The sequence below is a fragment of the Notolepis coatsorum genome (genome assembly GCF_963971535.1).
Source record: "Notolepis coatsorum genome assembly, chromosome: 2".
NCBI classification, from domain to species: Eukaryota; Metazoa; Chordata; class Actinopteri; order Aulopiformes; family Paralepididae; genus Notolepis; species Notolepis coatsorum.
Window position 1 is genome coordinate 214,570,879 of NC_140166.1, and position 72,089 is coordinate 214,642,967.

The 72,089-nt window shown below is 43.8% G+C and overlaps 2 protein-coding genes across 2 annotated transcripts; one reads left to right on the forward strand and one right to left on the reverse strand.

Annotated features, from left to right (window-relative positions):
• Nucleotides 1-1,536: 1,536 nt before the first annotated feature.
• Nucleotides 1,537-9,451, reverse strand: ckba (creatine kinase, brain a). Its single transcript, XM_084308851.1, has 8 exons — nucleotides 9,348-9,451; nucleotides 7,798-7,999; nucleotides 6,656-6,810; nucleotides 5,828-5,960; nucleotides 4,904-5,075; nucleotides 4,088-4,211; nucleotides 3,613-3,802; nucleotides 1,537-1,981 (listed from the first exon to the last, which is right to left on the reverse strand). Exons 2-8 carry the CDS (start codon nucleotides 7,988-7,990, stop codon nucleotides 1,803-1,805), a joined length of 1,146 nt encoding a protein of 381 aa, XP_084164977.1. The 5' UTR covers nucleotides 7,991-7,999; nucleotides 9,348-9,451; the 3' UTR covers nucleotides 1,537-1,802.
• Nucleotides 9,452-12,233: 2,782 nt separating this feature from the next.
• trmt61a (tRNA methyltransferase 61A) lies at nucleotides 12,234-57,189 on the forward strand. Its single transcript, XM_084308852.1, has 4 exons — nucleotides 12,234-12,374; nucleotides 14,552-14,898; nucleotides 39,881-40,147; nucleotides 56,899-57,189. Exons 2-4 carry the CDS (start codon nucleotides 14,568-14,570, stop codon nucleotides 57,180-57,182), a joined length of 882 nt encoding a protein of 293 aa, XP_084164978.1. The 5' UTR covers nucleotides 12,234-12,374; nucleotides 14,552-14,567; the 3' UTR covers nucleotides 57,183-57,189.
• The last annotated feature ends 14,900 nt before the right edge of the window (nucleotides 57,190-72,089 follow it).

Here is a 72,089-nt window from a genome sequence, read left to right on the forward strand (position 1 = left end):
CATGTGCTCTGGTCAATCTGTCGTTATGCTACTGTGTTCAGTTCACTACGTGCAGTTCATCAATCCATTTCCATTTAGATTTCTCCTTGCCGTCTGTGTGTACTGTGGACCATTTTTATTATTCTTGTTCCTTGGTTGTTGGTTCACAAATACTTTCTTCTGTCCCGTACTGTATTGTACCCATTCTGCAATCTGTTAAATAAAGTTTTCATTCATTCAGCCTCACAGCAAGAAGATCCTGGGTTTCGATTCCCGCCTGGGGACCGGGTTGCAGGGGACCGGTACCCAGGTGGAGTGCTGTGTGGAGTTTGCATGTTCTCTCCGTGCTTGCAAGGGTTTCCCCTCCAGAAAAAGATAAACCCAAGGGAAAATCATGCAGAACAGATCGCTAGCACTGTTGTGTCCTTGACGAAGACGGACAGGAGCACTTGGATTGGTCCCATGTCTGCTCCCGGGTTGCCCTTCGGGGGAAGGACGATGGGATGGGTCAAGTGCAGAGAGAACATTTAATTTGACAACCGACTGCAAGCTAGCCTAGTTTAGCACAAATGAAGCGGATACGGACCACTATAGCCTAGCTTAAAACTCTGGGAGTTTTTGGCCAACAGCTAAGCTAGCTGGTCCCAATCCGCCTCTATTAATTTTTGTTAAGCTAGGACCAGCTTGCAGCTGGATCACTTTCTACTGAATGCAGAGGAAATTGGTATCCATCGACTCTCAGCATTTTCCATAATGTTGGTGTGTTATTTTAATACAAGTCCGAGTGAATCACTGCCAACTGCTATTTACCTGTTTAAGGTACTAAACTACTACGTCTACAGCACAATTATGCAACCATTTCAGGGCATCTTTTGGATTTTTATAAAACAGATAGAGTGCTTAGAACTGCAATATAGGAACTTGCACCTACAGTACCTTGGGCAACATCACTCCAGCTTGTTACATGTAACCTACAACAATCTGCAATGACCCTTTAATTACCTTTCCTCACTATGCATCTCTGTAAAACAGTATGGGGTGAGAACTGCAGACATCTAGAGTTCAAATTTGAAAATATGAAATTCTGTGACATCCCATAACCAGTATCTTATCTTCTGAGGAGATCGGCCTTTCACAACTCGCATAAAGACTAATGCAACTACTAACTAGGAATTCTTACTTTTAGGCAAACATCTACATTGACGAAGTATATAGATCTGTATGGGGACTCCGGGAGAGTGAGAGATTACTTGCCAGTAATTCAACCGTAAGATTCCAGACATTTCATACACCTCTCACCCCACCTACGGTGAAAATGAGTGGTGTTTTCCATTCCTGTTTACAAGTAATGTTATCAGTTAAACTGCATGTGAGGTGAGAGGTCAAATTAGGTTTTACAGGAGGAGTGTGTTTTACTAGCCAAGTTTTAAGAGCCACATTGCTAACACCAAATGACCGGATGTCATTGACCTGTTCTGCTAATGGTTACAGGCTATTTTTGGCTAGCGAGAAAGCAGTGAGAGGTCCATTGCATGGACGAAAGAACAGACGATCGACTCGGATCAGAACAGTTTTATTCCACACTCAAGAACAACTTTGTGTGAGAGCAAGTGCTTCTTAATAAGAGTGCATTCCAGAAAGAAGTAGGCGGGACAAATTATCCCTAATTGATACAGATGTGAACTGAATATCTCTGTACCCAACTTCTAATAAAAATATGAATGGGGGGAAAAAAATAGTGCATTCCAGGACGGTGTCAAACATTCATTGGGACAACGGAAGGAGAGAGGAGGAGGGAAGGAGGGACGTCATCGGGGGGCGGTTTACTTCTGGGCGGGCATCAAGCTATCGATGGACTGGCCCTTCTCCAGCTTCTTCTCCATCTGCACCAGCAGCTTGACTCCATCCACCACCATCTGGACCAGCTCCACCTCAGAGAAGCCCAGTCTGTCATTGTTGGAGAGGTCGAACACCCCACCCTCAGCAGCAGTGTCCACGCCACCTGAGACAAAGAGAGCAGGGTGTATAATATGATTTAACAATCATCTTTCCAACCCAAACCTTCCATCCAAAATGCAGTTGATTCCATTTTTTTAATTAAATTGTCTGAGAGATTACAACTGAACCCTGGAGAAGAACATTACAAGCCCCATGCATCTCTGTAAAACATGTATTTGCAGTTGTAAAGCCAATCCAAATAACTTTTGAATGTGAATGGGATGCATCACCCAAAAGTACTCAACTGTCCTAATGAATATACACAACATCCCATTCAACATTAGGTTTGAAAATATTGTTCATCTGAACACTTAAAAGGGAATTCCACCTATTTTAAGAATTCACGTATGTTCTTCCTGTGCCCTAAGACAGTTCAGTCACTGTGTGAACATGCACCACTCTCTCCTAAAGCTGGAAGTCAGAGAAAAACCCCTCCAATTGGTGACGTCACTGGGATGTAAAATCTGGGGCTGCTCAATAGATAAGGAATGGGACTTATTATCAGTTTGAGGCCATGAAATGTTTGTGTGAGCTCTTACACCCAAATTAAGTTTATTCTAGCATGACTACGTCTTGACTAGAATTAAAACCTCATTTGTGAGGTTTGTGGCATCACTGATTGGATGGCTCTCCCTCCGATTTCTAGCTTTAGAGAGTGGTGTGTGTTCACAAATACTGACTGTCCTCTGGGGAACAGGAAGACAAAATGGGTGGCATTCCTCTTTAACAGACTTGCACTGTTCTTCGACCTATCTCAAACCCTGCCCTCTTCTCTTGATCCTCCAATCACAACGGTTGCTTCTTTTGTTTATCTGGGGGAAGCAACAGTTGTGATTGGAGGATCAAGAAGAGTGATAATAAGTGATGTATGTTCAGATTAGTGATGCACCGATGTGAAAATTGTGGTCGATACCGATAACCGATATTAATATTGCTGTTCTGGCCGATACCGATATTTACCGATATCTCTGTATAGAAAACACTTTTTTATGATAATCAAATAAAGAGCTATTTTCCAAAACGCATTTTTTTTTTTTTACTTTTGTAACTTATTTTCAGAAATGACAGAAATTTTGAAACTATTTAAGGCCAAAACATGTAAAAAGAAAAGAAAAAGATAAAAAAAAAAATATATATATATATATATATCGGCCCTATCTTGATATCGGACCGATACCGATGTGTAAAAAAAACGGCCATATCGGCCGATATTATATCGGCGGCCGATATATCGTGCATCACTAGTTCAGATACAACGCAAATAGAATATTGTCTTGCTTTACTCGGGTCAGTTCGACGTGGCTAACTAGCTAAACTGGTGTGAAGACATGGTAGTGCGTTTGGTCTCAACAGCGGCATTGTTGACCTCTACGAAACCAATTCAGTGTCTATAGACCACAGAGCGTTCACAGCAGTGTATTTCATATCCATTGTTAAGATATACCTATAATTTGCTACATCTCGCTGATGGATTTCTCGCTCAAGTTGAAATATTCTCAACTCGAGAGCAAAGCTGCTTCTGTTCGCCTCCCGTTTGCACCATCTCTAAATGTCCTTTTCGTGTTGCATTTGAACGTATAGTTAGATGTCCGGCCCAGATCACGGACGGACCGTGACGAGGGAACCAGAACGTACCGGTTCCACGTTTCTGCAGCCTCAGCTTCTTGAGGATCTCCTCGAACTTGGCGTGTTTGCTCATCTTGGGCAGCTTGACGTGGACTCCGGCGCGCAGCCCTGTGCCCAGGTTGGAGGGGCAGGTCAGGACGTAGCCCAGGTGCTCGTTCCACATGAAGGAGTGGCTCCTCTCTTTGAACAGGGACTCGATCTGGAAGAGACAGGGTGACGGTGACCTCGGCATCCTTTGTATAATACATCTTTTAACCCTTTCACTACCAAAGGGTTAACCATTTCACTGTGACAATACAGAAGGTTAACCCTTTCACTGTCACACGATAAAGGGTTAACCCTTTCACAACCACACTACAGAAGGTTAACTTTAACCCTTTCAGCAGTGAAAGGTAGTGAAAGGGTTAACCTTCTGTAGTGGGGTAGTGAAAGGGTTAAGGAAGTGTTAAGTTAGAGAAGTAATTTTGATGCTGGTTCTCCGCACCTTGGTGAGGCCGGTGCAGAAGCGGTTGAAGACCTCCTTCATGTTGCCACCTTTCTCCATGGAGATGACACGCAGGTGGTCCTCCTCGTTCACCCAGACCAGGAATGTCTTGTTGTTGTTGTGCCTTAAATATAAAAGATTTATATTTAATGCATATATATATATATATATCCATATTTCTATAAATATACCTGCATATAATCCTTCTATATGCTTACTTATACACCTGCATATATAACCCATAACTCTGTATGATAGCATGTACAATAATGCTGTATATACCCGTATATATTTTTTTAATTCTCACCGTATATATATATATCCGTCTATCCACACCCGTCTGTACTTACCTGCACATAATCTTTTTACATATCTGTAGATACTATATCTATATCTACATATCCTACTCTTACTAGTTACGCTGCTGGCCAGTATGACTACCACCATACTATCTTTATACCTGTATCACTGTACATATTAATACTACAACTCTGTACAGTACATACATCTGATAAGCACCACCCTCAGTAGTACTCGTCGTTTATATATTTTATACCCAGTTTAATCACCTGTACATTGTATATTACTATTGCACTTTACTCTTACATTTGCACTCTGTTTCGATGCCAAACTTATTTTCGTTGTACTGTACTTGTGCTGTATGATGACAATACATTTTAATCTAATTTTTGGAGGGAGGGAGGGAGGGGGATTGAAAGAGCGAGAGAGAAATCATGACACTCGTTGTGAAACCAGAGCTTATAACTATGACAAAATGAAGATCTGCAACTAGAAGTGTATGGAGAAGGCCCTCACCAGATCCCCCTGGCATCAGGCCAGTCACGACCCATTCCAGAGGCCAGCAGCAGAGGAGAGACAGGCTTGTCAAACAGGAAGTGGTCATCGATGAGCTGTTGCTGCTCAGCATCTGACATGTCCTTCAGAGCGTAATAAGTGCCTTTCAGGTCTCCTTTGAGGGCGTCCAGAGCTGCAGGGGAAAGAAACGGAAAGGTTTGATGAAGACCACAGCTTCCACAAGAGGAACATGACATTTTTCAACTTCAAGTTTACAGTCAACATGAAAATACTATAGGCCTACATCATTACATACGGCCACTAGAGGGCACCCTCTACAACATAATTGAACACAAGGACTCTGGACTTGGTATATGGTAGATGCTAGATAGGACAGCTTGGAAGGACATTTTTACATTTATTGTAAACATTTTAGACAGTGGAAGGCTTAAGGTTAGGGATAGGTTTGTAAACAACCTTTAACGTTAGAATTTGTGACTTGCGGCTCTGCAGCTTGGCCAAGAACCGACAGCCCCATATAAAACACTGATGATCTTGTTCAATCTAGCATCAACCTCGGTTCATTGCAACATTGTGGTCCGAGAGGAGACCACCACATTCTGTTCTGCTTTTGCTTTCTGCAAACACTTTCATTCCACTCCTGGCAGCAGTGTAACGTTTCCTGCCTCGTGACTGCAGCCACTGGCCAGGCAAACCAATGAACACATCTGGTCCTGTGCAGCTCAGTGGGTCAATGAGTACACAACTCGTCACTCTGAGCATGGCACTAAATGCTTCCAGGGTTTGGGGTTAGTTTCCCCACTGGAGCCACCCATACTGAAATATGTACTAAGTCATTCCAAAACGCTTTGTGTCGTACTAGTTCTATAAATGCAGCCATTCGTTCATTCATCTCTTCTCTCAAAGTCAACGCGGGTGCTCTACCTTCGATGGAGATCTGCTCGACGGCGCGTCGCTCTCCGCGGCTGCAGTGTGGTGGCAGGCAGAAGCCACGGATGCTCCGGCCTGTTCGCACGCGGGAGCTCAGGACGTAGTTGGGGTCAAGGTCGTCGCCGCCCTGTGGGAAAGGAGACCCAGTTAAAATGTCTTCGCTAAATACATTTAAGCAAGAATGTTTGCATTCAACCGTGGTGGAGGTAGTACACAGTTACTTTATCTATGTAAATTTAGAAAATACCCGGATAATATTTTCTCTTTTTTCATTAAAATCTTGACTTAAATAAAAATGGAGTATTTGATATTGAATGTACTTAAGTATAAAAAGTAAAAGTACACATTCAATATGAAGTTTGTGTATTCCAGTGCTAGGCAGCATTCAGTCCTTCATCAATTGACCTCTAAAAGTTATGTTAAAGTGGTATGTGGTCCAGTTATGCTGGCTCTGATTACATCATCTTGAAGTTGACACGCTTCAAAATGTTAAGAACATGTGCTGTGGAGTAAAAGTGCTAAGTTCCCTAAAATGAGAATACTTGTGTAAAGTACTTTAATTGTACTTTGAGTAAAGATACTTGCTTACCTTCCACCACTGGCATTAACCATTTCACTGCCACACTACAGAAGGTTAACCCTTTACCATCACACTACCGATGGTTAGGGTTAACCTGCTGTAGTGTGGCAGTGAAAGGGTTAACCTTCCGTGTATTGTCGCCGTGAAAGTGTTAACCATTTGGTAGTGCGGCAGTGAAAGGGTTAAACTAAGTGGAAAGACTCCTATGAGCCAACTAATCCATTTCAAGAGTACTCCAGTACCTTCAGGTGGGATGGGTCCAGGTCGGTCTTGTGCTTGTCTGAGGGTTTGTATCCACCGTGTCTGTCCTCGATCACGGGGTCCAGTAGCTCTTTGAAGACCTCATATGTCTCCTCGTCTCCAGCCACACATCCCACAGTCATGATGAAGGGATGGCCTGGACACAAGCCATAAGAGGGTAAGATAAGGAGGCACTGGGGTAGGTCATCATAGACTAAACAAACTAGGGATTCACCGATACAACTTTCCCCTGGAAGTTGGGCATCGGCCGATACAGAGTATTGATCCGATCCCTTACTTTTAATGAACAGTATAGACTTGGACTGTCATTTTGGGGTCATTGGACACAACATTTAATATAATAAAATGTTCTCCATTAGAGAGAGTTAACGTGTCAAATGCAGCAAATCAAGTCGCTCCGTTTGATTTTTGGCACGTTAGTCATGTTTCTTGTTGATTGAGTATCGTGGAAAATTCTCCAATACAGGTATTCTATTTTAGAATATATCTGCTATTGGTACCGGTGCATCCCTAAAACAAACAACCTCACTAAACTGTTCAAACGTGTTGTATGAGAGTCAGGCTCAGCGTGGTCTATAGCACAGTACCAGGATTAACCCCTGTCTGAATGACCTTGTCTATGCTGAAGCCATTCGGGGTGGCATGCTCTCTGAGCTCCTTGTACAGGTCCAGGGTCAAGACCTTGGCCATGTGGTTGTTGTGCTGACTCAGATCTGGGTACTCTTCCTCAGCTGACAGCCTCTTGATTGTCAGTTTGGCCATAGTTTCAGAGCCAAACAACAGACAGACATTCTACGGGGTAAGGGGATAAGCTGCCTGCCTTGTTATGTGTAGAGAAGCACCATCAGATTAATCTCAATTCTCCTCAGAAGATAGAAATAGATAGAAGATGCCTGAAGGTCCTTATTGGTGGGCATGTCATTTAAATGCAGATATGGTATAGTGGTTTGATAAGAACTGATTAAATGTTTTGTAAATGTTCCGCCTAGATTTTTATATCCTATCCAAGGTCACAGTGCAAAGAGAAATCCCTCGCTGGAACACATTAAAGCAGTTTTACCGGACGCCTACTCTTGCTATTAAACACGATCGATGAAGCAGAACAGATGGCTTGGATTTGTACCTGGGTTATCAATCCCGGTTTGAATGACATCGTCCAGAGTAAATCCACTGGGTGTCTGTTTGCTCCTCAGCCGTTCGTATAGAGCAGGAGTTATGATCTTGGACATATGATTATTGTGTTTGCTGAGGTCCGGGTACTCCTGGTCGTTGGCATATTTCAGCTTCATCTGGTTATGGGTGTTACCGAAAGGCATGGCTGATCCCTGGAGTCCAGGAAGAAACGGGTGAACAACCAACAAAGCGAACAGACAGATCACAGAACATTTACAACATGCCCATATTTGACGAACATAGCCAGTTAGTCTTCAGAGCTTTAGTCTTCAGAGCTTGAGTGTTGGAATGCAGTTTATATGTCAGAAATATGAGAAATAATCCCAAAACTAAATTAAAGAAACGGTACAATAATGTCAATTCAGTCCGAAAAAATGGCTTATTGTGGAATGTTAATGTGAGGTGTGTGGTTTTTTTTTCAGCTTCAGGTGTATTTGATTTGTTATAACTGTTTTAGTGCACCCTCTCAGAGAACAGTACAGTATATTGAGGGGGCATGGCCCTCCGTCCATTGAAAGGAGATGTCAAGTTAGTAGTATCATAATAAATTAAGCTTTTATAAACAAATTCATGGGACCAGTGTGGTAGGTTGCTATGGGATATGAACATTGGCTAACCTGTGCTAGCAGGTGATAAATACAGTACAGTACAGTCTGTATTATGTGTAAATATGCTTCCCTGAAAGCATTGCATAATCTACTTGCCCTGATTGGCCCACCAGTCAGTTGTCAGTCGTTGTAAAAGAATATCAGCTAGTTATTCCAAACAAGTAATGAAACAAACTAGTTTGCTACAATTTAGTTAAATTTAGTAGGTCAAACACATTTGGATATCCAGGGGGATATAGATCAAAGGGCTTTTGTAATCATTTTCACAACAACAACAATAACAGTTCTAACAATTTGGGCAATTTTACATCTACATTATCTTATACCTAAAAAGTACCTAAAATGAAATGAGATTGAAAAACACGATTTTAAATTGTACCAAATCTTTCAAACAAATGAAGGTGAAGGTGAGATATACACACCCAACCAAAATCGAACAATAAAATGATATAGCCCATAATAATGTATAGCAGCAGCATAATGTATTCGGGCATGCAATTAGCATTATGCCAAAAATTGTAGGATCTCTTCATCTGTTGAAATTCCTATAATGTTGTGTTAGATGAAAAAATAAAAAAATACTTGCAATGAAGCAGGCCTATCAATTTAGCCAAGGATGGCCATTCTATTGTATCGGTATACCATTATGCACCAGTTATTAAAAATGGTAGGATCTCTTCAGATAATTTCCATCATCTGTTGAAATTCCTATAATGTTGTGTTAGATAAAAAAAAAAAATCCTTGCAATGAAGCAGGCCTATCAATTTAGCCAAGGATGGCCATTCTATTGTATCGGTGTATACCGTTATGCACCAGTTATTAAACTCCAAAACATGCATTATGTTTGTGTATAGAAAAAATGTAATCCCATAATAAAGACGAGCATCCTACCTGTTGTCGCCGAATCTGCGGATGACTACTACTACTAGTGGTTGATACAAAGATCCCTATGTTTCCGACCGAGGAGCGCAGCCAGCACCAGTGTTCAGGACCTCTCTGGTTGTTGGAACAAAGCCCCGAGATCTAGCCTCCTTTATAGGAGGCGGACTCGGCTCCCATTGGCCAGTATTTGTAGTCCATTCATTCAATTGGACGCGTTGAGAGATGCAGTTGTGGGGGCTTTTTGGCCCAGGAGGACTATACTGCATAACAGCTGCATACATTATATCAGAAGCGATCAAACCACAGCCTGGGATTATAATAGCTGCCTCTTGTGCTATTCTTGTGGAAGTTGTATTTTTTATTTATATATAAATAACTATCCTTTCCAATTCCATTTTAAAAGAAAGAAACATGCTACACTTTTTTTTAATGCAGAATACGGTATAATGAAAATATTTTTGTTAGACCATTACGTCATAATTTGGAGCCAGGCAACGTGCACTTTTTGCACGCATCTACATCATCACAGATTTACAAACCATCTGCCAGTCAGTCAGTTCAGTGCCAATCATCTTTACATAGATCATCACTGCACTTCTCGTGAGGGGTAGTAGGGGGAAGTGGGGGAAGAGAGCATGCGAGGATAAAAATTAATTAATGTTGATTAGAGTCTCTTGACGTTAGTGGTTGTTAGAGATACGGCTCTAATACAACATTTCCAACATCTATTTTTACTTTCTATCTAAGTGCATGTCTATGGCTTGGGGGAAACATGCACTTAGAATCATCACCAGAAAGGCTTTCGAAATAGTGAAATGCCATGTTGACCTCAATATAAAAAAAAGAAAAAAATATATATGAAAAGGTTATGAAATTAACAAGAATGTGATCAAATATGTAATAAAAACGGAGCTCAATGCATACATTTGATCAGTAGAAATCCGTTTGTTTCCCCAATACCAAGATGGCGGCGATCTCGTGACGTCAGAGTGTCTTCGAGAATTGTCGGTAAAGCAGCGTTAACCCTTTCACTGTGACCGTGACCGTCGGTTGTGTGTGATAGTAAAGGGTTAACCTTCTGTCGCGTGGCAGTGAAAGGGTTAACCGGCTGTCGTGTGTGGCAGCGAAAGGGTTAACCTTCTGTGTATTTGTCGCAGTGAAAGGGTTAACCTTCTGTCATGTGGCAGTGAAAGGGTTAACCTTCTGTCGTGTGGCAGCGAAAGGGTTAACCTTCTGTGTATTGTCGCAGTGAAAGGGTTAACCGTGTTGGTAGTGCAGCAGTGAAAGGGTTAACCGGATGTCGTGTGTAGCAGTGAAAGGGTTAACCTTCTGTGTATTGTCGCAGTGAAAGGGTTAACCGTTTTGGTAGTACGGCAGTGAAAGGGTTAACCGGATGTCGTGTGTAGCAGTGAAAGGGTTAACCTTCTGTGTATTGTCGCAGTGAAAGGGTTAACCGTTTTGGTAGTGCGGCAGTGAAAGGGTTAACCGGATGTCGTGTGTAGCAGTGAAAGGGTTAACCTTCTGTGTATTTGTCGCAGTGAAAGGGTTAACCTTCTGTCGTGTGGCAGTGAAAGGGTTAACCTTCTGTCGTGTGGCAGCGAAAGGGTTAACCTTCTGTGTATTGTCGCAGTGAAAGGGTTAACCGTGTTGGTAGTGCGGCAGTGAAAGGGTTAACCGGATGTCGTGTGTAGCAGTGAAAGGGTTAACCTTCTGTGTATTGTCGCAGTGAAAGGGTTAACCGTTTTAGTAGTGCGGCAGTGAAAGGGTTAACCGGATGTCGTGTGTAGCAGTGAAAGGGTTAACCTTCTGTGTATTTGTCGCAGTGAAAGGGTTAACCTTCTGTCGTGTGGCAGTGAAAGGGTTAACCTTCTGTCGTGTGGCAGCGAAAGGGTTAACCTTCTGTGGATTGTCGCAGTGAAAGGGTTAACCGTGTTGGTAGTGCGGCAGTGAAAGGGTTAACCGGATGTCGTGTGTAGCAGTGAAAGGGTTAACCTTCTGTGTATTGTCGCAGTGAAAGGGTTAACCGTTTTGGTAGTGCGGCAGTGAAAGGGTTAACCGGCTGTCATGTGTAGCAGTGAAAGGGTTAACCTTCTGTGTATTGTCGCAGTGAAAGGGTTAACCGTTTTGGTAGTGCGGCAGTGAAAGGGTTAACCGGCTGTCGTGTGTGGCAGCGAAAGGGTTAACCTTCTGTGTATTTGTCGCAGTGAAAGGGTTAACCGTGTTGGTAGTGCGGCAGTGAAAGGGTTAACCGGCTGTCGTGTGTAGCAGTGAAAGGGTTAACCTTCTGTGTATTGTCGCAGTGAAAGGGTTAACCGTTTTGGTAGTGCGGCAGTGAAAGGGTTAACCGGATGTCGTGTGTAGCAGTGAAAGGGTTAACCTTCTGTGTATTGTCGCAGTGAAAGGGTTAACCGTTTTGGTAGTGCGGCAGTGAAAGGGTTAACCGGATGTCGTGTGTAGCAGTGAAAGGGTTAACCTTCTGTGTATTGTCGCAGTTAAAGGGTTAACCGTGTTGGTAGTGTAGCAGTGAAAGGGTTAACCGGCTGTCGTGTGTGGCAGTGAAAGGGTTAACCGGCTGTTGTGTGTGTGTGGCAGTGAAAGGGTTAACCTTCTGTCTATTGTCGCAGTACTGTCTATCTGTATGTCATGCATGTTATGATGAATTGAAAATGGGGGACCCTGATGTAAACAAGACGAAAGTCTCTCTCTGGTCTGCGCTGTACTGTATTGTACCCATTCTGCAATCTGTTAATAAAGTTTTCAATCAATCAATCAAACCGTTTTGGTAGTGCGGCAGTGACAGGGTTAATAATGATGGCGCTTCAGACTTTGAGCTGCGCAGCCGCAGACCAGTCTGGACTTCCTCAAAACAAGACCACGTGGTGTGGCTACAGTGCAGCGCTGCAGACCGGAGTCCCAATGAATGGATGCTGTCGTTAGTATAATCATCACCAATACATCTATTTAACGTCACGGACTAAGATATTATTGTCCATTGCTATTAGTTTTTATCTCGTTGGATACATAACGCTACTTAAGGTACGTTAGGTTGACGTTCCGCCACATGTGCTTATTAACTAGCTGGGTTAGTAATGTGGGGCTAACGGTGGCTAAACTATAGGTTCGTTCCAAAGTAACGTTACTGAATAGCTAGGAACGTTGGCGATAAACGTCCGTTAGTTCGTTAACTTGAGTCAGTATTATATACCTTTTTTTGCACCGTGACCTTAACGTTAATAAAGTGTAAAACATTTGCTTTAAAACATGTTCACAATTTAGGCCCACGACCACGTTAGTCAACTTGAGCTAAATCGCCACGTTAATTATAACGTTACCCTCTTTATCTCACTTATAACGTTACCCAAACAAACACGTTAGCCGAACACAATAACCCCATTTCTAATTAACGTTAACTATTAATCATATTTCATTAACTATTTGATGGTAGTTGTTGTCTTAACTGTCACAACGTTGCATCACTTCACTTACTGTTTGTGTTTGTGTTGCAGCAGCAGCCAACACTTCAGCAGTAGAGTGAGAAGTGACCGTTGGGCTTCAGTTTGAGACTCATCATTCCACCTAACTGGTGTAAAAAGTACCCAGAAATGATACTTAAGTGAAAGTATGGGTACCGTCTCAAAATCGGACTCAAGTAAAAGTCAGAGTATCTGGCTAAAAACACACTTGAGTAAAGTCAAAAAGTTTCTACTTTTAAAAAGTTAATGTAAAAACTTTTTCCTGACTCCTGATAGCAGGTGTTTAATCAAAGAGCCCCGCTTTCTAGTCTTACACAAGGACCAATCAGCATGGGTATGGGCGGGTTCATTGTCCATTGATGGGGATTTGATTAAAATATACAAATTAAAATTGTTGCACCTGCGAGATATGTACTTTGCAGGTATGCATTTTAAATGTACGAGTAAAAAAAAGTATGTTTTATTTTTTCTGAAATGTAATTGAGTAAAAGTACAAGTATACAGGGTGGCGCAGCAGTCTAAGCATCTGCCCACCACCACAGAGACGATGGGATCGAATCCAGCTGTGGTGCTTCCGGCTTGGCCGACCGTCCATACTAACACAATTGGCAGTGTTAGAGGGTGGGAAGCCGACGTGGGTGGGTCCTGGTCGTTGCAAAACAGCGACTCCTATAGATCGGTCGGGGCGCCTGCACAGCGAGGTCGGGTCCTGGGGGAGGTAGTGTGACCTTCCACACGTTACACTCTCCCAGTGAGAGTCCGCGCTGCCAGGTGAAAAGAAGCGGTGGGCTGGGTACACATGTGTCGGAGGAAGCATGTGATAGTCTCCGCCCTCCCAGACCGACGGTAGGGGGTAGAGTGCGCAACGACCAGGTAGGGGATTGGGAATTGGCATAACGACTAACATTGGGATGGGAGAAAAACGGAAAAAGAAAGGGGGGGGAAAAGAATAAAAAAAATAAAATAAAAAAAGGTACAAGTATACAAACCTAATAATACTTGAGTAAAGTACAAATCCCCAAAAACAGTACTTAAGTATTGTAACAAAGTACAATTACTCAAGTACTTTACACCCCTGGCACCTAATTTGATTGCTGCTGGTACCACAGTCCTACGCAGAGCTGCGCGTGCTGGTACAGAATAATCAGAATGCTTCTCATAATTGTAGACATTTCCTAGTACACAGTGTCCACAATGGATAGCATAGATTTATTTCATATCTTATCCTAGACCTTGGCAGCTGATGCTCATGCCTGACATGCATTCAATGGAGATTTTTTTCCATTTAATTTAATTTTTATTTATTCGTACATGGAATTATTACAGTCCAACATATCAATATTATGCTCCACTAAATTCCATGGCCGAAAGGAACAGGAAGAAGAAAAATCGTATTTGTACCTGCCCCTACACACATACAGTACACTGATAGGCTAAGTGCAATGTTTACCAAACCAAACAAAATGTACATACTTATTTATCAGAAATGGAAACATCAACACAATTAAATTAACATAAATAAATCAGTTAAATTGCATATTTAGGTTCATTCATTTATACACACACACACATTTATCTATATATTTATATAATGTATTCTATATTATACTTCTATATACTATACTATATAATTGTATTATTTGAATTTTATTATAATATAACTAAATCATACTATTTATACTACACTATATTGTGTATAGTATTTCCCCCCCCTAACGCCCTTCTCTTATTGGTCCACAGGGCTTTCCGTCTTGCCATGAGTTTTGTGGAGTATTCAGATTTCATTGCGGAAGGGGACATCGCCATTGTTTACCTGAGCCATGATTCCATGATGCCAGTCAAAGTGCAGCAGGGCGCACAGACGCAAACGAAGTACGGCGTCATCCGCCATTCCACCGATCTGATTGGCCGGCGCTACGGCTCAAAGGTCACCTGCAGCAAAGGCGGTTGGGTCCACGTGCTGCATCCGACCCCAGAGCTGTGGACACTCAACCTGCCCCACCGCACGCAGATCCTGTACACCACAGACATCGCCAACATCACCATGATGCTGGAGCTCAAGCCGGGGTCCGTCGTCTGCGAGTCTGGTGAGTAGGGCTGCACGATTTTGGGAAATAATCTAATTGCGATTTTTCTGACATATTGCGATTGCGATTAACACTTTGAGTGCCAATGATGAGAAATCTCGTTATTTAATCGTTATTGCTTTTATTAGCGATATCCATTCATTCTTCATCAATCTAGCCTCACGTTACCATTGGGACTGTCTATGAGCTCGAACAGGGAAAATACAGCCCCCTATCGTCTCCCGGATGGTAATGCACCCATTGGATTGGACTCAATGAAAATGTATGAGAAGAAAAAACATGATTTGCGATTATAATTTGTATTTCTTTTAAGCAGCCCCACAGAGGTTTATTGTAAAATGCGGCTTGAAAATGTTTTTTTTTACCTGGGAATCGATACCGGTACCCAACGGTACCATTTTTTTCTGTACTTACTCTCCCTCTCTGAAGACTAAACTTCACAACACACAATCTAAAACCCCTTACCTCCCTCTCCCAAACCGATCTTGTATCTCAATGGGACTTCCTGGTTAAATAATAAAAAAAAAAAAGATTTGCGATTTCTTTTTTTTTGCGATTTGCTAATTGCATCATTACAAATCGCGATTTCGATTTAAAATCGATTAATCGTTCAGCCCTACTGGTGAGACGAAATCACTCTGTTTCTATTAGACCCCCCCCCCCCCGTTTAAATGCAGGCTAGTTTGTTCAACGTTGCACCGGCCCACCTTACTGAAACACCTGTCGAGGTCTAGCAGGGTCCTTTCCATCCCTAGGCTACTCAAAACATTATGACGTTGGGTGAATGGGTGTTGTGTTTCATACAGTGGTTTCTTGTGATTGCAGGAGAGCGTTGTGTAGACAGTGAGTTTAATAATTTTCTGTTCTTTTATATGGGGGCGACAGTGGATCTGGAGGTAGAGCGGTCGTCTGGTAATCGGAAGGTTCCTGGTTCGATTCCCTCTCCTCCCGCCCCGGGCAGCGCGTCGAAGTGTCCTTGAGCAAGACACTTAACCCCTAACTGCTCCCGATGAGCAGGTTGGCACCTTGCAACCGTCGTCGGTGTGTGACTGTCTGGGTGAACGTGAGGAACAAAAATTGGGAGTGCTTGGCGATCATACTTTTAAATGCAGCGAAAGAAGGAGGAACCTTCAGCTTCAGAGTCAGTCGGAGGGCATTCCAGCCAGGTGTTGGAAGCATCAAAGGAAAAAGCAGTTTTCCTAGTTCAGAGCCAACTGGAGGAACCCTATGAACCAACCAGTCATTTGAACGTGTAAAGAATAGGTTCCAAGATTCCATTCCAACAGTGTTGCGACCAACATCTGTGATCCTCCAAAGATGGCGACCAGTGTCCGTGGTGACCGTCTAGTGTCCCAAGCGCTACACATCGTTTCTCATCCTATGTATCCTCTTCCTCTTCCTCCTTTGGCTTCTCTCTCTCTGCCATCAGCGTCGAGGGTCACCTTCGTCTTCTATCTGATTTGATGCAAACACCTGGCCTCTATGGGTGTGATGATTGGTGCAGTTTCACCAGGCCGTGAGGCAGAAGGGGGTTTGGGGTGTGTGTATTGCGTGGGGGGGGGGTTGGCTGCCGTAGTGCTCCATCACACGATACTGCAGTGCTGTTGTTCCACTACGCCTGGCTGGCACATGATTGATGGGACATGGGCGGGACTAGGCACGGCAACGTCCCGTTTTTCGCTGCCGCATATATCTGTGGCCCGCAGATTTAACATTGTGCGATTTCCCTATGCACTTAACGAGTTCCCTATGCAGTTAACGAGTTCCCTATGCACTTAACGAGTTCCCTATGCAGTTAACGAGTTCCCTATGCACTTAACGAGTTCCCTATGCACTTAACGAGTTCCCTATGCACTTAACGAGTTCCAGTTCCCTATGCACTTAACGAGTTCCCTATGCACTTAACGAGTTCCCTATACCTATGCACTTAACGAGTTCCCTATGCCTATGCACTTAATGAGTTCCCTATGCACTTAACGAGTTCCCTATGCCTATGCACTTAACAAGTTCCCTATGCACTTAACAAGTTCCCTATGCACTTAACGAGTTCCCTATGCACTTAACGAGTTCCAGTTCCCTATGCAATTAACGAGTTCCCTATGCACTTAACAAGTTCCCTGTTCCCTATGCACTTAACGAGTTCCCTATGCACTTAACGAGTTCCCTATACCTATGCACTTAACGAGTTCCCTATGCCTATGCACTTAACGAGTTCCCTATGCACTCAACGAGTTCCCTATGCACTTAACGAGTTCCCTATGCCTATGCACTTAACGAGTTCCCTATGCACTTAACGAGTTCCCTATGCCTATGCACTTAACGAGTTCCCTATGCACTTAACAAGTTCCCTATGCACTTAACGAGTTCCCTATGCACTTAACGAGTTCCCTATGCACTTAACGAGTTCCCTATGCACTTAACGAGTTCCCTATGCACTTAACGAGTTCCCTGTGCACTTAATGAGTTCCCTATGCACTTAACAAGTTCGCTCATATCCGCTCTGAAACTCTCATAACACATAATCGCACGCCAAGCGCAACACCTACTCGATTATACCGTAGATACAGTATATAGTGTGATAAGAAACACGAAAAGGAAAACTCAACCCAGCCGTGGAAATAATTACATCTTTATAGCTCCCGTCTGTTAAAAAAAATTTACTCCCTCTTCATCATCTTCTTCTGATGAATTGTCATCAAACGCGCTACCATGGTAACAGCCGTTTAATTAGCTTTACGAGCTTTATGAAACACAAAGGTGAACGCGTGTAGAAGAAGAACGTGGAGGTAAAGATTCTAAAGATGGAGCTCTAAACGCTAGGGCGGGGTTTTCATCACCAGACTACATATATGGCACTAGCGAGCTGAGGCACTGCGGGGGAGGGGTACATGTGCATGCAGTGGGTCCAGACGTCCAATCAAATTGATAGGAAGATTGCTTACTCAGCTCTGCCCACCCCCTCCTCCTCCCGTCAGCACTGTGGAGAGAACCGCAACATGCCTGCAGTGATGTCAGCTTCTCCATGCGTAGGCACTCTGGAGGGAAACTGCTGTCTCATTCACGCCCCCACATGTGCATGAAGGGCGGGGGGGGGGGGGGGGTGTATGAGGCTGAGACAGCAGCCGCAATGCACCGTCATGGTCGTCAACCAGTATTACCTGTGGCTTATTCGTAATCCATCTTCTGATTACACAGGTTTTTCCGGTGGGAATTACAGGCTCATCAATTGATCCCGTTTTTTTTTTTTTTTTTGTGATAATATTTTTTTTTACATGTAACAAAACACAACACAATACAGTAACAACAATAATACACAAGACATCACAGGACAGTACTTCAACAATAATAACTACAATAACGACAATACAACCAGAAATAACAAAAATTATAAATACAGAGTGCAAAAACCAAATCATATTATCACAGACATCACAAAAAACACTTCCTCACCCACTCCCACCCCAGGACCCCTCAGGACCGACCCCGCTTGGCCGCTAGATCATGGCCTTTACCTTCTCGGCCGCTGAGGCCCATAGTTCAATGTTGGATTGCCCAACTCCAATCACCCGAGCAGTGGAGATCTCCATCTAAATTACATCCAAAAGTGTCAAAAGACCATTGATCCGTCTGTCTACCACCACAGAGACAGTGGGATCGAATCCAGCTGTAGTGCTTCCGGGTTGGCCGACCGTCCATACTAACACAATTGGCTGTGTTAGAGGGTGGGAAACCCGGCGAGGGTGTGATAGTCTCCGCCCTCCCGGACCGACGGTAGGGGGTAGAGTGTGCAACGACCAGGAAGGGGATTGGGAATTGGCATAACGACTAACATTGGGATGGGAGGAAAAAAAAAAGACCAATTGATCATTGTACCTTTTTCAGGTTGTTTCCACCTCATGGCTAATTGATCCCGTTCTTGTAACATAGCGTGGAACTTCGACACCAGCTCGAGCACCTCTTTGTAGAATAAAAACCTTCACATCGGATTAAATTCCCCCCCAGATTACACCCGCTGCGATTTATGAATAGTAGTGATGCACCGATGTGAAAATTGTGGCCGATACCGATATTAATATTGCTGTTCTGGCCGATACCGATATTTACCGATGTCGATAGCTCTGTATAGAAAACACTTTTTTATGATAATCAAATAAAGAGCTATTTTCCAAAACGCATTTTTGTTTTTTACTTTTGTAACTTATTTTCAGAAATGACTGATATTTTGAAACTATTTAAGGCCAAAACATGTAAAAAGATAAAAAAAAAAACATTTTTATTTATTTTATTTTTAAATATCGGCCCTATCTTGATATCGGACCGATACCGATGTGTAAAAAAACGGCCATGTCGGCCGATATTATATCGGCGGCCGATATATCGTGCATCACTAATGAATAGATGATAAAAAAAACTTGTCTTATCGAATTACACGTTGAATGTGTTTCATCAGCCGCGTGTGTTCGGGCAACGAGAGCCATTACTGATCTGCTGAGCAGCGCCTGTACGACACAGAGGTGCCTCGTCTAACGAGCTGAAGCCAGAACGTGCTGCTGTTCCAGGGCGTGACTTTGTGATTGAGCTGCGTAAACAGGTGGCGATTACAAGTGATAATTGTGTTTGCTGTTCTGACCTGGTCTACACGCGCATGCACACACACACACACACACACACACACACACACACACACACACACACACACACACACACACACACACACACACACGTGTATGTGAACACCATGTGTGCTGATGGAACACTCGGTAATGTAGAGAAGTCACCTTGCAGAGAGGTGGTACAGCCGGTCTCTCCTTCCCTCATGTGTATTCTGTTGTTTAAATGTACAGATGTAAACACTGTAATCTGTGTTGCATGTACCTGACAAACTGAACTGTTTGTATTACAGTTAGTAACAGTTTCGATTTTTATTTAAATAGAGAGAGAGAGAGAGAGAGAGAATGCTCGGAGCATTTTAGTAACGTTACATTTTCAACAAGATTGCTGCTATTTAAACACTTCATGGAAACGGGGTAACGTTAACCTTATGTCGACTGTAGTATTGTATGACCTCGACATAACGTTTAAACGTTAACGTTACTCCGTTTCCATGCAGTAATTATAAAAGTGGCCAGCTAAACTAAGGGAGCTAACGGCTAGCAGTAGCTAACGTTAGCTGATAGATGCCTGTAACGTTACTAACAACTTATCAGCTGTTGATATTATGCGCCATTAGTAGACAACGTATCATGTATTAAACTATAGTTAATGGTTTAATGCTTCAGTCACAGTGACGCTGAAAGAGCAGCTGTCACGAACCTCTCATTTCTTTATGGAGATCCGCGTTGGCACTGATCTGTAACACCGCTTGCAAATAGCATTGGGGCATCTTCCTTAGCTTGTCCTTCGTTGTTTACTTTAAACCCGAAGTACCTCCAAACAGCACTTCTGCTGTTTTCTTTATCCACAAGCACAAGTTGCGGATGCTCTGCATTTGCCATCTTCAGCTAAAATGTTTGTCGGCTCTGTGAGGGGGAGGGCTGGAGGAGGCGGAGGGGCAAGCGTGCTCTGAACAGCGTGTCAACAACTTGCGGTAGAACACTCGCCAGCTGGTACCGATACTGCAGAAACTATCGGTATTTCGGGAAATGAGTATCAAAACCATTTTAAATATTCAGTATCGATATGTATCGATACTTCGATATTTTTGACAACACTAATTTGTACATGCTGCTACATGCTGCTATGATGCCTGAATTTCCCCAAGGGGATCAATAAAGGAATGTCTTATCTTATTTTATCTTGGATGGAAGGAAGGAGAGAGAGAGCAACAGAGGGAGAGAGACTGAAGGAGAGAGAGAGAGCAACATATGGAGAGAGATGGAAGGAGAGAGAGAGAGCAACAGAGGGAGAGAGAGAGACTGAAGGAGAGGGAGTGACACTGAAGGAGAGAGAGAGCAACAGAGGTAGAGAGACTGAAGGAGAGAGCAACAGAGGGAGAGAGACTGAAGGAGAGAGAGAGAGCAACAGAGAGAGACTGAAGGAGAGGGAGAGAGACTGAAGGACAGAGAGCAACAGAGGGAGAGAGACTGAAGGAGACAGGGCAACAGAGGGAGAGAGACTGAAGGAGAGAGAGAGCAACAGAGGGAGAGATGGGACGACATGCGACACAAGTCAGGTCAAGAGGCAGACTGGAACTTAGGGTTGCAGACAGACGGCATAGAACATCCAACCTGAGCATACAATGAGCAATGCGACACTGTGAAGATGCACACACATGCATATATATATATATTATATTAGGGTGACTGACCATATTTTTATTTCCAAAAAAAAGAGGACATGCTGGCCCCAGCCTCGAGATTCTTAATGATGCTCAAAGATGCCTTATTGTTTTAACCTCTTAACACTTTGAGTGCCAGGGACGTCATAACTAGTTTTATTAGCCCCCCCCACTGAGTGCTACGGACGACAAATATCGTTTTTATTGTTTTATTAGCGATCTGAAATCATATTTCATCAACCGAGTCTCCCGTTGGTACAGCAGCCCCTACAGGAGCTCAGAATGGAAAAAAGCGCCCCCTATCATCTATCCTTGTGTAACTGCAGGTCAGTCGCTTAGACTGACCTGGGATCTGTAGATATGTAGGGGCGGAGCCAGCTGGTTCCTTGTGCTGGTAAGAAGTCTGATCAACATGAAAGTCATCGCGGGACGGGAATCAGCCTGGAATATATATTTACAGCAGCCAATACTCAATCAATAAGCGTGATCGATATTTGGAATGGCGATCAGGAATTGGAATGATCTTTTTGGAGACCATCTGATAGGGCTGGGCGATATGGAAAAAAATCATATCGCGATAACGATATGATAATTTTATTTTATTTCTCGATATCGATAATTATCGAATTGTTATAAGTATAAAAAAAAATTAAAAAAAAAAAAAACATTTTTTTTTTGTTTTTGTTTTTAACAACAGATGTATGTTTATTTTGCAGCAATTCTTTGTCATTGCCGCCATCTTTAGTGTTACATCCCCTCACACTCCAGTTCTCAGGCTGCAGCTGGTTTAAAAGCTAAAGTAAACCGGCTTCTCTGCTGGCTGTGGCTCCAGAGGAGTTGAACAGTTCTGGCTCTGCTAGTTTATTTTCGATCTTTTGGCGCTTTTTTGGTGGACAAACCACCGCACGCACATGTGCACTGTGACTCATGACTGGAGTCTAGTTCTGCTAGCACACATAGCCTACTGTGTACAGACGGTTTCAAAATGTATTTTAAATTAGAAAGCAAACAAAATAAATGGACAAGAGAAAAAGAAATCTGAATTTGGTCAGTATTGTCATTTGGACAAGCAAAGCCATTACTTTAAGTTGCAGGCAAGAAAGACAAGTCTGTCCACTGTCTCTGGTTTTAAAACTGCCCTGTTGCAGGTAAAAAAAAAAAAACGATTTTTCGATTTTTTTTTTATTTCGATATTCGATATCGATTATTAAAATATATCGCGATATTTATCGTTATAGTTATATCGCCCAGCCCTACCATCTGATCTGAGGTAAGGAATCTATTTTACCAGTCTTGGGATAATCAGAGTTGTATTCGCTGAGATCTCAGCGTTTGCCCTATGTGTTATGTGGCTGTTTGTGCGCGATCGCTGATGAGGAAATAAGAGAATCGATTTTTCAGATCGCCTCTATAGCGTGCATACGTACACATATACTATCGATAATCTAGTGTTTATTTGAAAACAATTCATAAATAGGCCGAAAAATTACAATGTTTTTGTGTATTCTAGAATATTCCAGTAAATGTCTTTTATCATGGAATCTTTATATTTTCCTTGAAAACGAGGGCTTTTCAAAATGCTATAAAACAAAAATTAACCGATAAAAAAACAATCCGCTTCGACAATGTTGACTGGAAAACGAGTCATTGATAAGCGACGGGCAGATTAGACACATAGCCATAATTTAAAACATAGATTAGGCGTTTTTAAGATAACATTGAAGTGGATGGTGGCATTCAACAGGTAAATTAAGGTTAAGCACTGGCTCTGAAAGTGTTAACATGCACCCAGAAAAGCGGCTATTTCTTTTACTTGAACTTGAGGACTGCATACTTTTTTTGCAAAGCTTATCTTTATGCTTATAGCACATGCATAAGCCTGGTGTCTTTTGAAAGATAACATTCTGAAGTCACTAATGCAAAAAAGGAAAATCACTTTTAGTGCTAATGAAATAGAGTAGCATAAGTCTGAACTTGACTTGAACTTGTGTACTCACATTTTTCTGTAGTGGTTGCAATATCCCAAATTTAACCACATAACATGCGCCCAGAAAAGCGGCCATTTTTCCGGGCAAAATAGGAAATCTTTTATATAATATATAGGGATGGGAATTGATAAGATTTTATCGATACGATTCCATTATAGATTCTGCTTATCGATCCGATTCTTTATCGATTCCCTTATCGCTTCCTGATAAATTTATAATTTAAATAAATAAATTGGAAATGCAACAGAACTAAGCTGGTTAGAATACCAACATGCAACTTGACATTTCTGATTGATTGTCATTTATTGTTGAGCCCCCACCAAAATGGTCACAATTTCGAGCCCTTACAAATTTTGTGACTGCTCGGTGACACTCGTTCACCTTTTCCTTTTTTTGATCCACTTTTTCTCCCCATTTTCTATTTTTCTCCCATCCCAATTTCGTATTATCCAATTCTTCACTCCCCTGTCTTGAACGTTGCTAGACTATGCCTCCCACAGGTCGGTTGTAGTGAGGACAGAAGCCTTGCATCACGTGTCCCCTCCGATACACGAGGAGGCAGCCTGTCGCATCTTTTCACCGCAGCAGCTCGAACTCTCAGTGGCGAGGAGTAACGCGTGGGAGGCTCACGCTGCCCCCACTACTTCCTGCTTCCGTCGCACCGGCGTCACCAAACCGACCTGTAGGAGTCGCTGTCCACAACGTCAAATCCCCACCCACCGGCTTTCCCACCTTCTAACACTTGCCAATTAATTGTGTTAGTATGAACGACCGGCCAGCCGGTAGCAACGCAGAGAGCTGGGCTCGAACCCAGCGTCTCCTGCGTTAGTGGCGAGCGCCTTGCCCACTGCGCCAATCAGCCGCCCTCGTTCACCTTTTCCTGAGTCAGTTTACCCCCGCTCTGCTAGCGTGAAAGGATTTAGCTGAGGTGCGTGAGAACCACTAGCTGCAGCCTCAGTCTATTGTGATCATCTAAAATGGATGAAATGGTAGAATATTTATACAGTGAAAGCATTCGTTTTCATTTAGGTTTTCCTAGTCAAGGAATCAAATAGTCTGCTCTGGCTGCATGCGTAGCGCTAACGTTATTGTTTAAAATGCGCAACTGTCAGAAAAACATGGCATCGATAAGAGGAATCGATAGTCACGGAGGCATGCGATTCCAGGAATCGGACAATTAGGTTCCGGTTCCCAACCGGTTCCGGTTCTCGATTCCCACCGATATATATATATATATATATAACATCACCATAATCAAGCATAGTCATAAAAGTCAAGCAGTATATCCCAGTATTGTCGGCATAAAGGTTATACCTTCAAACTAGTGTAGTGGTCCCAATTTTCCCTTGATTACAGTTTTTCTCAATTGCTTTGGTGCATTTTTCTGATCAGAATTAAAGTTCTCATAACTGTTAGTTCAACCTCAACAACATTTTGTCATTTGTGCACATCATAGTAGCAGTTTCTCATTCCTCCGAACAAATTGCAAATGCTTTTGGACATGCATCAATTGCTTTCATACAATTCTCTGCTGTTTTATAACATTATCATTTGCTTATGTCATGTCAGTCAAAATTAACTATACTTATGACTGCTGAATAGTCATTCCCTATACAACTAATAGTCCTCATTTCATTGCTTGAGTCATTACATACAAAAATGTTGAAGTAGTTGTCCAAATCTGTCAATCACGGCCTCACAATGGCTGAGGCTGGTCGAAGGGTGCAGCCAAATGTTGAGGGAACCACTGTAAATAAAATTACTGTATTCAAACATTTCGTCGGGAGAGCAGGTGTGTATACTGGACAGTAATTCAGCACTAAACAATCTGCACTGCACTACTGCCATTGTGTCATACATGAAGCTTGCAGTGGGACAAGAACTTGTCACTTTTTACATTTAGACAGCTTTACTGCACTGCAGCACAGATGTACTGTATTGTAGTGTAAAGTAGTGTTACAGTAAAGATTTGCTATATTTACAGTATGGTACTGTACTGCAGCATTTTACAAGTGGGAAGCACTGTTCTTGTACACTACAGTAATATGGGTTACTGTAAAGTAGTATATCATGTTTGCTGTACATTACTGTAATTTTACTCTGCACCACATAGGATTGCAAGACAACCTTGCAGAGGTGGAAGAGGGCCCCTTTTTACTCCGCAACAAGAGGAAGCCATTTGTGCAATGGTGATTGCAAACAATGCCATAAGGTTGAGAGAGATACAAAGCGCTGTTATAGAGGATGACAATATCTTTGGGAATATTGAATCTGTTTCAATCGCTACAATTGACGGGGGCAAGTGCTCAGGGGAAATTAAATGCGCATGAAACAATTGTAGTACAATGTGCCATTTGACCGGAACAGCGACAGAGTGAAGGAGATCCGCCACCAGTATGTACAAGTAAAACATTTATGTGTTCTGCATACTCTAATGTTCAGTGCTGTAAAGTTACTTTGTATAGTGCCATGCGGTACACTTACATGACAGTTCATACTGTACAATATGTTGTCCAAAATGCATTATGTTACACAGGAAAAGTTTATAGTTTTTCTCTCTCTCTCTTCTGGGATAAAGCGTGTACCAGGGAACCGCTGCACACATTATACGTTGATGAGGCGGGTTTCAATCTGGCAAAAGGTAGAAGGCGTGGAAGAAATCACATTGGACAGAGAGCAACCATTGATGTCCCAGACCAACAAGGAGGGAATATTACAATGTGTACAGTAATGTGTACAGTAATGTGTAACTGTAGATGTCAAATGGCTGTGCAAATAGTGTTTAGTGCTGTCTTGAGCATTTTCAGGTAGTGTCACCAAGATCTGACTTTTGCATTGGAAAACACTTACAGAGTGATCTGTCATAATGAAAACATGAGAACCATTTGACTATCTTGTTCATAAACAATGGTGTCAGGACTTTTCATTTTGATGACACTGACACTTTCATTGACATGAATACTTGCTTTTGAAGAAGGAACTATCCATTTTGAGCAAGTGACACACTTGTGCAGGTTATCAACTAGGTTTTGCAGTTTGTACTAATTGTTATTGTTTTGAGAAATGCACTAACTGTTGTGCAAATCTAAATAGTGATGTGAGAAATGCACCAAAGCGACTGGGAAAAACTGTAATCCCAAATACCCAAATGTCCTTTGTCTCCCCTGATCAATCAGTCACCACCCATTGTCTCTCACCTCCAATACCTAAACCATCCCCCTTCCGGCCCCCCATGCGTCTCCCTCCCCCTCTTTCCCCATCCCTAGCTCACCTGGACATCCTGTCACCCCTCCTTCACCCTTCTCCAGCCCTCCCCCACCCTTCTCCAGCCCTCCCCGACGCCATAATCTTTCCTACCTGGTCACCTGACCACACCCCCTTTTGGTCCGGTACGAAGGTTATTCTAGGAGCTCTCTGGGGGAACCTGGCCTCATATCCTGGTGGAGTCATCCGCCATAACTCTTAACTAACGTATATTTCGATACATCTGTTTGGGTTAATAAATCTGTATTAACCAAGTCTATTTTGCATTCTTGCTCCGGCTAATTTCCTCCACAGTTCCAAGGTCACGAGTTCCTATATTCATCCAAGGTTCCAAGGTCATGGGTTCCTATACTCATCCAAGGTTCCAAGGTCATGGGTTCCTATACTCATCCACGGTTCCAAGGTCATGAGGACTATCAGAAGAAACTGTATACCAGATGGCTTCCATAGAAGCCAGTGACGTAGTGGTTAACACGGTTGCCTCACAGTTAGAAGGTCCGACCTGGGTTATTTCATTAACCCTTATTTAACCTGTTTAGACCCATTGAGATAAAAATATTTTCCAAGAATGGCAGCAGTACAGCAGTTTCATACAGCGCGCACACACGCACATATATTCATACAAACAAATTAGCTCAAAAGTGCTTTACAGTAAAAGTGCAGGGAAGCCATGTGATCCTATTTCAATTTAAAACAATTACAAACATCAATAGAGTCCGTTTTCTATAGATTTTACCATGCCTTTTAAATTCATAAAGAGTGACTAGATCCTGGAGTTTAACTTCATTTCCCAGGCCATTCCATGCAGATGGTGCAGAAAACATGAAGGCCTTCTTTTTCGTAATTCAATCCCAACTCTATGTAACGACACTGACCCGCCCTTGTGTTGTAATTCTGCTAGGAGACTCGGGCAGATGGAATGCTCACCACATGTGCCACTGGAATGTTCATCCACAGCGATGCCCCAGCATCTCATGCACCAAACCAATACTGGTTTTCCATTGATAAATAGTTTTTTTGTGATCAAATCTTTCTTTATTTTTCTCTTTTTCCACATGAAACAAGACACAACACAATACAGTAACAATAATAACAAACAAGACATCACAAAACAGTAACCGCAATAATAATAATAACAATAATGAAAAATTATTTTGGTTAAAGACATTTCTAAAAGACATTTCTTCCCCCAATTCCCACCCCAGGACCCCTCAGGACCAACCATCCCGACCTCGCTCTGCTGCTAGATCATTGACTTTACTCTCTCAGCTGCCGATGCCCACAAATTAATGTTCGATTCTTTAACTCTAATTACCCGAGCTGTGGAGATCTCCAAATAAATTGCATCTAAGAATGTTAAAGCCCAATTAATTATTGTGGGTTTGTCGGGTTGTTTCCATCTCATAGCTACCATTGATAAACTGTTATCAAGGTTTCTGTGAACGTCATCATAGCTGTACCAGCTGTACCATATAGATCTGAATGGGAATGTTCTACGCATCAAAGTTCTACGCTTTAAGCCTCATGCATTAATTACCCACGTATTACTAGACGTCTTGTTCCATGAATAGACCATAAACCTTTATGAGTCACAAGTTCTTCTTGATCTTTTGCATCAAAGCAAAGCTGGGTTGGGGGGGGGGGGGGGGGGGGGGGGCGCATGGGTTCCCCAGCAGAAAAAAGGCCAAGTCCTGCCTTGTCCACCCAAAATCTTAATTTCAAACCTTTATTTTAACTTGTGAAACACTGAGGTCACCTTTATTTACAGCGTCGACGAGCTTACGAAACAAAGACCGTTCATCAGCAATACATCCTTACATACATATAAATACTAGGGGTGTAACGATGCGACCTCACAACGATTAATTTCGATTACGATTATTCAGGCAACGATTCAATGCATCATGAAATCTCTTTATGTGACCACGATTCATTTTCGATGAATTTTTTATAAATTTTCTATCCGTTAATTCCCCAAAAAAATTTGAATACACAAATGTGGCTGGGGGAACTGATTCACTCAGCATGAATGGACTATAGGTCAATAAAAACAATACACACAAAAAAGAAACATAAAAATAAAAAATATTTTTCCCCCCCGATTATAATAGATTCTAACATATTCAAATCGATGCAGTTGAATCGATGCATTTAGATTAATCGATGCATCGTTACACCCCTAATAAATACATATAACAATAAAGTTCAGCTAAGACGGTTACAAGTCGACACACAGTGGTCGGAGATCATACTTTTAAATGCAGCAAGAGAAGGAAGAACCTTCAGAATCAGTTGGAGGTCATTGCAGGTGTTGGAAGCATCAAAGGAAAAAGCTTGTTTTTCCTAGTTCAGAGCAAACTGGAGGAACCCTACGAACCAACCAGTCATTTGAACGAGTAGAATAGGTTCCAAGATTCTATTCCAACAGTGTTATGATGTAAGAGGGAAGTTTACCAATCAGGGCTTTAAGAATAAACACATAGTTGATAGTTATGCCTTTCAACCAGTGGTGCAGTCATAATATCAGAACTGCCTGGACGACGCCACGCGCACACGCATACATGTTCCCTCGCTTGCGCACAGAACAGATGATTATTATGCATAAATAGTAGGAAACATGTTTGTATAGGAAATTACTAGTTTTAGTTTAGTTTTTGTAAATATTGCCTTGAAATAGAGAGGCTGAAAAAGGTAGCAGGATGTAGCCTTCAATATATAAAGAAATTATATTGTCAACAGATATGGTTGAAAAACAAACAATGTTTTAAATGTAATTGTAGTTACAATTTCTTTAATTGAATTAACTTAAACTAGAAAAGTAAATACAAACTAAATTAACAATGTAACTTAGTTTACAGAAGGACAGTTTCCTTCTGAAGCACAACTTAATGTCTCATCCTTCCAGTCGGGACCACAGATCAAGCAAACCCCCACCAATTGGTACAGGGCTTGTATTTTGGTTTGACTCTTCTCGTTCTTTGTTATGCTATTGGTATCCTATTATTATTATGCAAAGTCTAGGTGATAGATAAGTGCCGGGTACTTGGCGCACGGCGCGACGAGTCCAGTGAAAATTGTGAACGCATTTTTGTGTGCGCGCGTGCACATCCGTGCACGACTGCGCACACATCCGTGCGTGATTGCACGCACTTCTGCTCAGCGAACTGCTAGAACGGCGTGGTACTGGGTGGTACCACCACTGCATCACTGCTTTTAACCAGAGAAGGCCATCCAAGGACACAGTGGTGGGTATCATACCTGTCATAAAGGACACAGTGGGGGGCGGTCAGGTGGCGTAACGGAGATTGCGTTCGTCACCAAACCCCGGAGCGGCTAGATTCGCCTGTTCGAGTCCAGCTCACAGCTCCGGCGTTGTCACCAGCTTGGCTGGCCGTTCACACTAATACAATTGGCAGTATTAGAGGGTGGGAGAAGCTGGCGGGGTGGGTCCGGGTCGTTGTAAACAGCGACTCCTACAGTTCGGTCGGGGCGCCTGCTAAGCGCGGATAGGACCTGAGTGGGATAGTGTGATCCTTCCACACGCTACGCCCTCTCAGTGAGAATCCGCGCTGCCAGGTGAAAAGAAGCGGTTGATTGGCTGGACGTGTGTCGGAGGAAGCACGTGGTAGCCTCCACTCTCCCAGACCGACTGTGGGGGGTAAGTGCGCAGCGACCAGGAAGAGGATTGGGAATTGGCATAACGACTAACATTGGGATGGGAGAAAATCGGAGGAAAATGGAGGGGGAAAAAGTTCAATAAAAAAAAATAAAAAATAAAGGACACAGTGGTGGGTATCATATCTGTCACCAGTAATAAATCTGAGGGCAGAATGATGGACCGGGTCCAGGGGTTTAAGAGTTGAAGCCGCAGCGCAGCAGGTCTATAAATTACATCACCATAGTCCAATTTGATAAGAAAACGGCTTCAACAATCCTGTTTCTACTAAGCGTGGGAGAGCTGGATCTATTTCTGTACAGGAAGCCCATTTTCTGTCGCAGCTTGGAAAGCAAGAAATCTGAATTATTTTATTTATTATTATTATTTTTTAAATATTTTTCCACCTTTTTCCCGTTTTTCTCCCATCCCAATGTTAGTCGTTATGCCAATTCCCAATCCCCTACCTGGTCGTTGCGCACTCTACCCCCTTCCGTCGGTCTCGGAGGGCGGAGACTATCACATGCTTCCTCCGACACATGTGTAGCCAGCCCACCACTTCTTTTCACCTGGCAGCGTGGACTCTCACTGGGAGAGTGTAACGTGTGGAAGGTCACACTACCTCACCCAGATCCTTCCCTTGCTGTGCAGGCGGCCCGACCGAACTGTAGGAATCGCTGTTTACAACGACCAGGACCCACCCTCGCCGGGTTTCCCACCCTCTAACACTGCCAATTGTGTTAGTATGGACAGTCGGCCAACCCGGAAGCACCACAGCTGGATTCGATCCCACTGTCTCGGTGGTGGTAGACGGATGCTTAGTCCGCTGCGCTACCCGGCCGCCCTAGAAATCAGAATTTCTATTATTTCTGTGATTGAAGACTGCTCTTTTTTGGAGAGATTTGTTCATGTTCACAAGTTGAGACTAAACTGTCCAAGCTCAAAGGGAGAATGCTAATTCTCTTTTTAGGGTGGATTTTTTTAAAGGAACAGTTCACTTTAACCCTTAGAAGTCAACGGGGCCTATTGCTCCCGTGGGCGGAGAACAAAAGAATTAGAATCTCTCACAAATGCTCAGGAAGTCCCGTTTTTCAAAAATCTGTAAAAATAGCACAAAGACAATTTCGAGTGCATAATAGTGTAATCTATATGTATCCTTACTTGCTAAACATAATACGACTTGTAAATATGTTTAATTCTTGCTCAATTGTATAGTTCTAAATATCCCTGTATTCCCCCGAAACTACAACGCGTCACGTACATGCACGCGCGCACACACACACAGCGCATAGGTGTTAATCACTGAGTGATCTAATATGCATATTCTTCAGCGCGAGAGGGGGGGGGTTGTGTTTCCCACTGTCTGTCGTTGATAATATAATCTGAAGAGGTCCTGCATTATTATTATTATCATTCTCGAGAATACACGCGGACCCGACGGAACGTTAACTTATGAATAAAAAGTAGTCTAACATGCTTTTCATCCTCGCCCGTGTATATACCCACGTCGCGCTAAAACATCAACTACTGTATGAGTAGAGACAGAGTGCTTGTGTGTACGAGTTATGATGAGTTATCTCGCAGTTTTCTAGAGTAGAAAGGTGCGCCCAGTAGAGCACACACACACACACACAGAAGGAATTTCTTGTACAGCGAGTTGGGCGTTTTATTTATTTTATCACTTGTAGGCTACCATAGCGAAGGCTCATGGCAGCAACGTTAGTGGTTGAAACGTGATTCGAGAGTGATACCAAGTGGAAGGAAATATATCCTGTCATCAGTGCGTATAGCAGGTATCCTCGAAATTCTCCGCTATCAACTCTGCAAGCTCCTGTCTGTCCGCCTGCACTGCTCCAACTGCCTGTGTCTGTCTACTGCTTTGGTCCAATCATATTCAGAGTCCCGTCAGAATCCCGCCCCCCACCCACAGTCTGCGAATCAGAGGCAGAGTAGGGCGGGTCTTCACGAAATGCGTGTTGTCTCTTTCAACGGGTTGGAGTCAGAGCGAGAGTTGACAGCGCATATACAGGTAGTCTAATCTGCAGGTACTGTAGCGAGTAGCATAGTTTTGCCAGCAGGCAGTTAGTAGAAAAATATGGCATGTTCAAAGATGGCCAGTAAAATAAAAGTCAACAGTGAAAATCGCTGCAATAATAATTCTTTCTTTCTTTCTTTCTTTCTTTCTTTCTTTCTTTCTTTCTTTCTTTCTTTCTTTCTTTCTTTCTTTCTTTCTTTCTTTCTTTCTCTCTCTCTCTCTCTCTCTCTCTCTCTCTCTCTCTCATTCTAGAGAAATACAACCACAAATTGTTATTGGTTTGCTTCTTTTTCTTACAGTACTATATATACTGTACTTTACTGTATATACTGTACCATCCACTGTACTGAAACATCTCAATATAAGTAATCATGGTATGCTGCAAAAGGTGATATGGTATGTGATATGGTACAGTACTGTAAATACCATCTCTCTCTCTATCTCTCTCTCTCTCTCTCTCTCTCTCTCTCTCTCTCTCTCTCTGGCTTTATTGAGGAAGGGCACACCTCTATCAGCTGAGTAACAATGTTCATCAAAGTGTTGAGTGCTACAGTGTAGGTTAGTATATTAGGACAAGTGCATACCTACATGTATGACCTATATCTATCTACTACTTTTGGATATGAGCATTTTTTCAATACCCAACTATGTAGTGGCCGCTTGTCGCTAGGCTAGGCCTCCTGCTGGGTCCATTCACTGGAATAACAAAGGAATGACTGGGCCTTTGCTCCAGGTGTGAAATGGTTCTAGTGACAATGATCACATTGAATTCTGGGAGTGTAGTTCTCTCATCAGATAGCTGAATGAACTTGGATCTAGTTCAAAGTCCTATACTGAAAAGGTGTTAGGATTTTACCAGAATGTTTGATAGGACATTGATTGAAAACTATCGTCTCAAATTTGACAATTGATGGCTTATTTTGAAGGTATGAATCTGTAATTTTATATTATGTAACAAAAAAAAAGGGGGAAATTCTCAGGAGGAGGAGCTATTTAGGTTAGACTTCTAAGGGTTAAGAAATCAAATGCTGTCATTATCTACTCATCCCCACATCAGTTGAAACCCTATTGAGGTTTGTGCGTCCATGTAACACACTGCAAGTTGGCAATCACTGCTCCCCTCCTCCCAAATAAGGGAGGGCCTGTTTATTTAGCACAAAAAAGGGCCTACAAAGAACAGAGACAGACTCTCCATTGAAGACAAATTGGAACATTCAACAACTGTGAGGTTTCTCCATTGGACCATTTCAACAACCTTGAGGTTTCTCCATTGGAACATTTCAACAACCTTGAGGTTTCTCCATTGGAACATTTCAACAATTGTAAGGTTTCTCCATTGGAACATTTCAACAATCGTGACTGAGGTTTCTCCATTGGAACATTTCAACAATTGTAAGGTTTCTCCATTGGAACATTTCAACAACCTTATTAAGGTTTCTCCATTGGAACATTACAACAATTGTAAGGTTTCTCCATTGTAACATTTCAACAATCGTGACTGAGGTTTCTCCATTGGAACATTTCAACAATTGTAAGGTTTCTCCATTGTAGGGCTGGGCGATATGGCCTAAATATGATATCACGATATTTTCTGACCTTTCGGCGATACACGATACACATCACGATGTTTTTCTTTTTTACCCCAAACAATTCATTATGAGGCTTACCAAGACAGTATTTGAGTTTGCAAGCTAACATTAAAGACAAAATAAAATACCCATGCATTTAGCATTTTTATATTAGATTTAGATTATTAGATTATATATTGCATATGAGATATTATATGATTTAGATATGAAATATGATGAATTGAAAATGGGGGACCCTGATGTAAACAAGACTAAAGTCTTTCTCTGGTCTGCATCCCCTTAACAATTGTATGTATTGAGCTGTACTGTACCCATTCTGCAATATGTTAAAGTTTTAAATCAATCAATCAATAAATAGCATTTTAGCATTTTAATGAAACTACTGTATATTTGTATGTCTCTAAATGTTTTGATGAATTGAAAATGGAGGACCCTTATGTAAAAAAGCCGAAAGTCTTTTTCTGGTCTTCATCCTCCTGTACTGTATTGTACCCATTCTGCAACCTTTTAATACAGTTTTCATTCATTCATTCTGACGGAAACATAATCATTTTGATTGACAGTCGAGTCTGCCAATGACGTCACACCGCTTGCACCCGCCCTGCTGTTCTTAGCACCAATCGGCAAGCGTTTGACTTCCTGAATGTCCCGTGTGCTAAACATCAACAAAGCTACTAACGTTAGCTCCCCGCGGCCGTCGAGTAGGAGACTAGTGCTTCACAGGATGACTAAATGAGGCATAATGATTTTACTACAACGAATGTTATAATAAAAGCCTTTCCATACATCTGTCTGATTGAAAACTTTATTAACAGACCGCGGAAAGGGCATATCTCAGCACAGGCTGAGATATGAACGAGTAACGTGTGGACAGATTGACGCGACACAATCCTCTTGGGCAAAACATCACGATATCCACGATACGTTGAAAAAGTGTATCGTTAATGAACTGTACCCGATATTTATATAATATCGTCATATCGCCCAGCCCTGCTCCATTGTAACATTTCAACAATCGTGACTGAGGTTTCTCCATTGTAACATTTCAACAATCGTGACTGAGGTTTCTCCATTGGAACATTTCAACAATCGTGAGGTTTCTCCATTGGACCATTTTAACAATCGTGAGGTTTCTCCATTGGACCATTTTAACAATCGTGAGGTTTCTCCATTGGACCATTTCAACAACCTTAAGGTTTCTCCATTGGACCATTTCAACAACCTTAAGGTTTCTCCATTGGAACATTTCAACAATCGTGAGGTTTCTCCATTGGACCATTTCAACAACCTTGAGGTTTCTCCATTGGACCATTTCAACAACCTTGAGGTTTCTCCATTGGACCATTTTCCACAACTGCAATAGAGTTTCAGCTGACGTGGGGACGAGGAGATAATGATAGAACCTTGGGAGATAAAGATAGAACTTTGATTTTGAAAGTGAAGTCACTGTTACTTTAAACTCGAGCAGACGTTGCCCTTGCTGTTGGTTCACTATGGGCTGAAAGTGGGCCAGCCGTGGTTCACTATGGGCTGAAAGTGGGCCAGCCCCTGCGCCAGCCCCTCGCCTGCCCACGGCTGATTGATGGTTTGTCCCTCTGGCTTGGGCTCGAGAGACACTTTTGACTAAGTGGGCGCTGACCTGGTACAAAGCAATAATGGCCCACTCAAAAAACGTAGTGGCTAAATGCTATACATTGTCCGTCACTCTTGACAACATCAAGCCCGGTTTCAGTCCAGCAGTGTTTTCCTCGGCACTAAACTCTCCTTAAGATCTGTCTCACTCCCTCTTCATCTGGGTGCATGAATGAGACCTCCCTGTCTCTCTCTCTCTCTCTCTCTCTCTCTCCCTCTCTCTCATTGAGTTCTTGTAGCCATTGAAGAGTGCAGTTCTGGTGGAAAGTCTTTGTCCACAGTGTGTGAATGGGCCTGGTCCACTGGCCCTGTGACTCAGGATCACCAGGCAGCGCATGGAATTGTTAATTTAGGCTTAAAACAAGCTCATTCATACAACAGTAATGGTCTATTCATTGCTGTCACGCACCACTAAGGAAGGCTGTGTTCACTAAGGCTGAGATGATATGCCATTTGGAAGAATCGTTCAATTGGGACAAAATTATCGATAAATATAGATTTTTGTATTATTTTGCATGTGGAAAAAAAGTGGAAAAGTCGACGTTTTTCTTAAAAAAGAAACGTGTTATTTAACATTAGTTTGTGTGTCATGTGCACTCACTGTAGTTGGCCCACGACACACACACAAACTAATGTTAAATAATATTTCTTTTTCTTTTTTTAAGAAAAAAGTATTTAACTTTTTTTTGTACACATGCAAAAAAAATCAATACTTATGACTTATTGAATCTAGAGTGACGTAAAGTCGCATGAAGAGATCACATTGCAATAAATCTGACCTGTATCGGATTTTAGGATCATCGATGGGATGTGTGCTGTTCACACGGTCATGAAAATAAATCAGATTTGGGCCACTTTAGCCTGTAGTCTGCCAACGTGAATATAGTCCCATCACAGAATACCATTGGTATGTGCAGGGTTTGCAAGGTGCTTAAAAAGTCCTTGAAATTCAAATCAACCATTCGCATTGAATGTTTTGTTCATCCAATGTTCTGAATCAAGAAATCGTTTTGTTTTTTCTGTTTTAATCAAATCTGACGAGTCGCTGTCTCGCTCGCTCCAACTGCCTCTCCTCATTTCTTCGCGTGTGATGCTCTAGCTGGCAAGCAGGCCAAGAAGGTGCTTAAAAAAAACTGCATTTAAAAGTGAATTGTATCCTTCGAGTGACATCCTTGAAAATGAAAAATAGTACTTAAAAGTCCTTGAATTTAATTTTGCAATGTATGGAGGCCAGCTCTTGACTGATTGTAGTGAAGTCTTCTACTCAAGTTGTTTACTACTACTGTGAGGCCTCAAAGCACCCCCCCCCCCCCCCCCCCCCCCACTGTGCCTGAATGTATAGAACAGCCACTCAACATTCTGGAACAGACACTCGGGTTGATACACACTGAAAAAACGGCTGCCATAGGAAGTTAAATGTGTCGCCACGGCGACGGCACCCGCGCGGCCGAACATTCGCGGCTTCTTCAGCCCCACGTCGGAACAGTGTCGCGCTCTGTCAGCTCTGTCCGTATGTGACGGGGCCGTCGTTTCCAAGGACATCATCGGAATACTATAGCAGCTGTGCCGATGGAATTTTACTGTGACATATAAATAGCTAGAATCGTATGACGAGGATGAGACACGCCCCCCCCCCCCCCCCCCCCGACGTTCTTGTGCGGCAGCAGTTCAGCGGCGATGGGGAAGCCGTTCTCACCCACTCATCCTCTCCTCTATGATCCTAGTCATACACCAGGAAGTGCTCCTTTTTTTCCCTACCTTCTAATTCTATAGTTTTCCATTTCCCCTGCGATCAGACACGCTCATCTTTCCATCCACCCCCCTCTCCCTTGGCCCCTTGGCCCCCCTCCTCGCGGCCCCTGGCTCTGACGTGGTGGTCAGTCATCCGCTCCTCCAGCCGCACGCCGTTTAGCATGTCAATGTGCCGCCGCTGCTGCTGTGGGGTACAACATTGACCGCCATTGTCACCGTCAGAACAATGGCAGCAGTGACGCAATGTCAGGAGGGAGGGGGGCGGGGCGGAAGATGAGACACGTGTCCCCAGTCCCCCCCCCCCCCCCCCCCCCCCCTCGTGTTGGCTCTCTGGTTCTCTCTCTCTCGCTCTCACACACCGTTCACTCTCTCTCGCTCTCACTTCCGTCGATGGGCATTGTTTATGACGGGGAGATGGAGTAAGTGGGCGTCGGCCTCGTACAAAGCAGTAAAGGCCTAAAACGTAGTGGCTAAAATACTATACACATTGGCCACATTCCAGGTGTGAAAATGTGAGTTGGTATTGCAACTGCAGCCGGTCGGCGTTCTTCATTATGTGTTCGTAGTCGTCCCCGGTGGCTCTGCAGGGTACTGCAGGCGGGTGATGAGTGAGTGAATGAGTGAAGTGCTCTATTTAACAGTGGTTCCCAAAGCAGCCATGGGTGGGCCGTGAGATGATTAAACATTTTTTTTTTTTTTTTTTTGTCTTGTCAGGCCACTGAACTTAGAAGCAGGCCAGGGCAGTGTTTCTAGTTGTATTCTAAAATTATATTCTATTGTATTCTAAAATGTGACTATATGGTTTTATATTACCGGTAACTTAATAAATAAACAAAAACTAAAAATCTACTTATTTCAACGAACATTTCAAACTAAATAACAGATTATGCACATAAAACGCTGAAAACAACCGAAGCAACAATAGTATTTTAATGAGACTATTATTATTATCATAATTATTTTGCAACAAGTTAGCCCTCTCATAAATAGCACATATAAATGAATAACTAACTTGAACTAACTTAATAGGATTGAAGTGATATTTGGCTTAAAAATTCGGTCGCCTGGCAAAAAAATAAAAAAGCCTGACGATGTGCATTGGGCCGCGGCTCTCTGACGCCTTATTTTCTGGGTCCTGGCCTGAAAAGTTTGGGAACCCCTGCTCTATTACATAGATCGGCACAGCTTATGACCAGTGGCGCCGCGCATGTAGTTCTCCATCTCTCCCCTCTGTTCTGTCTTCCCGTTAAACTGCTGGTCTGTCGTCAATTCCCGCTATGGGCAGGAATCTCCAGCGGTGGACATCAGGAGTGTGTCAAGTAACTTGAGTGCTCCTGGTGAGAACCATCCCTGAGAATCACTTAGCGCTCCGCTCCATCTGAGCGCCGAGCGTCTGCCGTCTGCCTTCTAATGACCCGTCTGCGTTTGACAGGTGTCAGAGCGTCTGTGTAGGATCCCGTTTCTTCCGTGTACTGAGCCTAGTCGGAAAGTGCTCGACAACAAAGCATGTGCGTTTCAGTTTGTGTGGTAGCAGGGCACGAAATTTACTTTTTGACTCACCGGCCAGTGGCGGGTAGATGGGAAAATTCTACCCGCCAAGCATATTTCTTACCGGCCAAAAGAAATACGCATTTTTGTGTCACATATATATAAATTTGTCAGTACATTTCAAGTAGATAAGCTATTACGTTGAAGAATACACACTTAAAGAGGTCAAATTTGTACTCTCTCTCTCTCTCTGAAGTCCTACCTCCCTCTCCCAAACCGTTCCTACAAAAAAAAATTATGTTGCATGATCATGTACATTTATTTTGTATTTTTTTAACATTTAAATATCAACATTATCTGGCAATCCTCAGTCAATCCTATCAAACTCATGTCATCTGGTCTTTTCCGCACGTGCACACACACACACACACACACACAGGGCTCCTTAATTGAACAAGTAGAGAGAGGGATGGAGAGAGAGCCCCGCTCCCCATTTCTAACCTCAGCTCAGCTGTTTTCTGTCTGAGCGACTGAGCAGGATTGGCTAGGCCTAAAAGAAAAAATTGTTTGGTTCCGGTTGCCGACCGACTGATTGGTGAGCAATGAGAGCACAGCACTTCTGATTGGTAAGCATGACTGGCACGCAAGAAAAAAACTTGAATCAAACTCTCTGTATAACGTATCCCAAATCGCAGGCTTTGCGATTTGCTAAAAGGCGACTGTCGTAAGACCAAAACACACCGCAGTTTTAATTATTTTACATGACTATTTTCATTTTGTTACCCGCCACATGGCGGACAGACCTCTGTGTCATTCACACCACAAAGACGCTGCACTCCTCCTTCTTGTTCTAGACCTCTGTCACTCGCCAAACCTAAAATATGCCCGCCGTTGGCGGGTGGCAGGCTCTAATTTTGTGCCCTGTGTGGTAGCATGTGGTACTGTAGTCTACACCCTCCCCAGACCTACAGTAGGGCAGCATGTGGAAGTCTACACCCTCCCCAGACCGACAGTAGGGCAGCATGTGGAAGTCTACACCCTCCCCAGACCGACAGTAGGGCAGCATGTGGAAGTCTACACCCTCCCCAGACCGACAGTAGGGCAGCATGTGGAAGTCTACACCCTCCCCAGACCGACAGTAGCCAGTAGGGCAATGTGCGCAAGGACCAGGAAGGGAATTGTCATAACTACTAAATTGGGATGGGAGAAAAAGAAAAAAAGAGGATTTCCCATAATGTTGGCATGTTCCTTTTTTTTAAATCCGTGACCTCTGACCCCGTTGCTCCCCCGTGTGTGTTCCAGGTACGGGCAGCGGCTCTCTCTCCCACGCCATCCTGCGCACCATCGCGCCCACCGGCCACCTGCACACCGCGGAGTTCCACCCGCAGCGCGCGGAGAAGGTGGCGGAGGAGTTCAAGGAGCACCGCGTGGGCCACCTGGTGACGGTGAGGACCCGGGACGTGTGCATAGACGGCTTCGGGGTGACGGGCCTGGCCGACGCCGCCTTCCTGGACATCCCGTCCCCCTGGGAGGCCATCGTGCACGCCAAGGCGGCCTTGAAGAGGCAGGGTAAGGAGTCACGTGTTCTTTTTGTTTTGTTTATAGGGGTGCAGGGGAGGAAATTAGGCCACTTTACTGGCCAAATGCTAGTATTTTTTACGTTTGGCTGGTAAAAAAAATCAGATACCCGCCAGTTGGCTGGTAAGCCAAAAAGTTAAGTTTCCTCCCCTGCTGGCGGGTATACAAAAAAATAAAACATTCTGCAATCACTGCACTGGCAAACGGTGCGCGTCTTCTGAGTGTTCGCTTTAGTTGACAGTGCCACGAGAGCACTGCACAAGACCACCCGCGGACATATAATGTTTAATAAACGTTTGCGCAGTACTGGCCAACCCGCAGACATAATAAAAGTCCTGCGGTACTAGGCTAGCCATCAGGAGCACTCGCAAACAGATAACGTTAAACACAGCAGAAGATGGAAAACAGACAGACTGACCAACGGGGAACTGCATCCAACCCTAGTACAACCTTCGAGTATAAGTTACTAAGGACACATTTAAATCACAGAGGTGTAATGTTAGTCTACTGGAACTGTATACAGTGGTTAGCTTCTAGTTAGCGTTTTAGCTATAGCTGCTTGCTAGCTAACGTTAGCCCCGTGTGCTCAAAGCAGCCAGCTAGGTGTATCTGTTATGACTATAATGTTTCCAAAAAAGCACCGGACTACGACGTAAGGTTAGACATTTTATTTCATGCTCAAAAGCCCCTGGCTTGCACATCGCAGTCACGAAAGGGGCTAGCTCAACCAGTGCACTGTGCACAACAGCACACCAACCCAACTGACGTTACCACAACACTTGACGGTACTTCACAGCACTGTCGTAAGACCACCGTGCTGTCTTAAAGGCACAGTGTGCCTACCCAGATGCATACACAACATTGATGCGGCTTGACATACAAAGAAGTAATTATCACAATTAGCGATTTTTTTTGTCTGGTAAAAAATCTGTTTGGCTGGTAAAAAAAATCAGATACTCGCCAGTTGGCTGGTAAGCCAAAAAGTTAGTTTCCTCCCCTGTAGGGGTGTAAAGGTACACGTATCCGTACCGAACCAAACCGTTTCAGTGTGTACCGTACCGTACCGAACGGCTGTGTAGTGTACCGAACAAATAGAATGGTATGTTAACCACTAACGACTGCCCACCGGGGGCTGTTTTTTTCACAATCTAATATAATAATAATAATTTTTAAATTTGTTTAAGTCGATTATTAATTTCAATATAGAATATTCGTTGACAGCCCTACAAGTACAATTAGTTACTGCACACTACATCACCCCTGAGTGGAACATAGAAAGCCAAACTTTCCCCCACTGTACCGAAAACCCGTACCGTACCGTGGTTTTTGTATACCGTTACACCCCTTTTATACCAGGTGGGTGTCAGCCGTTTTTGTCTAAATGGTCTCCATTTTTTGTTAGCCACAAACTAAGGATGTAACGATGCATCGATTCTAATGTGTTCGATTCGATGCATCGATTTGAATATGTTATAATCGATTATAATCTAAATTAATCGGAAAAAAATAATTATAATAATAATAATTTGTGTGTGTATTGTTTTTATTGACCTATAGTCCATTCATGCTGAGTGAATCAGTTCCCCCAGCCACATTTGTGTATTCAAATTATTTTGGGGAATTTTTTAACTGATCGAAACTTAATAGAAAATTAATAGAATCGAATCGTGGTCAAATGAAGAGATTTCATGATGCATTGAATCGTTGCCTGAAGAATCGTAATCGAATCGTTGTGAGGTCGAATCGTTACACCCCTACCACAAACCAAGCCAACGCAACGTCAATGGGGTCAAGCTCCTGTATGTACAAGCCGACTGAAGGTAACTGAGATCTGCTTTGAGTAGCCAGCTTGTCCAGACGGGAGCTTGGCCCCATTGACTTTGCATTAGTTTATGGCTACCTACCCACATTTTATGATTAGTGATTAGAACTGGGTTTTAGCGTTTATTGGTCAGGGTGATGAGTAAAAATCTCCTTTTTTAGTTTGGAATCGAATGTCTTTGAGGTAATGTTTTTAAAAGGTTTTTTTAAATGACATTCATGGCAAAACCGCATTCACTGTTCCTCGGGGGAAACGGTGCCACATGATGCATACTTTATGACTCTCCCTGGCGTGATGGCGGAACACATGACTGTGACACAGCAACTTTTAAAATACCATCCAGAGCCGTCGTGCTGCTGCTGTCGCATGAGCCCTGTGTTGAGCATCGATCCAGGTCAACAGAGCTCATTAACTTTGTCCTTGTGGGTCCGTGTTCCTCACCACTTGCTTGTTCCTTGTCGCAGAGACACGGGATAATGTGAGGGGGGATATAGAGAGCGTGTTGTGGTTGCCATGGTGACGGGCACCCACAGTGCACTGGGGGGACAGGCCCGGGCACGTTGGCAGCTCAGTGAACTGGTCAGCGCCTGTGGGGCCGGGGGGGGTTATTTAAACAAGATAATTTTTTATCATTGAAGGGACATTGGCTGGACCCCACGAGGTAAAGGAACTATTTTATGGTTAGGTTAAGGGTTAGACATGTAGTCATTATGGTTTTTAAATATTATAGCTATATCGACATTACTATGGCCCATTCAACATCGGGTATCTATCGTTCCGGATGTGGGAACGTTATATTTTTCCATTCATACATTGCCGTGTTAGTACCGTCGTGAATATAAGTGTTTTTAGAGTGTATAGCAGTAATTCCTAGAACGCGCGTTATAGGCCCCGACGCGTATTATACATAATCGTTTGGCGTTTCGTTCCTATACACGCTATATTAAAACATTCAAATGCATATGATCGCTATACATTATGCTCCATCATGCGTGAAGGAAAGGGGGGGGGGGTCGTTTATGATTCCTTGATTGTCACTAACGGCTTTCTTTAGTACGACATACGTTGATCGGATAGATTGCAATGAAATAAATGGACAATCGAGCTGGAATTAACGTTAGATTCCTCTTACCTGTGGCCGATGCGTCTGGAGAAATCTTTTTCCAATTATTTGATGTCGATCCATTTTCCGTTTTGTATGACTCAATAAACGCCGAAAGCATATTCTTGCGTCTCGAAAGCGATCCCATGCACTCGAGTGTGTATCTTGATCCACGTTACAAGATATCTCTGCCGGAGGATTTTCCCCGATGCACAGAGCGCCACATCCGGTTTAGAGTGGAGTGCAACTCGCCCAAAATCCACCAGGCGGCGGTATTGAGGCGTTGAAATATCAGACAGGGTCCAGCTGGCTCCCGGAGCCTTCCTGGATGAATTATTAATGCCAATAGCGAATAAAGGAAATAACGATCATAAAAACGAGTAAACTCATTGTTGGTGCTATTCGATTGGCGGGCAATAACGAGTAAACTCGTTTTTGGCGCAAGATGTGTTAAGGTTAGGATAAGGATTCGACATGTGGTCATTATGGTTATGGTTAGGATAAGGGTTAGACGTGTAGTTGTTATGGTTAGAACGGCATTCTTGATTATTTTCTATTTGTTATTCATGAGAATCAACGAGTTGTGCCCTTCAGGACTTGGAGGGAGTCATTGCTAATGGATGCAAAAAGCTCATCATCGACTAATTTGACCCGACGCATTTGTCCACAGGTCAGATACGACGGGAGCACAGCGTGTAAACCGGGTCATATTGGAAGTGCTGTATGTTCCCTGCAGGCTTATGGCTGATGTTTGTGATGTTAGTCTGATGCTTCTGCTGTCTACACATAGAAACAGTGACTTGAATAGTAATTTTGTGAGTTTTGCCCATCCCTAGTATTTAGCAATATAGGTCGATTTATTAAACCACATATAGTTTTCATCGTTTATAAAGAAATGAAAACTTCAGAAAACGATTTTGACGCAGGCTAGCATTTCAAACCCGACCATCGTACTAGATTTTAGCCGTTGTTTACAAGCCCTCGCCATGGCCCAGGCAATCTGTAGCCCACACACAAATGTACGCAGTGATCTGACCACCTCGTTCACCAGCCAGAGTCTCTCTCTCTCTCCTCTCTCTCTCTCTCTCTCCTCTCTCTCTCTCTCTCCTCTCTCTCTCTCTCTCTCTCTCTCTCTCATCTCTCTCTCTCTCTCTCTCTCTCTCTCTCTCTCTCTCTCTCTCTCTCTCTCTCTGTCTGTGTGTGCCTGGATCAGCGCTTTATGAATCGTAGTCTGGTAGATTTATGGCGTTCTGATGGTCCCGAGGTTCATAAGCGGAGAATTTCATTTTAAAAACGGGGAAGCCTCAATATGAACTGGAATGTAGACAATGGAGGAGCAGCCATGCAGCTCTGCACCCTTCCTCCTCCTCCTCTCCCCCCTCCTCTCCCTTTTATGGTGCCAATTCTGCATATTCTGTTCTTCAGCTAGCAGCCCCCCTACCTTACACACATCGACCTCTTTCTCCCTCACACACGTCCTCTCTCTCCCTTATACACACACACACACACACACACATTGAACCACTCCCTTACACACACACGCACACACACACACGCACACGTACATACTGTACATACATACATACAATGCATACATATACATAGAAGTGAGCAGCCATGATCTTCATAGTAGAAGTGCTCCTATGACCATACAGGGTTATGCAGGCAGCAGGGAGAGATTGCGCGAACGTGACTCCATAAGGACCGACTTGATTTACGCCCTGCTGTTCAGTGCTGCAGAGAGTGGACTGGTTCTCTCTAGAGACCTGGGCTGAACAGAACAACACTACCCCCCCCCCCCCCCCTGCAATGCCTTTAACAGAGGGTAGGCAGAACAATACTCTGCTTTTAACAGAGGGTAGGCAGAACAATACTCTGCTTTTAACAGAGGGTAGGCAGAACAATACTCTGCTTTTAACAGAGGGTAGGCAGAACAATACTCTGCTTTTAACAGAGGGTAGGCAGAACAATACTCTGCTTTTAACAGAGGGTAGGCAGAACAATACTCTGCTTTTAACAGAGGGTAGGCAGAACAATACACTGCTTTTAACAGAGGGTAGGCAGAACAATACACTGCTTTTAACAGAGGGTAGGCAGAACAATACTCTGCTTTTAACAGAGGGTGGGCAGAACAATACACTGCTTTTAACAGAGGGTGGGCAGAACAATACACTGATTTTAACAGAGGGTAGGCAGAACAATACTCTGCTTTTAACAGAGGGTAGGCAGAACAATACTCTGCTTTTAACAGAGGGTAGGCTGAACAATACACTGCTTTTAACAGAGGGTAGGCTGAACAATACACTGCTTTTAACAGAGGGTGGGCTGAACAATACACTGCTTTTAACAGAGGGTGGGCAGAACAATACACTGCTTTTAACAGAGGGTAGGCAGAACAATACACTGCTTTTAACAGAGGGTAGGCTGAACAATACACTGCTTTTAACAGAGGGTAGGCAGAACAATACACTGCTTTTAACAGAGGGTAGGCAGAACAATACACTGCTTTTAGCAAGAGGGTAATAATAAACTTTATTTGTATAGCACCTTTCATACAGAAACTGCAGCTCAAAGTGCTTCACAACAGAAAAAAAGACGGGCATAAAATGTTCACATAAAGTGCAGACATATAAAATCACAGTTTTTCACATTAGGATCAAACATCCCAACAGGCCACCTTGTTTATGGTTTGATTCAGTTTTAAATAGACAATAATAAAAAGAGTAAGATAAAATGGACAGAGTAAAACAGTGCAATAGTGCAGTGCAATAAAATAGTAGAATAGATCAATAGGCTAAAGGCTAAACGGTACACTGCTTCCTGTTAAGCCTTAAGGTCCCCCTATAGGACCCCCTGCTTTTCTTCATCATAAATCGATCAATAGACCGTATTAGATCCCCAATTATCATATCATTGGAAAGCCACACTCATTGGCTACAACCCTGTGCAAAGATTTCGAGATCGCCAAATGATTGACGGAACTAGAGCCCCGGGAGTCGGGGGTGGTAATGTGTACTTTTGCGTACTTTGGGGCACGCCTCACATATCGGCATGTAACTCGAGAACCGCTGAACGGATTTTGTCACCTGAAAGGGCAATCGACAGGCAACAAATAGGCCTTAATTCTGTCTATATATTGTATTAAAAGAAATGCACACCCGAGCCACTAGAGGTCGGCAAAGAATTGTCCACATGTGGGCCCTTGGATGTTAAGAGGTTACTGTTTTTAAATATTTTTTTTTGTAGCAAAGAGTAAAGACCATAACCCTATCAAAAACAGTAGTCAAAGTGTATATTTTCATTTTACCGATGTTTTATACGATTGATCGGAAATACGAATTTATCGAAAAACCGCAAGGAAATGACTAAATCCAGATTCAACCCTGCCATTGGAAATAGGAGCATTTTCCCTATCCATAGATGTATGATTTGGCCATAATAAGGTCAAGTTCAAGGTCAAATATGAATTTATAATTAAAATCGATTATCATTAATTACTGTATCTACAAATCCTTCTGTTTAATAATCTTCCCTTTATTCATTTGCTTAGATTTTTTGTACACATGATCTCAATAAGGTGGTGAATGAGCTCAGTGAGCATTTTCTCCTACCCGTATCAATTTTTGATCAAAGATGCAAAAATCATAAATCATAATTTATATTCTCCTTTTCTTCATTACAATTTACTCAGCCTAGTAACAGACACAATATTTCTGACACTGGAAATACATACCCCCAGGTCCCTAGATGTTCCTAGATACCAAGAACATGCAAATTGACCTTGCAGAAGTGGAGCAATCTTCCATTTACTTAGGCATGTACCTTTAGGCGAAAACGGTCTACAGATTAACAGGTTGGGTAGGCTGAACGTACACTGCTTTTAACAAGGGTAGGCTAAAAGGACACTGCCCCCCCCCCCCCCCCCCCCCCCCACCAGTGAGAGACTTCACAAATGAAATTGATAAAGACCATGAAATGATGGTACATAATATGCTAAATCCGAATATGAAATGAATGATGAATGAATGATCATTGCATTTATACAGCACTTTTCTCTAGACTCAAAGCGCTCTCCACAATGGCGGGTGGAAATTGCCTCCTTCACCACCACTGGTAGAACCCAGGCTCAATGGCTGCCAGACACTGGCACCAGGCACGCATCACACTACACAATGGCTGGACGGCTCAGGAGACAGGGATTGATATCAGCCAATTAAGGGGCGGGGGGGGGCATTGATGTCAGAGACCTGATTGGTAATTTTGGAACGTCGGGGATCGCCCTGCTCTTTGTGATGGACGCCTTGGGTTCAGAATATAGCATGAATGTATCATAGCAGGATGGATAATGCTCAAATCTTGGGCCCCATCGCTGACGAGGAGCACGTGAGGGTACCCTGCCAGGTAGCTAGATGACGGGGGGGGGGGGGGGGGGCGGGGGGCTCTGGAGCACTGGTCTCCTGCCAGCTCGACTGCCACCCCTTTCAGACGACGAGGCAAACCCAAGCGGACCTGTGGTGGTGGATTATGATTTATCAATTATATCGTAGATGGATCGCAGGAGACACACTGAGGAAATGAAGGACACAATGAGCTTCAGTAGAGAGAGGGGTGGGGGTCCGTAGCCCCTGGCCTCTCACTTAGGTGTGAAAGTCACGCCTCACTGCTGACATCGACACATATCACAACCTCTTGTTAACATTCTCCAAAACCATTACTAATGCCAAAGCTTCTTTCTTTCACCATAGGATCGAGGCCTCTGCCAAGAATCTTCGCAAACTGCATGCTACCATGTCCTCCCTCCTCACTCCCCCCCCACCCCCCCCTCCCTCATCTTTCTCTGCCGAAGACTTTGCGATCTTCTTTGAGGAAAAAGTGGAGAACATCCGCAGCTCCTTCTCCCAACCCCCACCCATTCCAAATGCTGAATCGAGAACCTCATCCTTCACTCTGTCATCTTTCTCTCCCATTACAGAAGCCGAGACCCTGACACTGGTAACGTCGAACCGTCCGACTACATGCCAGCTGGACCGGCTACCTTCCCCACTCCTCCAGACCATAGCACCAGACATCCTCCCATTCCTAACTGCAACCATCAACTCCTCACTCAACTCGGGGGTGGTCCCCACCTCCCTAAAACAAGCCAGAGTCACGCCCCTCATAAAAAAACCATCCCTGAACCCTACCGTCATAGGCAACTACCGTCCTGTCTCTCTTCTCTCCTTCCTTTCTAAAACACTTGAACGTGCTGTATCCAACCAACTTACTGCTTATCTCTTACAGAATGACCTCCTAGACCCTAATCAGTCAGGCTTCAGGACTGGTCACTCCACAGAGACAGCCCTCATTGCGGTCACAGAGGCACTTCACTTAGCAAAAGCGAAAGGCCTCTCCTCTGTCCTGATTCTCCTAGATCTATCTGCAACCACCAGATCCTCCTCGCGGCCCTCGCAGGAATGGGAGTGGCTGGCTCTGCGCTGACATGGTGGTCATCATACCTCAATGACCGCTCCTACCAAGTGTCATGGAGAGGGACCCTGTCGGCCACCCGCCCCCTGCGGACGGGTGTCCCCCAGGGCTCGGTTTTAGGACCCCTTCTCTTCTCCCTCTACACTAAATCACTGGGTAACATTATCACGTCTCATGGCTTCTCCTACCACTGTTATGCCGACGATACTCAACTCTTCCTCTCCTTCCCTCCCTCAGATATCCACGTCTCTGAGCGGATCTCGGCCTGTCTGTCCGACATCTCCGCCTGGATGACGACCAACCACCTCAAACTGAACCTAAGCAAAACAGAATTGCTCCACCTGCCGGCCAAATCCTCCCCCCTGACCGACCTTTCCATCACAGTCGAGAATGCAGCTGTGACCGCGTCCCCGACCGCCAAGAACCTTGGTGTTGTCCTTGACGACCAGTTGAACTTCTCTGCTCACATCGCAGCGACAACCAGAACCTGCCGATTCCTCCTGAGCAACGTCAGAAGGATACGCCCCTTCCTGACAAAAGAAGCCACCCAACTCCTCGTCCAATCAACAGTCATCTCCCGCCTCGACTACTGCAACGCACTGCTCGCTGGCCTCCCGGCCACTGCCACTAAGCCTCTTCAACTCATTCAGAACGCAGCGGCCCGCCTGATCTCAAACCTACCGAAGTCGGCCCATGTCACCCCACTTCTTAGGGACCTGCACTGGCTCCCCATTGCTGCACGAATCCGCTTCAAGGCCCTCGACCTAGCATACCGAGCGGCAAAGGGAACTGCTCCCGCCTACCTCCGGTCAATGGTCTCTAACTACACACCCTCAAGACCCCTACGCTCTGCATCTTCTGGCCGCCTCAGACCTACTCCTATCCAAGCTCCGGGAGGGTCATCAAAGAGAAGTCGCCTATTCTCAGTCCTTGCCCCACAATGGTGGAATGAACTACCCACCCCAGTTAGGACAGCCGAAACACGTCCAATCTTTCGCCGTCGACTAAAGACGCACTTCTTCAACCATTATCTGAATTAAAAAAAATAAAAATAAAAAAATCTAACCCTAACTAACCATACTGTCATGCACTTGTCCTAATAAACTAACCTACACTGTAGCACTCAACACTTTGATGAACATTGCTACTCAGCTGATAGAGTTGTGCTCTTCCTGATGGCTTGTCGTACAGAACTTGTAAGTCGCTTTGGATAAAAGCGTCAGCTAAATGACTAAATGTAAATGTAAATGTGAACTAAGCTACTGTTTGGGGCAACCGAGAGGATTCCTCGACAGGTGCCTGGCGTGAACGAGGGCAAGACGTGACGGTAGGAGGGTTGATAGCCGAGCAAATGTAGCACGTGGACTTTGGACTTTTTTTTTTATCTCAGTGGGAGGAGATGAAATGGAATAAGAGAATCATGTGATAAAGAGGCAGGGAGACACTCAACACCAGCACTCCACTGACATGGAAAGGACACTTTAAATTAGAATAACAGGAACAGTGTATTGCACTACCAAAGCTAACTAGCATGTCCCATATGCTCTGTAAATAACTATGTACAGATACCGAGATGTCACTCCATGTTACCTGTTACCGGTTACTGCACAATGTTGTTTTCTTCTTTTGATTCTATTATATGTACCACTGTATTGCACATCGTTGCGGGCAAGACCACCCGCATTTCATTGTATACCTGTATGCCGTGACAATTAAAACTTTTGACTTGACTTGACTTGACATCGTGCCAGCTCCCGCCCTGGTCGCTGCGCTGCCTTAGGGTCACGCTCACATTTTAACCGGTACCCAACTGTACCTTTTTTCGGTACACTGTAATAACTTTAATTCAATTTAATAAAAAATAATAATAGTACATTTTTATCCAAAGCGCTTTAAAATGTATGCCTCACATTTGACCCATTCACACACACATTCACACACCAATGGCGGAGGCAACCATGCAAGGTGCCAACCTGCTCATCCGGAGCAGTTAGGGTGTAGACTATCACATTGATACATCAAGTCACCAGCCACTTCTTTTCACCTGACAGCGAGGAGTTTCACTGGGAGAGCGTCACACGTGTGGAGGTTCACTTCACATCTTCCCCCCGATCCCCTCCCTGATGAACAGGCGCCCCGACCGACCAGTAGGAGTCGCTGTCGCAGCGACCAGGACTCGTACCCCACCGGCTTCCAACCCGTGGACACTGCCAATTGCGTCCGTAGGGGCGACTGACCGAGCCGACGGTACTGCTGGCGCCGGGATTTGAACCTAGGTCTCTGTGGTGGCAGGCGAGTGCTTTTAGAAAGTGATGGATTGACTGGAGCAAACACAATTACCCAATTACATCATCTCCCCCACTGTACAGTCTGTCCCGTAGTGTGTGGGTGTGTTTCTCTCTGCCCAACAGCTGATGTTAAAAGTCGATGGAACAGTGTTTTTCCTCTCCGGCTTGGTCTCATGGCAAGACGTCTGAGAACTGGTGGCTCACTGGAATGGGCAGAATGTGAGACGAGGGGGGGCAGTGGAAATGATCATTATTGTTTTTTTTTTTTCACCATTTTGTGTTTTGGCCCACGGCCCGGCCCGCTATTTAGAGAAGCTGTTCTGAGAAGGAACCACCTCACCCCCCTCCCCTGGAGCTTTAGAGCACACGGTCATAAAGACGAGCCTTGGGACAAAACAGAAAGCCGTATTGTTTCCTTTTTAAGTTCAAGCATCGTATCTTTTTGCACTTCCAGATGATGCATATTTAAAATTGTAGGTATGGTAAGAAACTGTAGATTTTTAGAGATGACCAATATGGCTGTTGTAGCCTAATAATAATAATAATTTGCTAGGTTCCTGTAGGGCTGGGCGATATGGAAAAAAAATCATATCGCGATAACGATATGATAATGTTATCATATTTCTCGATATCGATAATTATCGAAATTGTTATAAGTATATATATATATTAGTGCTGTCAGGCGATTAAAAAAATTAATCTAATTAATTACAGTATTTGTAATTAATTAATCTAATTAATCGCATTTTAATCGCATTACCATTTTATGCCTCATATTCTATATTCTATAATCATATTTCAAATTGCATGTGTCCGGATGGCAGAATTCAGTACTGTATCTACAAAACCTTCTGTTTAATCATCTTCCATCTATTAATTTGCTTAGATTTTTCAGGTCTGGTCAATTTGAGCATGGTGTTATTCGCAGTCAAAGATAAAAAAAAATGTATTGATATTCTCATTTGGTTCATTACAATTTACTCAAAATAAAATGTTCATTCAATCAATCACCGCGCAGATTGATTGATTGAATGAAAATGTTATTAACAGATTGCAGAATGGGTACAATACAGTACGGCTCAATACACACAATTGTTAAGGGAATGCAGACCAGAGAAAGACTTTCGTCTTGTTTACATCAGGGTCCCCCATTTTCAATTCATAATGAATTGTAAGTAAGGGTGCAACTTGCACTGTGCAATCCATTCTTTGTGGATCTAGCCCACAGTATTTCTGACACTGGGAATACATTCCCTGAGATTCATAGATGTCCCTAGAATCAGATACCAAGAACATGCAAATGGACCGTATTAAAAAAAAAATCTGTAAATGTGTATTCTACATGCTTATGGAATGAATGAGATACAAAAAAAATATTATTATAAAAAAAAAAAAAAAAAAAAATGTTGTAATTAATTTTGAGTTAATTTTCATAACGCGATTATTTGCTGTGTAATTAATTAATCTAATTAACGCGATAAACTGACAGCCCTAATATATATATATATATATATATATATATATATATATATATATATATATATATATATATATATATATATAAAAAAATATATATATATATATATATTTTTTTTAAACAACAGATGTATGTTTATTTTGCATTTGTCGTTGCCGCCATCTTTAGTGTTACATCCCCTCACACTTCAGTTCTCAGGCTGCAGCTGGTTTAAAAGCGAAAGTAAACAGGCTTCTCTGCTGGCTGTGGCTCCAGGGGAGTTGAACAGTTCTGGCTCTGCTAGTTTATTTTCTATCTTTTGGCGCTTTTTTGGTGGACAAACCACCGCACATGTGCACCGTGACTCGTGACTGGAGTCTAGTTCTGCTAGCACACATAGCCTACTGTGTACAGACGGTTTCAAACTGTATTTTAAATTAGAAAGCAAACAAAATAAATGGACAAGTCGAGAAAAATAAATCTCAATTTGGTCAGTATTGTCATTTGGACAAGCAAAGCCATTACTTTAAGTTGCAGGCAAGAAAGACAAGTCTGTCCACTGTCTCTGGTTTTAAAACTGCCCTGTTGCAGGTCCAAAAAAAAACATAAAAAAAAAAAACGATTTTTCGATATATATTTTTTTCGATATCGATTATTAAAATATATCGCGATATTTATGGTTATCGTTATATCGCCCAGCCCTAGTTTCCTGACACTTATAACGATATCAACAGCCTCCCTGTGCAGTAGGCCTGGTTGCCAGGAGACCATGGAGCTGTCCAAAGAGAAAGAAGGCGTGTCCTATTTGTCAAAGGAATGGCCGTTATCGGAAACGTCCCTCCCAACGTTATCGCTTTCACATAAACACCCATTCAGTAAGGCTGCGGCCTCACTGCACTTATATTCACTTCTGCATTTAGTCCATCGATCAAGCTGCTTTGCACTGTACAATGTATGAAGGTGTGGGGGGGAGACATTGCATTTCTCTAATAAATACACTGAATATCCACCACATTCGTTAAGGGACATAAATGAGAGATTCAACCTTGGTGTCTTGGACAATGGACATACTGTTCACCAGCAGTCTGGCAGACGGGGTAGGGCCTTGAACAGGCACCTGTTGTAAACCAAATTGACGGAAATCATAATCTTGGTCAAAACAATTGTCATATCATATTCCAAACTGTACCTGTTCGCTGTCAAAATATTTTCTTTTGAGCTATTCGCTGATTATCTTCGATTTTGAATACAAAGAATGGATAATAACGTTGGCATATGGAGAGTTAACTTCTTGACTGGGTCTGACTTCTGTGCCTCTCTGGACTGCATTGTGGACTGCATTTATATAGTGCTTCTATCCAAAGCGCTTTACAACCTATGCCTCACATTCACCCGTTCATATTCACACATTCACTCACCATGCAAGGTGCCAACCTGCTCGTCTGGAGCAGTTAGGGGTTAAGCGTCTTGCTCAAACAAAACACTGTTCCACCTAATATAATCAGTGCTGAACTCGATGGTCCTGAAGGGGAGTAGTTATTTCGATGTAATCGGTGCTGAACTTGTGTTTGAGAATGTGAATCTTACAACGACGGCAGTTCCAATAAGATGCAAACGGGGATCAAGATTTTGTGACCAAATGGTCACAGGGGACGATGGTGAGGTTGTTCTTGGCGCGCTGCTCAGGCCTCCTGCTGTGGGTTTTAATTTAGAGAAGGGAGCCACTAGTGGGGGGTAGTTCCTGTTCGTTAGAGCACTGTCTGTCATCCGCCTAATTGGTTGTTCAAACTATGAGTTGGAACCCCTAAAGGGGGGTTGTAATAGCATATATTCATTTGACCGAGTCTGGGTCCTTGAGCGAGACCGCTTTGTGTGTGTGTGCGTGCGTGCGGTCGGAAGAAGCTTAAAGAACCGCTGGTTTCCATGATGCTAGTTTGTCCATTTTCACAGATGTTCATTTTATGTACAAACCACAATACACACAAACCTCCTACACTAAACTGTAAACATTTTGCATTTGTTCGTTTTTTTTAAGGAGAGTGAGCTGTCCACTGCCCTCAATGTTCTTATTTTTATTGAGACAGAGTAGGGGAGACACAGGAGAGAGAAGGTTCTTGATTGAGACAGTAGGAAGGCTGAGAGGGAGACAGAGTAGAGGAGACACAGGAGAGAAGGTTCTTTATTGAGACAGTAAGACTGAGAGGGAGACAGAGTAGGGGAGACACAGGAGAGAGAAGGTTCTTGATTGAGACAGTAGGAAGGCTGAGAGGGAGACAGAGTAAGGGAGACACAGGAGAGAAGGTTCTTTATTGAGACAGTAAGACTGAGAGGGAGACAGAGTAGGGGAGACACAGGAGAGAAGGTTCTTTATTGAGACAGTAAGACTGAGAGGGAGACAGAGTAGAGGAGACACAGGAGAGAAGGTTCTTTATTGAGACAGTAAGGCTGAGAGGGAGGGAGAGTAGAGGAGACACAGGAGAGAAGGTTCTTTATTGAGACAGTAGGAAGGCTGAGAGGGAGACAGAGTAGGGGAGACACAGGAGAGAAGGTTCTTTATTGAGACCGTAGGAAGGCTGAGAGGGAGACAGAGTAGAGGAGACACAGGAGAGAAGGTTCTTTATTGAGACAGTAGGCAGGCTGAGAGGGAGACAGAGTAGGGGAGACACAGGAGAGAAGGTTCTTTATTGAGACAGTAGGCAGGCTGAGAGGGAGACAGAGTAGGGGAGACACAGGAGAGAAGGTTCTTTATTGAGACAGTAAGGCTGAGAGGGAGACAGTAGGGGAGACACAGGAGAGAAGGTTCTTTATTGAGACAGTAAGGCTGAGAGGGAGACAGAGTAGAGGAGACACAGGAGAGAAGGCGTGTGCTTCCAGAAGTGGGGGTCGTCTTAACCACTACATCTCTGGTAGCGCAACATTTTCCATTTGTGCAATTTCCCATACCGAACATTCTTTTCCCAGGAGGCGAAGCGTTGCTTGTGTGTTTATGTACAGGAGAGGAGGAGGAGGAGGAGGAGGAGGAGGAGGAGGAGGTATCCTGGATTAAGTGGATTTGTAATGATCGTGTATATAAAGAATCCCTATGGGTCAACTACACTTATTATTAGTGACTCAGGCGTTCCTTTCCTCCTCCCTTCCTACTCCCTTCCTCCTCTCTCTCTTCTCCCTCTCTCCTCATGGCTTCTATCCCTGCTGCTTCATTCCGATCCAGCAGAGGCAAGACGGCACGTGACCCACAATGCAAAGAAACAAAAACGACAAGTAATTTATACTTGCATTGAGTCTTTATTATTTTATTTATTTCCATTGATTCTAATACAAATGAGCAACGTGTACAGTTTCTTCTGACCTCTCCTGGCAGAGCCTGCGGTGTGGCCAGCAATAGCAACTCCCCAACCCACATAACAACAGAAAAATGTAAACAAAGTGCAATACCAAGCGAGCCTCTGTTGCCTAGAGATCTCAGTTTGAGGGCGTTACAGATTCTACTTGTACACTGATGTACACGAGCTAAGAGCTGAATCCGAATGGGAATATCTTAACTTCTTAAATATTTAACCTAGAAACACAAAGATCGGTGGTAGCGACAATATTTATTTAAATGGCAAATTCCACCTCTGTGAGATGGTCTCTACAACACAACAAAAAACATTTTCTTATAGCAACTTCCTGTAATCACATAACCCGGCTATAATCCATTATAAATCTAGCTTCTTAAAATTAGCAACTGAATAGTCCGATCTGATACTTAAGTGGAGGCTGTTCAGGAGTCATGGGGCAGTGACTGCACAGTCATCTGTTGATGTCGGCTGTATGTGTGTTACTGAGGAGGCCAGTGTTGGTACAAGTAGAGTCTATGTCCGGATCAGAGGGTCTCAACAGTCATGATTTCCACTAGTCCTGTGTGTTCCACCTCCCTTAGTTCATCCTGTGGCTCCAACTGTGACCTCACTGTCCTCTCCTTTCTCTTCTCTCTCTCTCCTCTCTCTACCTCCCTCGACCTTCTCTCTATCTCTTTACCTCTCTACCTCCCTCGACCTTCTCTCTCTCCTTTCCTCTCTATCTCCCTCCCTCGACCTTCTCTTTCTCTCTATCCCTTTACCTCTCTACCTCCCTCGACCTCTCTCCTTTCCTCTCTACCTCCCTCCCTCGACCTCTCTCTCTATCTCTCTCCTATTTACCTCTACCTCCCTCGAACTTCTCTCTCTATCTCTCCTCCCCCTCTCTCCTCCCTCTCAACTCTACCTCCCTCTCTCTCTTTCCTCTATCTCTGTACTCTCAACTCTCTACCTCCCTCTCTTTCCTCTCTATCTCTACTCTCTCCTCTCTACCTCCATCTCTCTCTTTCCTCTATCGCTGTACTCTCTCTCCTCTCCTCTCTACCTCCCTCTCCTCTATCTCTATCTCCTCTATACCTCTCTTTCCTCTCCCTCTACTCTACCTCCCTCTCTCCTCTATCTCTCTCTTTCTCTCTCCTCTATACCTCTCTTTCCTCTTCTCTCTCTCTCTCCCTTTCTCTCTACCCCTCTCTCTCTCTCTCCTCTATACCTCTCTCTTTCCTCTATATCCCTCTCTCTCTCTCCTCTCTACCTCCGTCTCTCTCTCCAGGTGGGCGTGTCTGCTCCTTCTCTCCCTGCATAGAGCAGGTGCAGAAGACGTGTCAGGCCCTGTTGGAGCACGGCTTCCAGGAGCTCAGCACCCTGGAGGTTCTGCTCCGGGTGCACGACGTCCGCACCGTCAACCTGCCGCTGCCCGACTTCGGCCCGGACGCTCCGGACCGGACGCTCACTAACCCTAACCACGCCTCGGTCCCCTGCAGGACCACCACGGACCCCAGGGACATGGCCGGGCACACCGGATATCTGACCTTCGCCACCAAGTCACGGACTTAAAGGGATGTTTGTGGGGGGGGGGGGGGGGGGTGGTATGGTACAAGGCTGGCTTACCAGAACCCTTTGAACCCTTTCACTAGCACACTACCAAATGGTTAACCCTGCGACACTACAGAAGGTTAACCCTTTCACTGCCACACGACATAATGTTACCCCTTTCACTGCCACACTACAGACGGTTAACCGGCTGTAGTGTGGTAGTGAAAGGGTTAATGCTCGGATAATAATTTGTTTCAAGTCGACGGTCAAAAGACTATCTGTGCTGAGATGCCTGGTTGTTGTTTTTTCTTCTGGTCAGACGGACCTTTGACCCCAGGAGCCATAGAGCAAAAGCTCTCGATTATATGGGAGATGTTTTCAGGCACTTGGAGATGGAACGATGAGGACTTGAAATTGACAAATGGGGCAAAATGAGTTTGGATAACGGTGGCCTATAAGGGACAACAATATAATAATAGTTGGTCATTACTGTTTTCAGAGTTGCCCGAGTTTATTATCTCAACATGTGTATCTTGTCCTTAACACATTGGGTGCCACGCCCCTTCCGGGAAGTGCATAGGCTCATGCCACCCATTAACCCCATGTAATCGGTCACCTTGTTTGTAGAGCTAAACCTATATTTTATATTATAGCTATGGATCCAATATCATTGTCAATTGACAGTATGAACCTTCCGTTCAATATGCCATAAAGAAATATTTATTCCATCGATACGTTCCTGTTTTATACCGTGGTGAATAAGTGTTATATCGGAATGATCTGGGATTCCTGTGAGGCTATTTATAAGGCGCAATGCTAATAACATTAAATCCATTGGCGTTTCGTCCCTACACACGCTACAGTTAAAAAACCAAATGCATATGATCGGTATTATGTTCCATCCTGAATGCATGAAAGGGGGGGGGGGGGGGGGTCGTTTGTGATTAATTGATTGCCAATAACGGCATTCGTTATTACCACAACATACACTGAACTGGGGTATGGCTATGAAATCCTTGCACGATCAAGCTGAAATTGACGTCAAATTGCTCTTACCTTTGGCCGGTTGGATTCCAAAAAGAATTTTCCAATTATTTGATCGCCATCTGGTAGATCATAATTTGGCACACGCCATAACGCTATACAGCATAATGAATCCGGCGTCCCAAAAAGTATTCCATGCGATCTGGTGAAGCCCTCGCTTCAGACTAACAGAAAAGTCCGCCCGGAGCGTAGATCTACGTTTCCGGCACTCAACCGCTGGGCCACAGAAACGAGAATCTACGTTTTTGGCAACCAAAGGGTTAAAGTTCACTTAAAAATAAAAAAGAAGCCCATGAGATTAGTGTGTAACTGATTAATTTCTGTTTCTGTTCATTCATTTCACTCTGTTGGTCGGTCGGTCCACAGTTCTCGCCTTAGACATTCTCGCCTGAAAACATGCCAACAGCAGACACCCATCGACTTCCACTAGCATTGTTAACAAATGCCAACAATGTCTGCCTCCAGTCCACCGTCTCGAAAAACAAGTGCTTTTTGGATTAACTGAAATGACTTATTTTGTGACTAATCAGATCAAGTATTAAATAAGGGGAACTGTTCCTTTAAAGGACTGTTGGGGGGGGGGGGGCGGGGCTAATCTCGTAACCTTGTTGTTGTCCCATGATTATCTGTGAAAAGGCATTCTATTATCCTCTCCTTCAATACTGGATAAGTGTCTCTATTATCCAGCCACATGATGGAGAAACAAGGTCCAGGTTTAAAAAAAATGCCACAATTCCCATTTTAAAGGATGGGTTAATAACTAATTTAATTATAATTTCTCTTTAAAAAAAGATGTTTTAGACTCGGGCCATACTAGTTCAAGTTTGTTTATTATTTGTCACAACAAAATACAGAATACTTTATGATGAAATGCTTGTTTCTGTAGGAAAACCAGGTTAAATGTGTCCATAAAGACAACCCGCAAACACCCAAATGACTGCAGAGTGCCTTGTTTGTCGGGACTGGCCGTGTCGTGTGTTACGCCGGGAGGATCTGAAATGTAGGAAATATTGTTTTGTTTGGTTTTGAGTCACCTGGCACTTGTTTGGTGCTCCAGCACGAGTGAAACCGTAGCCGATAATGGAACTCATTTAATGCCAAAGTCATTAAAAGGTCAAAGGTTATTGGTCAAAAGGTTATTATTCCCATCCCTCTCTGTGGCTGACAATTTGATGGCTCTCTTTTTAAAATATTCTTTTTAACAAATGCTTATTGTTTGTATGCTGATGATATTTCCTTTCCTTTTTGATTTTGTATTTACAAGAATACAATAAAGGTGCGACTGTAAAAAAGATATGTATCTCCTTGTCTTTGAGTGTCCTACATGTAAGAGACCAGAGTGTCTTGCTTCCACCCTTTGTAATGTTCAGGTTAACTGTGTCCTGGTTGTAGTAGAACCAGGTTAAATGTGTCCTGGCTGTAGTAGAACCAGGTTAAATGTGTCCTGGTTGTAGTAGAACCAGGTTAACTGTGTCCTGGCTGTAGTAGAACCAGGTTACCTGTGTCCTGGCTGTAGTAGAACCAGGTTAACTGTGTCCTGGCTGTAGTAGAACCAGGTTAACTGTCCTGGCTGTAGTAGAACCAGGTTAAATGTGTCCTGGCTGTAGTAGAACCAGGTTAACTGTGTCCTGGTTGTAGTAGAACCAGGTTAACTGTGTCCTGGCTGTTAGTAGAACCAGGTTAACTGTGTCCTGGCTGTAGTAGAACCAGGTTAACTGTGTCCTGGCTGTTAGTAGAACCAGGTTAAATGTGTCCTGGTTGTAGTAGAACCAGGTTAAATGTGTCCTGGCTGTAGTAGTAGAACCAGGTTAAATGTGTCCTGGCTGTAGTAGAACCAGGTTAACTGTGTCCTGGCTGTAGTAGAACCAGGTTAACTGTGTCCTGGCTGTAGTAGAACCAGGTTAACTGTGTCCTGGCTGTAGTAGAACCAGGTTAACTGTGTCCTGGCTGTAGTAGAACCAGGTTAACTGTGTCCTGGCTGTAGTAGAACCAGGTTAACTGTGTCCTGGCTGTAGTAGAACCAGGTTAACTGTGTCCTGGCTGTTAGTAGAACCAGGTTAACTGTGTCCTGGCTGTAGTAGAACCAGGTTAAATGTGTCCTGGCTGTAGTAGAACCAGGTTAACTGTCCTGGCTGTAGTAGAACCAGGTTAACTGTCCTGGTTGTAGTAGAACCAGGTTAACTGTGTCCTGGTTGTAGTAGAACCAGGTTAACTGTGTCCTGGCTGTAGTAGAACCAGGTTAAATGTGTCCTGGCTGTAGTAGAACCAGGTTAACTGTGTCCTGGCTGTAGTAGAACCAGGTTAACTGTGTCCTGGCTGTAGTAGAACCAGGTTAACTGTGTCCTGGCTGTAGTAGAACCAGGTTAACTGTGTCCTGGCTGTAGTAGAACCAGGTTAACTGTGTCCTGGCTGAGCCAGAGGCAGCAGGCCAGGTTGTCCTCTCCACCTCCCGAGGGTCCATACTTTGTATTTACAAGAATACAATAATGGACAACCTGGCCCTCTAGTCTAACCTAACAGCCCTCTCCTCTGCTATTATCATCACCGTTCGGCTGGCTCCACACGCAGCACCAAAAAAGGCAGAGAAAACATCTGTGCTTTCTAGTGGGAGGAGGTACGGATGTGGTCTCTCTCCTCCCCCCCCCCCCCCCCTTACCGGCCACACAAACATTACCTTTCTTAACGAATGCAGAACATAGTCACTCTTGAGTCTCTACACACACACACACACACACACACACTCCACTGCTGCAAGGAGTGGCACCTCTGCACTGCAGGGTAAAACAAAATCATTATCATGGGCCGCGGTGTGGTGTGTCCTCTACATTCACCATCAGAGCCGCCTTTCTATAACGCAAGCAAAGATGGTAGACAAAAACCTTGTATCGACTCTTTGATCCAACACGGTTGGCTCGTGGTTTTATTCGTTAAATAAAGCCCCCTACTCTATTTAAAGCGAGCGTTGGTCTATTTTAGGGACAGTAAGGACCGTTTAACTGTAATCCCTGGCTCAGTGGTTGTTTCAGCGTGTTGTTGTGTTGTAGTGGCAGGTTATGTTGTTAGTGACCTGGCTGAGTCAGTAGAGTCACGTTTCTACTCCAGGGCCAAGCGGGAATAGAGCCAGACGTGAGATTTAGAAAATGCAATTGGAAAACGTTTGAATGAGGAACGCCAGCTGTGTTCGGGATAGCTGAAGGATAGACCTAGATACTTTTTCCCTTTTTCAAAGGTTTATAGTTGGAAGAAGAATTATGGTTGTAGTAGAACCAGGTTAAATGTGTCCTGGATGTAGTAGAACCAGGTTACCTGTGTCCTGGTTGTAGTATAACCAGGTTAACTGTGTCCTGGCTGTAGTAGAACCAGGTTAAATGTGTCCTGGCTGTAGTAGAACCAGGTTACCTGTGTCCTGGTTGTAGTATAACCAGGTTACCTGTGTCCTGGCTGTAGTAGAACCAGGTTAAATGTGTCCTGGCTGTAGTAGAACCAGGTTAAATGTGTCCTGGCTGTAGTAGAACCAGGTTAAATGTGTCCTGGCTGTAGTAGAACCAGGTTAACTGTGTCCCGGCTGTAGTAGAACCAGGTTAAATGTGTCCTGGCTGTAGTAGAACCAGGTTAAATGTGTCCTGGCTGTAGTAGAACCAGGTTAAATGTGTCCTGGCTGTAGTAGAACCAGGTTAACTGTGTCCCGGCTGTAGTAGAACCAGGTTAAATGTGTCCTGGCTGTAGTAGAACCAGGTTAGATGTGTTAGATTTAGTATTTCTGGGTGTAGTGCTATTCAGATGTATATTAATATGTACAGTGATACAGGTATAAAGACTGTATGGTCGTATATGCAGGTGTGTAAGTAGGTATATAGGAGGATTATATGCACGGGATATGCAGTAAATATAAATATAATATGCCTTCATTTCTTCCCGCCTCGACTATCGCAACTCCCTCCTCACTGGCATCACCTCCCGCTCCCTCCATAAACTGCAGATGGTCCAAAACTCAGCCGCCCGCCTCCTCACAAACACCCGGTCCCATGAACACATCACTCCTGTCCTCCACTCTCTCCACTGGCTCCCGGTCAAGGAACGCATCAACTTCAAAACACTACACCTCACCTTCAAAGCCCTCCATAGCCTGCCCCCCCCCTACCTGACTGATCTCCTTCTTCCTTACCGCCCCACCCGTTCCCTCCGGTCCTCCTCCACTGCTTCCCTCACTGTCCCGTCATCCAAGCTCAAAAACGTTGGTGATCGGGCCATCTCACGCACTGCACCTCGACTCTGGAACTCCCTCCCTCAGACCATCAGAGACTCCCCCACACTCTCCACCTTCAAAACCCACCTGTTCTCCCTGGCCTTCAACCTTCCCCAACCTTAACCCCGCCCCTCTAGCCTGTTTTGATCTTTGTTACTGCTGTGGCCTTATGTTTTGTGTATCATGCTGTTTTCCCTGTTTCCCCTGTGGTCTTATGTTCCTTTTTTTTTTAAACAATATGTTTATTGGTATTTTTTTTTATTTTTTTTTTCAGTTTTACAGCATCAGTTCAACAGTTCAACAACCATACAAAAGGAAATGATGCCAACTGCCCCCCCTCCCCGAGTTACAGAAAAATAGATACAAAATAACCCCCCCCCCCCCCCCCTAAAAGAAAAACAAAAAATCATTATAAACAAAAAGAAAACCTCTAGGCCAGACCCCCCCTCCGCTCCCCCAGACTAGGACCTCAACAAATTCAGTTTTTTCTTTTTTTTTACACATTTTGAGAATTTAGTAAACCCAGTTACGCCCGTCTAACAGGTGCCCATACTTCTATACCAAACAAATAAATATCTAACGTTACATCTTTTCTCTTCAAAGAGCAACTAATAACATTTACAGTATCATTCATTGCGATATATACCCATCAGAAAGACAAAAGGGAGCTTCAATAATAGCCTACATCGTCAACCTACTATGTAGTCTTATGTTCCTTTTGTTTCTTTGTTTTTCTCCGTTTCTCTGCCTAATGTCAGCGACTTCGGGTTCCTGAGAAGCCCTTTACAAATTAAATGAATTATTATTATTATATAGTATGCTGTATATACAGCACTGTTGTACATGCTACCATACACAGTATATGGGTAGACTATAGCGGAGTGGGTAGTTAAGATTACTATGGTTACAGTGTGGGGCAGTTGTTGACGGTGAAAGCAGTAGGTGGGTATAAATTGAGTAAAGGCAACAGAGTTTAGAGTCGTACAGTACGGGTAACAGAGCCTTGGGTGTAGGCAATGGAGTCAGGTTAAATGTGTCCTGGCTGTAGTAGAACCAGGTTAAATGTGTCCTGGCTGTAGTAGAACCAGGTTAACTGTGTCCTGGTTGTAGTAGAACCAGGTTAACTGTGTCCTGGTTGTAGTAGAACCAGGTTAACTGTGTCCTGGCTGTAGTAGAACCAGGTTAAATGTGTCCTGGCTGTAGTAGAACCAGGTTAACTGTGTCCTGGCTGTAGTAGAACCAGGTTAAATGTGTCCTGGCTGTAGTAGAACCAGGTTAAATGTGTCCTAGCTGTGAGCCAGAGGCAGCAGGCCAGGCTGTCCTCCCACCTCCAGAGGGTCTAATCTGGAGGCCCCACGCTGGGAATAGCAGCCTTGAGCTCCAGGAAATCCTTCCGCTAATCAGCTTGTCATACCTGCCCTTAGCCTAGTGCCTTTTACACATCCAGTCCAGAGCAGCCAAAACACCACAGGGGAGAGCCAGTCCATGACCCTGCACAGGAGAGGCCACCTGCGCTGGCATAGGTCACAGGACAAGAGGGCACCTGTGCTGGGATAGGTCAAGGCCCTCGACCTGGCATATCGTGCGGCGAAGGGAACGGCTCCCGCCTACCTCCGGTTAATGGTAACTACACACCCTCAAGACCCCTACGCTCTGCATCTTCTGGCCGTCTCAGACCCACTCCTATCCCGAGCTCCGGGAGGGTCATCAAAGAGCACCTGCGCTGGGATAGGTCACGGGGAACAGAGGGCACCTGCACTGTGATAGGTCACGGGGAACAGAGGGCACCTGCGGTGGGATAGGTCACAGGGGGAGAGGGCACCTACGCTGTGATAGGTCACGGGGAACACAGGGCATGTTGGGGGTTGAATGGATGTACTTCATCATTCCCCGGTTAACCGTCTGTAGTGTGATAGTAAAGGGTTAACCTTCTGTAGTGTGGTAGTGAAAGGGTTTACCCATTGTCATGTGGCAGTGAAAGGGTTACACTTGTAGGCAGTGGGGAAACTGTTAGAGGTCGAATCTGTGTTGTCATCAAACGGCGAGCTCTAGGCAGAAGAGCCCCGCTCGGTACTGCATTTTGTTTACATTTTTGTCTCAGTCTGATGCGTGTGTTGGAGCTGAGCGCGGGCGGGGGGGGGGGGGGGGGGTGCTGTTCCAGACCGCAGGCTCTGCCAAGAGAGGTCTCGCACTGAGTTCCTAACCCACACAAACAAAAAATGTAAACAAAGTACAATACGAAGCAGGGCTTTGTACGTTTGCCCAGAGTTCGCTGTTTGACGGCATTTACATATCCTACCTTTTAAGGTTAGGGTTGAGGTAAGCGATGGGGTTTATAAACAATTTTTTTTATAATGGGGTTATGGCTTGTTATGGCCCCCTGTTAAAACGTCCTGCCTCACCGCTTGTCTTTTAACCCCGTAATCCCGGTGGGGTCAAAAGAGAGAGAGAGAGAGAGAGAGAGGGGGGCAAAGTAGCATTGATCAGATTAGCGGCAGCAAAGCGACTCAGGGCAAAGCTGCGTCTTTCTCTCTCGCCGCTTGTGGAGTGTAAACCTCTTACACAAGTCGCCTGGCCTCGCTTTAAGACGACGACCCCGGTGTCAGGAAAACCCCCTGCCCCCATCTGCCCTGTAAACACTGCCCTGCCCCCATCTGCCCTCCAGAGTAAACACGGCCCTGCCTCTGTAAACCTCCGCTAATAATAGAGACGTCATTAGGCTACACTCGGACTGCAGACCAAAGTGGCCCAGATCAGATTCTATTTTTCACAAAATGGTAAATAAATGGTGCCTTTTTATGGCACTTCTTATCCAAAGCGCTTTACAAATTTGTTCCTCACATTCACCCATTCACACACCGAAGGTGGAGGCGACCATGCAAGGTGCCGACCTGCTCATCAGGAGCAATTAGGGGTTAAGTGTCTTGCTCTAAGGACACTTTCACATGCTGCCCGGGAGGAGCGGGAATCGAACCCGGGAACCATCCGATTACCAGATGACCGCTCTACCTCCTGAGCCACGGTCGCCCCCCTCACTGTTCACAACAGTGTGAACGGTACACAAATCACATGGAATATGATCTTTTCAATTCTGATTTGGTCCACCTTCATATGTGGTCCTAAATCAGATACAGGTCTGATCTTTTGCAATGCGACAGTCATGTGACTTTAATGCGACTTTTACGTCACTAGTCTAGATTGACATTTGTCACAACTTTATTGTTCATTTGCACATGCGGGTCAGTTCAGGAGCGTGACCGGTTCACACTGGACTCTGATATTGGGCCACATTTAATAACTAATGTGAACAGACGAACCAAAATAATTTCAGATCTGAGCAATAAGTCAGAAAGGCCTGCAGTGAGAGGCGGTTAGGTGGTCGAGCGGAGATTGCGTTCGTCACCAGCCCCGGAGCTGTGAGCTGGATTCGCCTGTTCACACTAATACAATTGGCTGTATTAGAGGGTGGGAGAAGCTGGCGGGGTGGGTCTGGGTCGTTGTAAACAGCGACTCCTACAGTTCGGTCGGGCGCCTGCTCAGCACGGATAGGATCTAAGGGGGATAGTGTGATCCTTCCACACGCTACGCCCTCTCAGTGAGAATCCGCGCTGCCAGGTGAAAAGAAGCGGTTGATTGGCTGGACGTGTGTCGGAGGAAGCACGTGGTAGCCTCCACTCTCCCAGACCGACTGTGGGAGGTAAGTGCGCAGCGACCAGGAAGGGGATTGGGAATTGGCATAATGACTAACATTGGGATAAGAGAAAATCGGAGGAAAAAGGAGGGGGAAAGATAAAAAAAAAAAAAAAAAAAAAGGCCTGCAGTGTGAACGTAGCCTTTATACAGGAGATGATTATCTGAAACGCCCACTAAAGCCCCGTAATCACAGCTCTCAAAATCTATTCAACGCAAACGGATATCTCGGAGACGACCGCTAGCGATTATCCACGCGACTAACTTGCTAACTCCATCGCTCGAGGTCCACCTGCGCAACGCAGTCCTTTTGGAGACTAAACGGAAGAGGGGACGCGACAGTCGGTGAGGAAGCTGAACGCTTGGCTTTTCTCGACCATAGATAACGATAAACAGGCTGAAATAGCCAGCGGGTATTTTCTTTCGAATGAGACAGAGGAATATAAAGCACAGTCTCCTCTCCCGTTCCCCATTAATATCTATACTTCATACATATTTTATGCTCACGAGGGGAACGCCAACCCTTAAAGGAACACGCCAACATTTTGGCAAATTAGCTTACCGTCTTCTCCAGAGAGAGACAAGAAGATAGATACCAGTTTCCTCCCTGTGCGTTCAGTAGAAAGCTATCTGGCTGCACGTTAGCCTAGCTTAGCACAATGAATGGAAGCGGACAGTGCCGGTTAGCCTTTGGGAGAGGTGTTAGTTCGACAATGCCTAGGCTAACTGGCACTGTCCGCTTCCATTCATTGTGCCAGGGCCTACCTGGAAGAGGTAGAGAACCTGTCACAGTGGTGTCAGGAGAACTGCCTCTCCCTGAACGTCAGCAAAACAAAAGAGATGATTGTGGACTTCAGGAGGTCGGGGGTCAAGGACTACAGCCCCCTCAGCATCGACGGGGCACCGGTTGAGAGAGTGAACAGTTTCAAGTACCTCGGAGCCCACATATCCGAGGACTTGACATGGACCACACACATTGACAGTGTTGTGAAGAAGGCACGACAACGCCTCTACTTCCTCAGGCGCCTAAGGAAGTTCCAAGTCAGTCAGAAGATCCTTAGGAACTTCTACTCATGTACAATAGAGAGCATCTTGACCGGCAACATCACCTCCTGGTTTGGGAATAGCACTGCACAAGACCGAAGCAGACTACAAAGAGTGACACGTTCAGCCGAACGCACAATTGGAGGGGGGCTTCCCACCCTCCAGAACATTTACAACAAGCGGTGCAAGGGGAAGGCTAAGAGAATTATTAAGGACTCGAGCCACCCGAACAACTGCCTCTTTGAACTGCTGCGGTCAGGCAAGCGATACCGGAGTCTTAAGGCGAGCACAGAAAGACTCAGAAGACCGGAAAAAATGTGCCGGAAAGTGTGGTTTCTTACATATCTTGATGTGATATATCAAGAAATATCAACAGCAAGAATTCTAGGGCTCAATGAATCCAAAATGTTAATGTGGTTAGAAGTGGTGGAGAGAATAAAAGCTAGCCTATAATGGTGATGTCTGGTTAGGAGTGAGGGATAATGGAGGTACTATCCAAGAGGGGGTCCGGGAGGGGGGGATTTGAGCTGGAGCATATGTGTGTAGGGTTTTAGAAAATAGGTATTCGGGGTATATTATATACTAACATTTATATAATTGTAACTTCGCTGGATATACACGGTATACGGTTAAAATGTTATTATTGACTATTTTTGTTTTATCCTGTTTCTGTACTTGCATATATTTTAACCACCTTTACTGAAAGTTTCATTATACATTGTGTGTTGAGTACTGACTTTTAATAAGTTTTGTTTTGCAATAATAAAAAAAATTTAAAAAAAAAAAAAGAGACTCAGAAGAAGCTTCTATCCCCAGGCCATCAGGCTGCTAAACGAACAATAATCACTATGCAACAACCATCAAATGCACACAGCACACACACCCACACGCACACACTCACTCAAACAAACAACACACTGCAGCACCCACTCTCCACACTTTAGATCACACAAACACACTTACACTTTATATTTATTGATAAAGGATTTGCACTACAACTCGTACACCTACTGTGAATTGTACCTAAATTGCACCTCGTCCCATTTCTCCATTTCTGCCTTGCACTATATAGTATTGTATATTAGTACACTGCACAGTATTGTATATTGTATGGTAACTACGTCTATTCTGCATCGAACATTGTACATATGTCTAAACTGAACACTGTGACCTCATTTTTTTTACTTCTAATTTTACTATGTTATTTTATTTCATACTTATCTTGTCTTGCACAGTCTCTGGAGCGCAACAGTAAGAAGCATTTTGTATAAAAGTATTCTGTACTTCTGTATGACAACTATTAAAGAAACTTGAAACTTGCTAAGCTAGGCTAACGTGCAGCCAGATAGCTTTATACTGAACGCACAGAGAGGAAACTGGTATCTATCTTCTTGTCTCTCTCTGGAGAAGACCTATCTATCCCTCTGTGTTCAATTACTCATAACCATTTCAGGTGTGTTTTTTATATTTTTTATGAATTCTCATTCATTTTGGAATGAATAGAACTCTGTTGCTTTCGAAAGAAGAAGAAGAAGAAGTCTTTATTCGTCATGCAGATTAACACATGAGAGATGGCCGACACACAGGAACACACATGCATTGGGTCGCAGATGAAATGTCTCTGCACTTGACCCATCCCATCGTCCTTCCCCCCCAAGGGCGTGGGCCTGCACCCGGGCACTGATCCAAGTGCTGCATGTTTTTCCATTGGGTTTATCTCTCTGACGAAGAGCAATAGGGCTCGGAAAAACATCATCGGTAAACAGTGTGTTGGAGTAATTGTTGGAGTAATTGAGTGTTGGGGTAATTGAGTGTTGGAGTAATTGAGTGTTGGAGTAATTGAGTGTTGGGGTAATTGAGTGTTGGGGTAATTGAGTGTTGGAGTAATTGAGTGTTGGAGTAATTGAATGTTGGGGTAATTGAGTTGGGGTAATTGAGTGTTGGAGTAATTGAGTGTTGGAGTAATTGAGAGTGATTGATGGGTGAAAGCAACCGAATGTTGGGAAACACCCATGTTTTAACTCTTACTGACTAGACTACGGTTGCTGTCGTAGAGCCTGGCTTTGCATTCCAAGCATATATTGCAAGCATTCCAGCCTATGTAGCTGGGAAATGTGGATCATAAGGGACTTATTGGGAAAGGAATCCCAGCCAGAGCATGACATAAGAGCAAGCAAAATATCTGCCGTGTGTGAATACGGTCAAGGTGACGACACTTGTAGGGTGGTGCGCCACGTACAGCACTGCAGTGCAACATGGCCGTCCTGGGTTCTGCTAAAAAAGAATATATATATCTACCAAAAACATAACACGATGGTGTCCAAGGAATTGAATATGTCGCTCATCGCTGACATGCTCACATGAAGCGCATTCCTGTCAGCAGGTAAAGACCCTGACATTGACCTGTAAAATACACATGGAAATCCTTTTCTCACCTTTGAATCTCATTGGAAATGAAGTTAAGCAAGAGTTTTAACAGGTTAAAAACGTGCACACAACATCCACATGCATACACTCACTTCAAACATTCACCTTTAACACTTTGAGTGCCAGCAACGTGTATTGTCGTCTTATCATGCCCCCCGTTGAGTGCCGACGACGCTAATTGTCGTTAGATTTTTTTATTAGCGATCTGAATTCATATTTCATCAACCGAGTCTCCCGTTGGTACAGCATACCCTCTAGGAGCTCAGATGGGAAAATACCTCCCCCTATCGTCTATCCCTGTGTAACTGCAGGCCATTCGATTATACTGGGAGATCCCTGTGGGGGGAGCCTACTGGCTCCATTATGCTGCCGATGGATCTGATGATGAGGGAAGTGATCGCGAGTTGGAAAGCAGCGTGGAATATATATTTACAGCAGCCAATAATCAATCAATAAACGCAATCGATATTTGGAATGGCGATCAGGAATTGGAATAATCTTTTTGGAGAACATCTGATCTAAGGTAAGGAATCTATGTTACCAGTTAGGATAATCAGAGCTGTATTCACTGAGATATCAGCATGTGCCGTGTGTGTGTGTATGTGTGTGTGTGTTTGTGCTGTTGAGGAAATGAGAGAATAGATTTTTCAGCCCGCTTCTATAGCGTGCATAAGTACACATATACTATCGATAATCTAGCATTTATTTGAAAACTATTCATAAATAGGCCGACAAATGACAACGTGTCTAGTGTATTCGAGAATATTCCAATAAATGCCGTTTATGGGGGAATCTTTCAATTTTCCGGAAATTTTCGAGAGAACGATAGCTTTTCAAAATGCTATAAAAAGGATATGAACCGATTAAAAAAACAATCCGTTTCGACAATGTTGACTGCAAACAAGTCATTGATAAGCGATGGGCTTAGATTAGACACATAGCCATAATTTAAAACATAGATTATGCGTTTTTAACGCTAACATTGAAGTGGGTGGCGGCATTCAAGGGGGTAAAAAGGAAAACACGGCCGGCATCGAAAGTATTAACATTCACTTTAAACTAGGGATGTTCGATACCAATTCGATACCAATATACCGATATTGTCCAACTCTTTTTTTTTTTTTTTTTTCATATTTATATTTATATTTATTTTATATTTATACATGACAAGATAAACAAAAATAATAATAATAATAATAATAATAATAATAATAATAATAATAATAATAATAATAATAATAATAATAATAATAATAATAATAATAATAACAAGGGGGTGAGGGGGGGTTGCAGAGTGTTACAAAGGTTCAGTAGTACACAAACATATTCAAGATAGTGATCTAATAAAGTTCCAGGGACCTTGAAGGCCATCGGGCCCCATCACTCTCTTGAAGAGATAGAGCAGCCTGTTCCATTGATATCAAGTCCATGAAGTCCTTGCGCCAGTTCTCCAAACTGAAGCAGTTCGGTTTGCGTTCTTTCCAGTTCATTAAAATAATCCGTTTGCATGCTAGAAAAGCCAGTGCTACAATATTATTTACAATCTTTGCTTGAGCAGTGTCCATTTTTACGCCCAATATACAAGTTATAGGGCAAGGATTAATGTCAATTTGGAGAGTAACTGACAGGTCCTCAGCAATGTCCAACCAAAGTTGCCTAACAAGCGGGCAGTGCCACAGCAAGTGCATGAGCGTACCCTCTACTCCACACCCATGCCAGCACAATTTGGGTAGCGTGTGATTCATTTTATTCAGTGTACAGGGCGTTATATAGGCCCTGTGTAGTATCTTTAATTGTAACATTTTATATCTAACACATTTTGATATTGTCTAACTCTTAATTTCCGATACAGATATCAACCGATATCAACCGATACCGATATATGGAGGGTTTCCCCGCCCAAAAACCTGAATAATTTCAGGTAATTAACACAACATTATGCATACTTTGACAATAAATAAAATAATAATTTGTTCTTACTTGCTTGCCTGGGTAAATAAAGGTTAAATAATTTTTTTTGAAAACCGATACCGATATATCACATTTTTATGCCAATATCGGTAGGCCGATAATATCGGACATCCCTACTTTAACACATTGGCGCCCGACCACGGTGATCTCCGTGTTTCGATTCCACCCGTTGTGGACAGAAGCACGGATATATCCGTGGCAAGTTGTTTTGGCTTTTATTCCATTTTAATAACTTATTCAAGGTTGCCGAGCGGCACTGCAGATGTACCCTACTCTTTGAATTCGAGAAAGTGCGATAATAGAGTGTTCCCTGTGGCAGAAGTTGTCTTTAATTTTTTTGATCTCTAATGTAGTTTTCTACTCATCTGAAGCGATAGCTATTGTCTGTTCCACGGAATACCTTTTGGAGCGCGGATTTCACTATGCAATAAGGGGATTTATCATCAGCCAATGGACATATCGATCTACCAGATGGCGATCGATAACGGGGAAATGCTCAGGGGGAT

What these genes read in the sequence shown, in the direction of transcription:
- ckba (XM_084308851.1), bottom strand. Translation starts at nt 7,990, where the DNA reads ATGCCTTTCGGTAACACCCATAACCAGATGAAGCTGAAATATGCCAAC. An exon ending in CCTGATGCCAGGGGGATCTG is followed by an intron (nt 4,212 to 4,903) that starts GTGAGGGCCTTC and finishes TTTATATTTAAG; the next exon opens with GCACAACAACAACAAGACAT. An exon ending in GCTGCAGAAACGTGGAACCG is followed by an intron (nt 1,982 to 3,612) that starts GTACGTTCTGGT and finishes TCTTTGTCTCAG; the next exon opens with GTGGCGTGGACACTGCTGCT.
- trmt61a (XM_084308852.1), top strand. Translation starts at nt 14,568, where the DNA reads ATGAGTTTTGTGGAGTATTCAGATTTCATTGCGGAAGGGGACATCGCC. An exon ending in GTCCGTCGTCTGCGAGTCTG is followed by an intron (nt 14,899 to 39,880) that starts GTGAGTAGGGCT and finishes TGTGTGTTCCAG; the next exon opens with GTACGGGCAGCGGCTCTCTC. An exon ending in GGCGGCCTTGAAGAGGCAGG is followed by an intron (nt 40,148 to 56,898) that starts GTAAGGAGTCAC and finishes CTCTCTCTCCAG; the next exon opens with GTGGGCGTGTCTGCTCCTTC.